The 72,089-nt window shown below is 40.9% G+C and overlaps 2 protein-coding genes and 1 pseudogene across 2 annotated transcripts; 1 reads left to right on the top strand and 2 right to left on the bottom strand.

Annotated features, from left to right (window-relative positions):
* Positions 1–11,825: 11,825 nt before the first annotated feature.
* Positions 11,826–23,380, bottom strand: Twistnb (TWIST neighbor). Its single transcript, XM_028768894.1, has 4 exons — positions 23,127–23,380; positions 18,244–18,385; positions 12,979–13,187; positions 11,826–12,411 (listed from the first exon to the last, which is right to left on the bottom strand). Exons 1-4 carry the CDS (start codon positions 23,378–23,380, stop codon positions 12,033–12,035), a joined length of 984 nt encoding a protein of 327 aa, XP_028624727.1. The 3' UTR covers positions 11,826–12,032.
* Positions 23,381–56,084: 32,704 nt separating this feature from the next.
* On the top strand, positions 56,085–57,947 carry LOC114622371 (annotated as a pseudogene).
* A 4,130-nt stretch (positions 57,948–62,077) lies between these two features.
* On the bottom strand, positions 62,078–69,293 carry Efcab10 (EF-hand calcium binding domain 10). Its single transcript, XM_028768906.1, has 4 exons — positions 68,941–69,293; positions 65,322–65,486; positions 65,130–65,217; positions 62,078–62,155 (listed from the first exon to the last, which is right to left on the bottom strand). Exons 1-4 carry the CDS (start codon positions 69,047–69,049, stop codon positions 62,119–62,121), a joined length of 399 nt encoding a protein of 132 aa, XP_028624739.1. The 5' UTR covers positions 69,050–69,293; the 3' UTR covers positions 62,078–62,118.
* Between the last annotated feature and the right edge of the window lie 2,796 nt (positions 69,294–72,089).

Genomic DNA, 72,089 nt, shown 5'->3' with positions numbered 1-72,089 from the left:
ACTAAATGTGCAGAACAAAGAAAAATATTAAAAGCTGCAAAGGGAAAAGAACAAACATATAAAGGCAGACCTACCAGAATTATACCTGACTTCTCAACAAAGATAATAAAAGCCAGAAGGGGCAGATGTCTTGCTTCCAAGAGACCACAAATACCAGCCCAGACTACTATAATCAGTAAATTCAACACTGTAACACTACATTCAACCACTATAAACAGAAAATACAAGACATTCCATGAAAAAACAAAATTTAGACAATATCTATCCACAAATTTAGTTCTACAGAAGATATTAGAAGGAAAACTCAACCCAAAGAGCTTAACTCTACTACAACAACAACAAAAAAAAAAACCCCACAGGAAATAAATAATTTGTAGCAAAACCAAAACAAGAGGAACACACACACACACTACCACCATCACCATCAAAATAACAGGAATTAACAATCATTGGTCATCAATATCTCTCAACATCAATGGATTCAATTCCCCAATTATAAAACACACAGGCTAACAGAATGGATGTGAAAACAATATCCACCATTCTGTAGCAGACAAGAAACACACCTCAGCAACAAAGATAGGTATTACTTCAAAGTAACAGGCTGGAAAAAAGTTTTCCTAGCAAACAGACCCTAGCCATTCTAATATCTAATAAAATAGGCTCTCAACCAAAATTAATCAAAAGATATGGGTAAGGACGCTTAATTTTCATCAAAGGAAATATCCATCAATATGATGTCTCAATTCTGAATATGTTTGCCCCAAATGCAAATGCCCCACATTCATACAAAAATTACTCAATACTTAAATTACATGTTGAACCCTACATGAGTGAGAGACTTCAACACCCCTCTATCACCAATGGATGGCAGGCCATCCAGACAGAAACTAAACAGAGAAATAATGAAACCAACAGATGTTATGAATCATATGGCCCTAATAGATACCTATAGGAATATTTCACCTAAACACAAAAGAATATACCTTCTTCTCAGGACTTCACAGAACTGTCTTCAAAACTGAGCATATACTTGGACACAAAGCAAGTCTTGACAGATACAAGTGAACTGAAAGAAAAAATTGTATCTTATCAAACAATGTTGGATAAAAGCTGGACCCCAACAACAACAAAATCAGCATGAAGCTCACAAACCTATGGAGCCTGAACAACCCCTTACTCGATGACCACTGGGTGAAAAAAGAAATAAAGAAAAAAATTAAAGCCTCCTAGAACTCAGTGAAAATGAATCCACAACAAACCCAAACTTATGGGACACAATGAAAGCACTTTTAAGAGGAAAAATAATAGCACTACAGGCTTTCATAAAGAAATTAGTGGGATCTCATACTAGAGACTTAACAGCACACCTGAAAGCTCTAGAGCAAAAAGAAGTAAAACACACCCAAGAGGAATAGAGGGCAAAAAAAATCAACAAACTCAGGACTAAAATCAACCAGTTAGAACCAAAGAGAACAATAAAAAAAAAAAAAATGAAACCAAGAGGTGGTTCTTTGAAAAAACCAACAAAATAGACATATCCTTAACCAAACTAACTAAAAGGCAGAGAGAAAATATCCAAATTAATAAAATCAGAAATGAAAAGGGGGACAAAATAACAGAAACTGAGAAAATTCAAAAGATCATTAGTTCTTACTTCAAAAACCTATACTCCACAAAATTAAAAAATCTCAATAAAGTGGATGACTATCTTGATAAATACCACTTAGCAAAGTTAAATAAAGATCAGGCAAACTATTCAAATAAGTCCTATAGCCCCTAAAGAAATAGAAGTAGTTATTAAAACTCTTCCAACCAAAAAAAAGCCCAAGACCAGATAGTTTTAGTGTAGAATTCTACCAGACTTTCAAAGAAGAGCTAATACTAATACTTCTCAAATTATTCCACAAAATAAAAAGAGGAGACTGCCAAATTCATTCTATGAGGCTACATAGAATGATACCTAAATGACACAGACTCAACAGAGAGAGAGAGAGAGAGAGAGAGAGAGAGAGAGAGAGAGAGAGAGAGAGAGAGAGAGAGAGAGAGAGACAGAGAATTTCAGATCAATTTCCCTTATAAAACATTGATGCAAAAATATTCAACAAAATACTCACACAAAAATACATCAAAAACCTCATCCACCATGATCAAGTCGGGGTCATATGAAAGATAAAGGAATGGTTCAACATACAAAAATCCATTAATGTAATCAACCAAATAAACAAACTAAAAGAAAAAAAAAAAAAAAACATGATCATCTCATTAGATGCTGAAAAAGCCTCTGACAAAATCCAACATTCCTTCATGATTAAAAGTGTTAGAGATATCAAGAATGCAAGGCACAAATGTATAAAGGCAATATACAGCAATCTGATCAGCAAAGTCAAATTAAATGGAGAGAAACATAAAGGAATTCCATTAAAACTAGGAACAAGAAAGGGCTGTCCACTCTCTCCATGTCTATTTAATTCAGTGCTTGAAGTTTCAACTAGAACGATAAGACAACTAAAGGAGATCAAAAAGATACAAATTGGAAAGGAAGAAGTGTTGGGAGCCGACTCTGAGCAGAAAGCGGCTATCATCTTCGCAGTCATCTCAGGCCATATACCCTGACAAGAGACTTGTTTTCAACAGCCCACAACAGCTGAGCACACTCTGATAAACATCTTGTTTTTCTCACATATCTTGTTTTGTTGTTTAGTGCCCCCAGCTGCAAGGCGCACATGGTAAAGTGTTTTCAGCTGCATTCTCCTGCGTGTGCTTATATATACCTATGATTTCCTTTCAATAAGAAGGACTTGATCACACCCTGTCTTGTTTCCATTCTTCATGTCTCTTGCCCCTCCATCCCCACTCTCTCTCTTGCTAGACCCTGACCCACGGACTGAAGCAGCAGCAAGGGCCGGGACATAGTGGCCCCCAAACGTGGGGCAGAACGGGTCCTGGCTTGGGTCCTCTGTGTTGTTTCACCTTGGGTCAGGAGCCATCTCACATTGTATACCATGTATGGCAGATCAGGATTCCTGGAGAAGTCGCAGGAGCCTCTAGCACTTTGCTCTCTGTCCCACTTCATCCTCCACCAGGTTCACTTCCACATCTCCCACAAAAATTAATATAAAATATCCTGCTGTAACACTAACCAAGCAAGTAAAAGACCATTTTGGTGAGAATTTCAAGTCTTTGAAGAAAGAAATTGAAGAAGATAATCAGAAGATAAAGATCTCCCGTGCTCATGAATCAGTAGGATTAACACAGTAAAAGTGGCCATCCTACCAAAAGCATTCTACAGATTCAATACAATTTCCATCAAAATTCCAACACAATTCTTCACAGTACTTAAAAAAAAATTACTCAGCTTCAAAAAGAAAAACAACAACAAAAAAACCTAGGATATCCAAAACAATCCTGTACAATAAAAGAACTTCTGAAGGTACTATTATTCTTGATTTCAAGTAGTACCACAGAACATTAGTCATAAAAACTTCATGGTATTACCATAAAATCAGACAGGTAATTGAAGTCCCAGAAGTAAACCCACATGGATACTTGATTTTTGTCAAAGAAGCCAAAACTATACAATGGGGATTGGGGGATGGGAAGTATCTTACGTAAATGGTGCTGGACTAACTGGATGTCTGCTTATAGAAGAATGCTAATAGATCCATATCTATCACCCTGCACAAAACTCAAGTCCAAGTGGATCAAAGATCTCAACATAAAACCAGATATACTAAAACTGACAGAAAAGAAAGTGGGAAATAGCTTTGAACACATTGGCACAGTAGTAAATTCCTGAACAGCAAACCGAATAACACAATTTAAGATGGGGTACTTTGTTCCTGTCTAAAAGAATTGCAGGTATAAAAATAGAGAGGAGACTAATCCTCAAGAGACTTGAAGCTCTAGGGAAGGGGGAGGTCTGGTGGGGGGGGAGCACCCTCTCAGAGGCAAGGGGGAGGAGGAATGTTTTGAGGAATAGTGAAGGGGGCAATATCAGGAATGTAAATAAATGTTTAAAAATTAAAAACTGGACTGAAGGGAAGGTGGTCCAATGACTGGTCCAACTTTGGATCTATCTCATGGAGGGGACACCAAGGACTGACAGTATTACTGATGCTATGATGTGCTTACAGACAGGATTCTAGCCTGGCTGTCCTCTGAGAGGCCCTACCAGGAGCTGACTGAAACAGATGCAGACACTTATACCCAACCACTGGACTAAAGTCAGGGACCTCTATGGTTGAATTAGGGGAAGGATTAAAAAAAAAAACTCAAGGGGAGGGTGACTCCATAGGAAGACCAGGAGTCTCAACTAACCTGGACCCCATGGAGCTCCCTGACAGAGTCACCAAACAGGCAGGATACAAGGGCTAATGCCCCTGACACAGATACAGCAGAGGACTGCCTGGTCTGGCCTCAGTGGAAGATTTGCCTAATCCTTGAGAGAATTGAGGCCCCAGGGAAGGGAGAGCCTGGTATGGGGGAACACCCTCTCAGAGGCAAGGGGGAGGAGGAATGAGATGAGAAACTGTAGGAGGGGGAACTCAGAGGGGGCAACAGCAGGAATGTAAATAAATAATTTTTTTTAAAAAAATGGCATACAGATCTCAACAGAATTCTTGACAAGGTAATCTCTAATGACAGAGAAGCACATAAAGAAATGTTCAACATTCTTAGTCATCAGGGAAATGCAAATCAAGATTCTGAGATTACACCTGTGAGAATGGCCAAGATCCTGGTGAGGATGTAGATCAAGGGGAACACTCTTCCATTGCCTGTGAGAGTACAAACTTGTATAACCATTTTGGAGATCAATTTGGTGGTTTCTCAGAAAATTGGGAATTGTTCTTTCTACAAGACCCAGCCATACTGCTTGTGGACATATACCCAAAAGATGTTCCACCATGCCACAAGGACATTTGCTCAACTGTATTCATACCAGCTTTATTCCTAATAGCCAAAAAGTGGAAACAACCTAGATGGCCCTCAACTGAAGTATGGATAAAGAAAATGTGGTACATTTGCACAACGAAATATTGCTCAGCTACTTAAAGCAATGGCATCATGAAATTTGCAGGCAAATGGACTAGAAAAAGATCAGACTGAAGAAATCCAGACATAGAAATACAAACATGATGTGTACTCCCTTATACCTGGATATAGGTACTTAGTTCCAGGAATTTTCTCCCTTACTACTGCCTTCATTTTGTTTCATCAATACTGATTCATTTGTTTTCATTCAATTCTAGAACTTAAAATCTTCCCGATTCCTCCCTTCATCCAATTTTGATTCTCGTAGTATGTTTAGTTTCCCTGAGTTTGTGTACTTTCTATTGTTTCCATTGCTCTTGATGCCCACCCTTTTCCACTGTGGTCAGAAAGAATACAGGATGTTATTTCAGTGTTTCTACATTTGAGATTTGTATGTAGTTGATTCTGAGAAAGATTCCCTTGGCTGAGAAAAACATTATCCTAGAGTGTTTGTATGGAATATTCATAGCTATCTGCTAGATTCATTTGATTGATGATATCATTTAACTCCAGAGTTTCTCTGCTATAACCTATCTATTGATATAAGAGGAATGCTGAAACCACCCATTATTATTGTGATTAGTTTGTGGTTTGGGATCTCATAGTATTTCTTTTGTAAAACTTAATGCTCCTTTATTTCATGCATGTTTCTTTAGAGTTGAAATATCCTCTTTGCAGATATTTTTGCCTCCAAAGAGTAAAGAAATGTTTCTGTTTATTTCTTTTGAGTAGTTTGAGGTTGAAGTCTATTTTGTCAGACAGTGGCATAGCTATCCCTTGAATGGAATGCCCTTTTCTCATCCTTTTATCCTAAGGATCCTAAGGTGGTATCCATTATTAACGATGAGTTGTTTTTCTTGGAGGCAGCAAAATGATGAATCCTGTTGTCTAAGCAGATCTGTTAGTCTGAGTCTTTACTGTAGATTTGAGAAAAATTAATATTCAGCTATTAGCAAAGCATATGCATTAATCTCTCTGATTTCAAATGTTGTACTCTTTTCTCAATTTTTCTTTGATTACCCAAGCATTATTTGTTCCCTGTGATTTCTTGGGTGTATTTATCTTTCTCTGCAGATTGGCCTATTTCTTCTAGTACACTGCTTAGAACTAGCTTAGTAGTAAAATTAAAAAAAAACAAAAATCCTTGAATCCCCTTTTCCCATTGTGGAGTTTTAATTTATCCTTCAGTTTTAATATAGTTTTTCTGGATAATAGACTGGGTTGGCAACTGTGGTCTTTCAGAACTTGGAATAAAATTTCCAGTCTTTTCTCACTTTAAAAGGTTCTGTCAAATAATCAAGTGTTGCCTTTATAAGTGACTTAACCTTTTTCTCCTTAGCTTTCAATACTTTTATGACTTCCAACCACAATATGATGTAAAATTTTTCTGGTTTTATTTGGTATTCTATAGTCCTCTTATACCTGGATAGGCATCTTGTTCTCTAGGTTCAGGTGATTGTCATCTGATTTTACTAGATATTTTCTTTGTATTTGCTATTGACTTATTCTTCTCCTATGCCAATATTTTAAAGGTTAGGCCTGTTCGTAGTAGCTTAATATTATCAATGTTCATTTTCTCCCTCTTCCTCTCTCTCTCCTTAATCTTTAGAATGGTCAAATTCTGCAACATTATCTTCCATCCCTGATTCTATTTTTAATGTGATCTAGTCTGCCAAGATTTTTATTTGGCTTACTGAATAGTTTTTCATTCCCAACAATTAAGTTTGGAATTTCTCTAACAATTCAAACTCTATTTTCTTTTCTTATCCATACATACATTTATTGAGTAAATACATTAATTCACATGTAGATCTTTTCTCATTAACACATTTCAAGAGTCATATGAAAAAACATTTTAATTTTTTTTTTTTTTTTGCTTAATAGTGACCCTTTAGTCCTAACCATCACTGACATCTTTAAAGTCTAAAATGTCATTGATAGCATTCTCCCCCTCCAAATTCCTTGAGTAGTGGGCTATCATAGAATAAATGAGATATATGGATTTCTAGAAGACCTTAAGATCCACTATGACTCTACAAAGAGTATCTAGGTCAAAACCTACTTAGTTGCTGTTTACTCCATCTCATAGGTTTACTTCACTATCTACAAGATGAAACTCTGGATCATCTTTTTGAAAGCACTGGGTTGAGAAGGTGACAGCATGTGCGTTTAGATATTAGCATCCTAGCTCCTTTTTGACCTACCATGCTTTCTTTTCTAGCTTGTGGTTTATCAAATTATAAGAAGACCAGATATCTCAAGTTCTTATCAGCTTGAATATTTTACAATTAGTTTTGGTATAATTAGACAGAAGGTGAATGTAAAGAGTTATAACAACAGCAGTTGATTCTCTGGAGATGAGAAGATTCCTACCATACAATGCCTTGCTGTCTGTGTTTCCTTCCAGGATGATGGTTTTGTAACATCACTCCCAGCTAATCTATCACCTTCTTGTAATCATCTCTTCAGCCCTAAAATCTGCTTTTTAAATCAGAGCTTTCTGTATTTTTTTAAAAAGGCATTTTTGAAAGTATATAAAGGCCGGGCGGTGGTGGCGCACGCCTTTAATCCCAGCACTCGGGAGGCAGAGGCAGGCGGATTTCTGAGTTCGAGGCCAGCCTGGTCTACAGAGTGAGTTCCAGGACAGCCCGGGCTATACAGAGAAACCCTGTCTCGAAAAACCAAAAAAAAAAAAAAAAAAAAAAAAAAAGAAAGTATATAAAGACTTTTTCTTTTGAAATAAGGAATGTGTCCTGGTAACAACCAATTTCTAAATTTCTAAAGTAGAAATCATACCTTACTATTGTAGAATACGTGATCCAAATAAAAGTGGACAATTAAAAGCTACCAGCCTGGGCTGGAGAGATGGCTCAGGGGTTAAGAGCACTGACTGCACTTCCAGAGGTCCTGAGTTCAAATCCCAGCAACCACATGGTGGCTCACAACCATCTGTAATGAGATCTGATGCCCTCTTCTGGTGTGTCTGAAGACAGCTACAGTGTATTCATATATAATAAATAAATAAATCTTTAAAAAAAAAAAAAAAAAAAAAGCTACCAGCCTGTAAGCCACTTGGAAGGCCTCTAATTAAAGGCAAATCTGGGCTCATCTGAGTTACAGATCAGTATGGAATACATAAAACAAATATATCCAATAGGATATAACAGAAAGTAAAATGTATAGTTCTAAAATAAGCCTTGGGTAAAGAAGTTCAAAGGTAAGATTTTGGTAATACACAGACAATTGAAACAATGAATACCTTGTGGAAACTCAAGAGGATATATACAACAAAAATTGGAATATTTTATGATCAAATATTTCTATTAGTAATGCTAGAAACTAAATTAAAAAGTATTTAATTTATAAAGCCCAGGGAAGATGAAGGGGAAGGGATTATGGGATTTAGTAAATAAACAATAAAAAAATATGGCAAAATAAAGTTAACAGTGATTTGAAACTAGAAAATACACAAACATTGGCATAGCTGGTCAGATGTGTTAATATATGAAATCATTAGCTTTGTAATATATAAGAACCAATTAGGACTTTTTTTTTTTAAAGATCATATTTAACAGCAGCAAAACATGAAACAAATTCCCTATGAATGGCCATAATAGATAAAAATTTAGTGCCACTGTAAAAAACAAGTTCAATAATCACCTTATAGAACATTTGTTTTGACTGAACACCAACAAGGTAGGGCTGGAGAGATGACTCATCCCCTACAGTAACAGCTATCCAACACCTTAATCCCCAGCACTCACAGACAGAAAAGCTGGGGGCTGTGGCACATACCCATAATCCCAGCAACTGGAAATATGGAGACAGGAAGATACCTGGGGCTCATTAGCCAGACTGCCTAGCTGAGCTAGACCATCTCCGAAAGTAAGCAAGAGAGACCGAAGAACCCAATGTTAACCCCTGGCTCCACATGCATACCCATACAAGAACATGCAAAACACAATGAAGAACATTCTGAAGTCTGAAGGCACAGGTAGGTTCAGTACCCACACATATCAAAGTTTAGCTAATGCTTAACTTAAGAACTTGAGACAAGGTGTTCTGCTTTGTGAGTCATTCTTGCCACTTTCAGATTTCAGTTCTTTGCAGATTAAGACCATTTCCTGCTGTCTATTGGGCAGGGACTGCTCTTAGCTCTTTACCCTTGGGTTCCAGAATCCCTTCCATCTACAGTAAGGGAAAGTCTCACATCTACTTCTCTCAATTCATACATTTGACTGTAAAAGGCTACTGTGATTAGGTTATATCTGCTTAGGTCTTTATGCAATATAACAACTGTGCAAGAAAAAATCTCCACTCACGAGGATGAGGATGGGAAGTCCTAGGGATCACCACTTCAAACAAGCAAATTCTTTTAAAATTCAAGAGTATCGTTTGAGGCAAAATAAAAATGTGAACATTAGTTATTCTGCTAATTTATAATATTTTTTCATTAATAGATAAATTTGACATGTTTTCTGGGTGTTTATGGAAGTCTAGAATTACTAATTATAAATTCAACACCTAAAATATGAAAGTGTATTGAACATTTTCTAGGCATGTTACATTGAATCCTGACAACTTACATATTCATTTAAATACCACTGTCCAAAGTAAGGTAATGGAGCCTCATCTACAATCTTATTTAAGCATTGAGAAAAAAATAAATTGGAAACAGGCTAAAATTAATATTTTACTTAAATCACCATAGCAAAAATGTTAAGCAAAAAAAGTTAAATTGTCTATTTCCCCTTCTCAATGAGATTCAAGTGTCTCCACCTTGGGCCCTCCATACTACTTAACTTCTTTAGGTCTGTGGTTTATAGCAGTTATAGTGGCTTATAGTACTTTATGACTAACATAACTTCAAAGTTATACTTATGAGTACATACCATGTTTGTCTTTCAGGGTTTAGGTTATATCACTCAAGATGGTCTTTTGTAGTTCTATTTGCCAGCAAATTTCATGATGTCATTGTTTTTAATAGCTGAGTACTATTCCATTGTGTAAATAAACGGTATATTCTTTATGCATTCTTCAGTTGGATACGGGTTGTTTCCAGTTTGTGGCTATTATGAATAAAGCGGCTATGAACAGTTGAGCAAATGTCTTTGTGGTTTGGTAGAAGTTCTTTGGGCATATGCCCTGGAGATATGGCTTGAGATAGATCTATTCCTAGTTTTCTGAGAAACCACCAAATTTACTTCAAGTTTGTACAAGTTTAGACTCCCACCAGCAATGGAGTGTTGTTCCCCTTGCTCCACATCCTCGTCAGCATGAGCTGTTGCTTGAGTTTTTAATCTTAGCCATTTTGATGGGTATATAATGGAATTTCAGAGTTGTTTTGATTTACAACTCCCTGATGACTAAGGATGTTGAACATTTCTTTCAGTGCTTCTTCACCATTAGAGATTCCTGCCAAGAATTCTGTTCAGATCTGTACCCCGTTTTTTAATACACATCAAAGGTGGATGGAGGGAGGAGAATGGGTGGGTATAGGAACAGGAAGGATGAGGTAAGAGGAGGGAAGGACAACTGTATTGGAGTATTCTTTGTATATCTTTTTGTACATCTTTAATTTAAAATGTTCATGTTTTATACTGACAGACAACACATGTAAATTTGGAATAGTCACAGTTCAAGAAGAGACCTGAAAGCCACCTAAAAATTTCAAGTATCTTGAGCAAAAATGCTGATTTGTACCATTCCTGTCGGTTATATCTACCTGTACATATTAAATTGCTGCCTTGCCTTATGCTCTCTATACCAAGAAACATGGTTGCCAAAATTTACTCCTTATCAAACACTAAACTGACGCTCACACTATGTCTGTCAGTCAGTGACAACACCAATGACTGACATGGAAAGGTCAACCCTACCCCTGTATATTTCCAGATACTAACTAAAGAGTGGTCAATGCTTTCTTCATGGTATTTACAATTATTGTTTTATTTCCTCACTTAGGCTGTGTGTACACAAGTGTTTCTCCTATGTTGCTTCATGGAGGAAGGAACTATACTATCTAGATTGACTTTATATCCTTTGGCCTCAATAAAATACATTACAGATACTAAGTGCCTGTAAATGCCTGGCCTTGGATTGATTATGAGCCTCAGCCAGCTTATCCTCATTACCACCTTCTGGTTAGGCATAACACATCCCACATTTGTATCAATAAAAACAATAATGACTGTGGAAGCTCCTCCTCAAAGCAAGTCTAGTAGACCACCCCTAATCATTAAAAACTTACTGGAGATTTTCAACTAGCAAGAACCACATTTATCCCATCTTTGTCTTGCTCATGATCTATATATCATGAAATAAATACCATAGAAACACAGAGTAAAATTAACAGCCCTTCCCATTACAGTCTCAGAATGCAAGAACACATGCACACACACCCTCCCCATTACAGTCTCAGAATGCAGGAACACATGCACACACACCCTCCCCATTACAGTCTCAGAATGCAAGAACACATGCACACACTCCCTCTGGGAGGAACAATGAGACTGCTGCCCACCATGCACTCAACGCTGACAGCCACAGAGGATGTAAAAGTTCTAGAGCATCTTCTTTAGCTATAAATTCTAAATAAAATAGAAATACTGTTGAAGAAAAATTTAAACCTATTTAAATGTATTGAGCTTTTAAAAAAATGTTCTGGATAAAGGCAAAATTTATTATCAGAAAAAAAAAACTGAAAGTATTATAAAGTTCTTTGGCAAATGTTGAGAATGTAAAATTTTATGTAGAACATTAACAATAGGAGTCAAGAGTGAAAGCACTTGTTAATATTTTCCACGGAACTGTAATAAAATAATACTTTAATAATACTGGTATTATCCAACATTTATAGTCAGTTGTATGATTTTAGTACAAAACCCAATTACTAATCAAGTACTTGCTTATGAACTTCCCGTAAGTATTTCCTACCATTCAAAACATCTATTCATCTCTGTATCTGAGTATGTGAACAATAGAAAAGACAATTACTGTCACTTCTTAGGTGACTCAAAGTGAGCCTCTTCACTGTGTTTTCTTTTCTTTTTTTTCTTCTTATGGTCACTTTGGTAGCCACTGGAGTCACTGGCTTGGAAAATGGGGTCCTGATCTTCCTGGTGCCTTTTCTTCTTCTTTTTCTTCTTCTTTGGCTCTTCCTCACAGAAGTCATTCACATTATCACTACACGGTAGGTCTGTTTCTTCCTTTGGAGTGACATCTGTAATATCTGCAACCTCTGTAACACCATCGACTGTTGCACATGATTCTGTGTCTTTGTTTTTCTTCTTTTTTTTCTTTGAAATTTTCTCAACAACCTCTTCAATGACAGTTTCTGCTACATCTTCAGAAACTACAGAGCTCTTAAGTTGCAAACTGTAAATGAACAGATTTTTAAAATATTAACAGCAATAAGCAAAAAGAAGGGAAAAAATGAGCCAAGACTGTTTCAATAGACTCTTTTCAAAAAATACAATTCTTTGCACAAGTTAGTTTATTCTGGCTCTAATTCCAAATGTTCTATCTTGTTATGACTCAGACCACTGAAATGTCTGACTTGTTGATGTTGAGTTCAATGGCAGATTTATCCAGCTACTTTTTGATCTTCATTTTTGTCTCCCTGTGGCAGGCTAGGCTTCCAACTCAGGATCCTCCTGCCCATGCCTTCAGAATGCTGGGATTATTGGCACAGGCTACTGTATATAGCTGGCCCAAATTTAACAATGAAATGTTAGTTTCTTGTTTTGCTTTCACTGTACTTCCACAGAAGCTCAAGCACAGCTTCAAACTTTGGAATTGGTTAAGAAATGTTTAACTATCAAACATTAAATCCACACTAACTAGCCAAACCATGGACATTTGAAAACAGAAAACATACTTACTTCTGGTATCTATCAGAGCAACAAGATCTCCTACCTACCGTTTCAATCATTAGACACTAACCTTGTGGTGTTTAGCTTTCCTCTAATGCAGAATACTCCGGCAGAATCTGAATCTAAGCGAAATACGTCAAATTCCAGCTCATCTCCTACGTTTATCTCCAACGTCTGCCACTCCTCATATGACATCTGCTCAGGTTTAGGGATGGAGGCATTAAAACATCCATGGACTAAACAGCCAATATGGCTAGAAGATACTTTATTAACTGTACCCTGTAAAGAAGAGAAGAGAAAGACATCACACAAAGAGAGCCAGAGTTAAAAGGTGAGTCAAACTTTATAAACATGAAATTCATCTTCAAAAGAGAAAAATCACATTAATGCCATGTTTTAAAAGGCTTTACCAAAAAAAAAAAAAAACAAACAAACAATTTACCATATCATACCAAAACATAATTTTAGAAAACCTAGAAACTTAAAGTTATTAAATAATTGCATGTCTGTTTTAAGAGGATAACAAGTAAACCAGTCCTTCCTTAAACAAACAAAGGTGTGAGGGCGGGGAGGGGTTAACACTAAAGCCTTGGCTCTACTGCAGAACTGCCCAGGGAGTAGATGACTCTCTGCAAGTTGTACATTGGCTTCCAAGTGCATGCTGTGGTACTTGCACACTGTAGAATGTGCAAGTATACACAACAAACAAGTGTAATTAAAAATAAGTACCTAACATCTTAGAAAAGGCAAAACTAGGATAGCAAAAGGATCAATGGTTATCAAGAACTAATGTGAAGAATGAGGACCAGGAGGTAGTATATAGGGAAATTCAAGGGCAGCCAAAGTATTCTGCATGATGCTAAATATATTTAGCACAATGTATTTGTGAAAACCTAGAATGTACATGAAGACTGAACTCTAACATAAGCTTTGAACTATATGCAAGGCAGAGCAGGATGGCAAGTGAGTGAGATTCTCTGGCAATCTCTCCCTACACAGAGTCATTCATAAACCAGACTACCAGAATGAGACTCAACAAGTCAGCGAAGAGAGTATTACATATACTTACTTTAAACCTTCTGCTAGGTCTGCCATAGTGAAGCTCAATGCTGACCAAAGTCCCACAAACCCCTTCTGTCAGACTAGTAGTACGCACAGCAGTGAATTGCTGAAACTGTGCCAGATAGGTAGCAAAGAGAAAGTTTCACTACTAACTACTTTTCCAACTTGAACAAAAGGAGGAGCAAAACATGAAAGCTAGCACAGGGCTATCTCAGATCCAGTGATAGGTCTGTTGTAATAAAACAAATACCCAGTGTTTCAGAACATCACAGAGCAAGTCTACCGACACCAGGCAGCAACAGAAGACCTACACACCGGTACACAGACCTTAGTTTCAGCTACTTCAGTTGGTATTGGCCCCATTCTCCTCCCGTAACTGTGCAAATGCCTGCAGCTGTCAGAGTTAGGTGCAAGATCCCGCTTACCACCAGCTGTGAGGTCCCGTGGACTGTCTCTCTACCACTTGCCTCTTAATGTAAAGTGGCACAGCTACTGCCAGGGCAGTGCTTATAGACGAATCTTTAGAACACATTTTGACACTTAGCAGAGAATTGTGGCCCTCTGTGAGACTTGTGTTTTGTTGATCTGCATTATCTCTGGCTACAATGCACTGAAATTGTGCAGATCCTTGTGGTTCTGAGGTTCAGGTATGACCCATCTTAGTATCAGTGGTGAAGAACTGTCTTCACCAACACTGTCCTAAATGAGGCCTGCACCACACGAGGGATGGCATCTGTATTATAAACCTGGTCAAAAGCCATGACTGGGAAGTTATAGGCCCTAGGAAGAAGCTTACATCCATGTCAGAGTCTTAGAAACAACAAATCAAATCCAAAATTACATGGAAAATGATAGAACTGGTTCTTGGAAGGGTAAACAAAATTGATAAAACTGTAACTGGGAATGGAGTGTAGACACAAATAAAATTACCAACAAAATTGCATTCCAACTGATACTACAGCAATTAAAAGACTGTTAGAGATTATTTCTTTTAAAAAAAAAAAGTGTGTGTTAATTTTGGAAACTCTAAAATAAATGAACAAAGGCCTGGATGTGGGACTGCGTATCTTGGTTCATGGCTGGGCATGGGCCTGGAACCCCGAGGGAGAAGCGGCAGGTGTTCGACGTCCCCAGAACCCAGGGTCCTGACATGTAGTCTAGTCTCCATGGACCTACATTGTTCAGTCACAGAGGCCATTACAGCCCCTCCCAAAGTGCACAGGTAGAGGAGGTGACTGACTACAGGCCTCAGATCCTAGAGATTTACATACTAATGAAGGCCAAAGGGCAGAGCCAATTAAACATTCTTCCCCAGACTTTTCTCCTTTCTCCCTCGCTATTTAACTCAGGTCTGCCCTGAGTTTTAGGGGGGGAACATCCAGATCCATCTATCATCCGCCATGAAAATAAACCCTTTGGAACGAAGGACTTTCTCGTGTCATTGTGGTCTGCCATCGCCAAAGCTGCCAGCCTTTGGAACTCCAGACCTTTCTCCTGTTTGTGGGACCCGGAGTATGGAAAGCCTCAGGACTCCTCCACTGCGGCTTATTTTCCCACACCTGGACACATATGACCTAGCCAAGCTGAATCAAGTCCACTGAAACTGACCTGTACCAAACAGTGACAACACTGAATTGGTAATAAAAGTCCCTATGAAGAAAGATTTTGATTCAATGGATTCATCACTTAATCTTACCAAACTTTTGAATAAGAACTTCTATCAATGGTTCTCAAGCCATGCTGCATAACTTAAAACAAAGGTTCTGTGCATGCTACCTTAGTACCAAAACTTGGTAGCAATACAAAATGAAATCTAGTAATTCATGTTCTTGGTGAACACAGACTGAAAAAGACTTAAAATAATCATAATTGAAGGTAACAGTGTTAGTGAAACCTCACGTAACACAGTCAAGTTAACCAATTTCACTATAGGGACTTCAGCATTGTATGACATACTAAAGTCAGTTAAATATATTGTAATTACATAAATAGAATAAGTGATTAAAATCATATGATCATTTTAATAGATGAAGAAATAGCATTTGATAACTTTCAACATTCCTTCAGGATAAAAACCCTCAAGAGGTTAGAAATATAAAGACCACAACACAATAAAGACCTGTGCATATCAATTCACAGTCAAAATATTGGAGGGAAAAATAGCCTTTTCTATTAAACCTAGAAAGACAATAGCTAATCAATTCTTACTGTCCTCCTTCTATAGAGTACTAGGGTATAGAGATAATCTTTTGTGCACTATGTAAAAACAACACCTGTCAATAAAATACTAATGGCTTATTAGCAAAGGAAGAAAGTAGAAGGTGGAAGTTCCAGTACAGAGATAGCAACTCTGGGGAAGTTAGGCATGGGAAGACTCACCACCTGGACTCGGAGGAAGTCAGATGTATGAAACCTAGGAGAGGTAACCTGCCATGTGGCAGACATAGACTAGTATAAATGAGTTATATAAGTTAAGAGGTAGCTAAGGAGCAAGCCTAGCTTAAGGCCATAAGCATTTTAAATAAAAATATATCTTGATGTCCTTATTAAGAAGCTCAGCCTGGCTTAGAAAAGGCTCAAACAGTCACACTTAAGACTAGCCAGAGCAAGTAGGCACTACAATGGAATAGAAGGCACACCAATAGGAAAGTCTCAATTATTCCCATAAGTAGGCAGGATGACGATTCTATATACAAATGCACGTAAGGGTTCCACCAAAGATTTTAGAACTGGCAAATGAATTCAGTTAAGTAGCACATACAAAAATAAACACATGAAATTAGTAGCTTTCCTAATAAATACAGTTAACCCTATTCTCAATAGCCACACAAAAAATAAACTACCTAATAAACCCTATTTGGAAATGAAAGCCCTCTATAATGCAAAGCAAAAGTCACTGATGAGAGAAAGAAAATGACAAGGAAGAAAAAAAAAGAAGGAAAAAAGAAAGAAAGAAAGAAAGAAAGAAAGAAAGAAAGAAAGAAAGAAAGGAAGGAAGGAAGGAAGGAAGGAAGGAAGGAAGGAAGGAAGGAAGGAAGGAAGGAAGGAAGGAAAGAAAATGAGCTAGCTAGCTCCCTATGTTCTTATCTGGAAGTCCCAATACTGTTACAGTGACCATATCGCTAAAAGCAATCCACAGTGCAATATCCAAACAACTAATAATGTTCTTTATAGAATTTGAAAGCAAAATCCTTATAAAGAAGCACAAAAAAAAAAAAAAGACAACCAAAGCACAGGAAACAAAAGCAAAAAGACACTTAAATGACTGTAAGTAAAGTGAGATTAGACATAAGGCTGAAGTACTTCTACACTTCAAAGGGAACACTCAGAGAGATAGCATGCAAGACAGGAAAAATGTCAGAGTTAATATCCAGAATATAAAGAACAAAAAAGTGAGTCAATTAAAAATGGGCAAATGATCTGATTAAACACACCTCAAAAGAAGTAGAAATAGCCAATAAACACATGGGAGAAATGCTCACATTCCAGCCACAAGGGAAATTCAAATCACAATTTCAATGATATACCTGCAATGGCTAAGCCCTCTCAAAGCTTGACAGGGTTTAGAATTACCTAATAGACTATGGCTCACTACTGGGTGTGTCTATGAGACAGTATCCAAAGAGGATTAACAGAGCTGTGAATGAAGCAAGGCTGAGGCTCAGTGAGAATAAGAGAAAAGTAGAAATTGAGTCAGGCACCAGTATTCCTTTCTGTTTCCTGGCCCAGCAGGATGAAAACTTCTGTACTCTGTGCCTGCTTGCCAAGTAAAGCAGAGCCAAACAAAACCTTTCCTCCTTCAAGCCTCTTCTGTCAAGTATTTTGTTATAGCAACAAGAAAATGACTCAATATTCCACCTAAATGTGAAACAACCACAGAAATTACATGTTAAGAAGATGTGAAAGAAAAGAAGTCATACAAGCTCCTCCTGTGAATGTAAATCAGCAGACATTATAGGAATTAATAAAAAGGCAGTGCTGCCATTTGACCATAACAATCCAAGAGAAGTAAAATCAACACTGAGCAGAAGTGCCTGTGCGCCCGCTCATGTTTACACAGCACTACTCATACACACCTGTCAGAAGATGCCTGGAGAACTAGAGTTTACGTACACAGTGCAATACGGGGGAATAAACATATCCACCCAGAAGAATGAATTCCTGTGATCTCCAGTAATGAGGAGAGGCTGAAGTGTATCATGTGAAACAAGCAGGCACTGAGGTTCACAGAGAAAAAAAATATGTAAAGAAAGAAAAAAAGTGATGTACATACCATTAACTTTTGCCCTGGTTCAGGGCAGAAAATAACAAAATCTGCTTCAATGTTAAGATGAATGTGTCCTTGATCATCATAAATATCTCCCAGTTCACCTACAACTCTGATGTTATCATATGCAATTGGGACACCTAAAAGGCTGTTAAAGGGGGAAAAAAGATACTGTTAATTCTAGTTAGAGATAATCTGCTGTTACCTCTGATATACCACTCTTTCCCAAACATGTCATCACCTAGTCTAGAGACTAACACTAGCAGATCTTAGCAACTACAGTTTACCAAAAAATTCCAATGTCTTAGTTAAGTTAAAGTGGCCATCAGCATGGATATTCAGAACTATGCACTGGCAATAAACTAACACTTAGATGCTACCTATCTGAATCAGTCATACTAGGGGAGATACTGTATGACTGAATACAGGCAATTGTGACACTATCTACTATTACTGAGTTTCTATGTGGGATACTATATAATAAGGGAAGCATTGCTGTTTAAGCTACAGCCTCTGATCACTGGAACCAATGACTTAATACAGAAAAGTAACAAACTAACACTTTTTCTAGTGAAAAGAAATGTCAATGTACACAACCATATTGTTTGAGAACTTACTAACACTTAAAGTAGACACATTTCAAGTCAAGAAGAAGGCTATGATTATTTTAAAAGGCCAGTTACCTAAGAAAGACATATGAGCTTTATTATTTCTCCCATACCAAATACTTCCTGAAGGAAATTTCCCTGACTCTTCCACCAAAAAAAAAAAGAAAGAAAAATTTACTTCTTTACCACATGTAACAATGTATTACTATTTGTAACCTAATTTTATTGAATCCATCTGTATATATGTTTAGATTCAAAACACAGCTCTAAGACCAGACAGCAGAAATTGTTTTATTGCCCTCAATTAAATTTCTAGTACAATCCAACAAAGAGGATTTCTCTTACTATACTCTATAGATTTTGAGTGAAACAGCCACAACCCATAAGAAAGAAATTTTAATAGCTACCAAATTAGGAAAACATAAACTCAGAAGTCTTCCAAGGAGAGTACCCTTGAATTTTTAGCTTCTACACATGGCTTACTTAAGCAGGAGTGATACATCACTAAGACAAAATGAAGGACATTGAAAACAGAACAAAAGGAAAAACAGGAAGTATCCATCACACTGGTAAGTGAAAAAGTCTCTGTTTCTACTAAAAACCTCCTCTCAATATAATACTTTTCTTTTTTTTTTTTGGGGGGGGGGTTTCGAGACAGGGTTTCTCTGTGTAGCCCTGGCTGTACTGGAACTCACTCTGTAGACCAGGCTGGCCTCGAACTCAGAAATCCGTCTGCCTCTCCCTCCCAAGTGCTGGGATTAAAGGCGTGTGCCACCACTGCCCGGCTAATATAATACTTAAAAGAATCTAGTCAGGAGAGATTACTTTTCCCTAAATGGTTCTTGGAAACACATGGCATTGTTTGGGTTTAATCACAGACACTGCAAAAGCCAGAAAAGAACTCTCCTATGTACAGAATAGTTCTGTACATGTGCAAGCAGTCTCTATGCATGATTCTCAAATAAGGGACAAACTTGTTTATAAGTTGTTGGGATTAGAATTTACACTTAAAATAAGCATATCAACATAAATTCATTTGTCAACTTTATATACTAAGATACTAAAAAACTGCTGGAAACAGAGTAATACTTGAATGCCAGAAAGACTGCTTTTTGGCACTTTACCAGGAGTAACTATTTCATAAAAGCAGTGGTAGCTGTAGATGTGGTGTATATTATCTAAGCTATAAATGCAAAATGTCTGGATCAATCCATATTTGTGACTGTAACACTTATGCAACGATTCTTATGTGAAAGTGCAGAAGCATGTAACTTCTTAGTTTTCCAGACCATAATGTTAAAATGTCATATACTGAAACAGTTTATAAGGTTGGAACACCATGTAAAATTTTTAATTATATAGATAGGTTGTGTTAATCTTTGAATTTCATTTCAGTATATTTTTATAACAATAAAGAGAACATTACAAAAGATTGCTTCTAAGGGGATACCAGGTCCCACAGGATTCAACACCTCTAAGGACTGTTATGACCACTGAGTGCAAGGCTAAATGAATTTGTGTAAACCCATAAGACCTTTGGGAAACTATTTAGAGTAACTTAACAAAAGTTATATATTCAAAGACAGATATCCTAACACTAAATATCTTCTTCTCTTTATTTAAAATATATATGCATATATCTCAATACATATACCATATGAGATCCACATGGTAACTTCACCTAGGATATGTAGGAGGCAACTAAATCAATCAAGTTTAAGGTATGTTTAGTTTTAGTATTTAAGTCTTCTTTGGGACTTGTAAGAGAGAATGCATTTAACATCTTTAAATAACCCAAGGGTGCCAAGTGGAAAAGAATATGTTTTGTTTTGCCCCACAAATGGCAACTTAGAAGTTACAATGTGATTTCAGAAAACTACTTACTTTCTCTAAGAGAACAGTTCAAAGTTGAAATGGGATACATTTTATAAAATAAAATCCTGCCACAGAGAAAGAAAAGCAACAGTCTGCCTATTGGGAAATGCTGTGGAGAAGACTTAAGCATTAACATGGAAGTCTCAATATTATTATTATTTAAACAAAAAAAGACAGACCTACTGATGCTACAGGATTGCCCACAAGTCTAAAAACATATACTATACAGGATAAATGGTATACGTAATACAGGACAATTAATATTACAATTCCCAATATTTTCAATGTTTTATCCCTTGATTTATTATTACTCTTAACTAATACTCGAGTAACACTGGACCCTAATCTGCACTGAAATAAAACATAGGCTTCTTTTAATATAGTTTTAGCATAGTAACAAGGAGGGGAGGTGTCCAGATCAATCAAGCAGTATATTCTATTCTACATGGCTGCATTATCCAATTCTGTTACCGAAATTATCAGTTTCTCATCTGTAATAATAGATCCTATTACACATCCTTAAATAATTTTCCCCCAATGGATGAAAAGCTGGCTAACATAACTGCCTATGTTTCATGCTTAGTGATCACCTTGTACATTCTTACATCCTTCAACCCCTCTCATCATTTTCCTTACAAGAATTGTTAATTGATACCTTTGCCTACTGCTCAACCTATTTAAAATATCTCATTCAAATTTGTTTCTTAAATTGCAGATGTGACCATGTCCCAGGGACTGCAAATATGTACTACTCCTCTCAAGAGAGTTTCAAGTCTCAATTGAAAGCCAATAAATGGATAAAGTAACAACTGTGCTTTAAGAATCAAAAACTTGGAACTACAGATAGTTCAGTGGTTAAGAGCACTTGCTGCCCCTGCAAAGGGCCCAGATTCCATTCCCAACACACACTTGGTGGTTCACAATCATCCATAATTCTGACTTCTAAGGATCTGATACCCTCTTCTGAGGGTACCAGGCATGCACTTGGTACACATACACACATGTAAGCAAAACATAAATAAATAAACCTAATACAAAAACAAAAACAGGAAGAGGAGGAGGAAAAGGAGGAAGAGGAAGGGAAGGAAGAAGAAGAAAAGAAATAAACAGATAAAGGCAGAAAGGGAGGAATGTAATGGCCGTCTTGTTAGTTCCCTCCTGGTCTTTGACACTCTACTAAGAAATCCTATTCCTGACATGTGTTTCCCCTGACTTAAACCTCACTGCAGTTATACAGTATTTACAGGCCTCTGGTCCCAGCATTCTAGCTTACATTACTACCCATCTGTTTATAGTACTCAGTGGCTAGAACGCTATCATCTCAATACCAGCCCACTGTGTTGTCCTCAAAAGTTACAAAGTCGAATTTCACCTTTCTTACTATAGCTTGTCAAGTTTTAACACTTCACTGGATTTGGCTTACATTTGTATCCCCACAGTACCTCAAAGCTCCTTGAAAGTAGGATCTCTTATCTTTCTATTCCCAATTCCCTAAGACAGAATAAAGACGTAGAACTACTTAATAGTGTTTGGAGGATGCTGTTATCATTCTGAGCAGGCTAGATGGTTAATGAGACTGATTGTGTCCAAATCCTTGTGAGTGGTAACAGCTTCGGATAATTTGCCCAAGAACAGTCACGTGGGAAATCCCAGCAATTTCTGAAGTGTCACAGAATTACTGAAGACATCAATGATGTCTCAGGTATCTATAAACCATAGTCTCGGAACCGCACCCCACTTCGCACAAAATGAGTTGTGGAGTATTAAGGCATATCACTTCCCATTGAAATTCTGAGATTCTTTTCCCCAAGTTACTCTTGAATACCTTAATATAAATGCATTAGTTTGTGGGGAGCGGAGGGAGGGAGAGCTCTATGTTTCTACAAACGAAACAAGGCTCATCACCCATCCCCAGTTAAGCCCCCCCCGGGGGGGGGGAGGCAAAGAAATTACTCGAAACAAGCAAACCTGTCTATGTTTTGCAATGACTCGATTTATCCATGTTTATATGCCGTTTCCCACGTTAGGAGAATCCAAAACTGATAGCAAAATTTCATTGAGAACACACCCGGAAGTGACTAAATGAAACTTTTAATACCCAAACAAAGCTCAGCCTAGTGGGTTCCCTGACACCGGGCCCTACTAAGCTCCATACGGGGAGTGCTTTTAGCATTGCTGCAGCCGCCACTTCACCAGCCAGTTTCATCCCCAGGAGCTAGGCCACTGCATTCAGGCCAGCGGCGCAGAAGGCGACGGTTGACGCTGGGGCTAAGGTTCGTGAAGCTCCTGCGATTTTACTTCTGTGGCGCCAAGGGGTTATGGAGCCAAGGCCCATCTACAAACTGAGAAGGGGCGGCAGGCAACGTCGGAGCTGCCGGCTCCCAGAAGGAGATGGAGAGAGCTTACCTCTCGGAGTAGCGCAGAAGCTCAGCGTCCAGCTGCTCGCGGATGCCCGTGCGCTTCCTGCTCAGGTAGCGGGGCGACAGGGCGATGTGCCTGCGGTGCGGGGCGGCCACCAAGCAGGAATAGCGGCTGCTCACCAGCGCACACGCCGCGGCGTAGCTCGGCAGCTCCAGGCAAGGCAGCACCCCGGCCTGACCCGCCACGGGCCTCTCGGAGGCCGCCTTGGGCCGCTGAGACTCCACAGAGCCCGCAGCCATGCGGCTTGTCAGGCTGCTTCGGGGTGCGCACGGATGACGAAAGCATCCCTGCCTCGCCTCCGACGCCTGGCTGCGTCATCAGCAAGCGACCGAACGCCGGCCTCGGAATTTTAATCTCCTAAAGCTACGTTATGGAGGTATGACCAGCAGAGGGCGGCTGCTCTTTCCCAAGTCCAGATAAAACGCTGAGTGTGAAATCCAGGGGCACTCTGATTTATATAGGCAGATATCGATCGTTAGTTCATCACTGCAAAGTATGCTCAGTTAGAGAGCGAAGCTTGGATTTATTGATCTGGGCACTTAAGCCTAAAAAAGACAGAGGCCCGAAATAGTTTGATTTTTTTTTTAAAGCTCCTTAGTTGATTTCAATGCTGGGCCAAGGCCTAGTGAACTAATGGTTTCATTTATTTGTTTTGGTTTTCTGTTTTTGTTCTGTTGTTAGACAGTGTATCTCCGTGTAGCCTTGGGTGGCTTGAAACTATGTAGACCAAGCTGATTTAGTTCTAACACTTAGATATTTGCCTGCCTCTGCCGCAAGAGAGCTGGGATTAAAAGCATGTGTCACTACTCCCAGCTGAGTATTTTCTTTATTGGATTTAGCATGGCTATTAATAGGTGTGCCGGTTCCAGTTGCATCGAGGCCTGATACATTTTTATGAGCTTGAGCTTTTCAATAAGGAATCAGAAACATTAGTGGAGTAGATTTACAATAGTGAACCCAGTCCTACAGGGCAGGCCATAACTCCCAAAGGCAACATCTGAGCTGGTACCACCATATCTCTCCAATCTAGCTTCCCTCTGCCTTCCGCTATATCACCGTGAGGGTGTTGTGACATGTTCTTCAAATGGCTAAGCCCAGCTACCAGCTTTGGCCTTCTTTTGTATACCCAGACACCAATCATATCAGCAGGAGGGCTTGTATTACACAAAGAAAAAAACAAACCTTCATTTAGACAGTGCTGTCTTAACAACCCCAAACTATTCCTCTAGCTCTTACAACCCTTCACCTTCTTCATAATGATCTTAAGCTGTGGGTGCAGAAATTGTACACATCTTGGTCTGCAAAATGTTGGCTAAAAAAGCCCAGCTTCAGAAAAGACTACGTACTTTGGCTACCAGATGAAAGGAGGCAAAAGGAGCCTATCCCAAAGTGGGATTATTGCCATCCTTCAGATTCCAACTCCAAAGACTAAGAGACAGGTCAGAGAGTTCCTAGGTACGGGAGTGGGGGTGGAGTGGGGGGGGAAGACTTTTGATTTTCTGATGACATACCATGACACCGTGCTGCCTAAGACTCCATGATAAAGAAGAAATGGACAGCTTACAGCCAGTGGTTGATGGAGGATACCAGAGGGAATGGTCATTCTCCCAGAAACAACTGGCGGGACTGTTGGTAAGTAACCTTCACCAGGCTACTCATCTGGGATCTATAAAGCATTCTGAGCTGCTCAAACCAAGATATGTTATGCCTAGCACAGGATGTCTCAGCCAGATGCTACTTTGTGCCCAAGTGAATCCAAAATAGAGAACTCTTACCCAGGAAGGGGTCCACACAAGAGACCAGCACCCCCACAAACTCTGGGAAAACTGATTTCACCAAGATCCAGCCTGCTGGGAGAGGATAAAAGGATTGCTAGGTACCTTTTCCAGTAGAACCGTTCCTCACCCAAACTGAAACTACTCAAGTAGTAGCTAGAAAGCTCCTCCAAAAACTGGTTCCCTGATTTAGCCTCACCCTAGAAATGAGGTCTGTCAATGGCCTGGATTACATAGCCAAAACCTCTCAATTAAAATCGAAAGCTTTAGACATAGATTGAAAACTTCATTCTGCATATAGACCTCAGAGTTCTGGCCAAGTAAAAAGAATAAGCAGGACATTAAAAGAAACTTTAGTAAAATTCTCTCAACAGAGACCAGCAATGGATGGATAGGTCTTCTTTCTTTGCTTTGCATCAGTCTGCTGCACCCTATAGAAAGAGGCATTTACACATACATCCATGAGATTATGTTTGTAAGAACTTCCCCACTGCTTCCCAGGGTCAAAGACCAGAAGTTGGGAAGAATTTCTGCATATATTGTATCCTCATAGGATGAAGACATAAATATTTCTTACCCACATGGGGAGAGAACTGAATATCATGTATCTTCTTGGAAAACAATCCTGGATAGCATGAACCCAGTTGGGAAAATCCTGGATATTATGAACCCACATGGAAAAAGTCCCAGATATCATATTCCCACATGAGAAGCAAATTAGAATATCATGAACATGCTTGGGGAAACCGCTCTGGATACGTGGTACAAGCAAAAAGTGCTTATTATCTTGTTAACTTGTACCCATGTGGGAAGAAGTCTTGCATATTATATACCTGCATGAGATGTCCTGGATTTTATTATTCTTGTATGAGAAGTACTTACATAGAAGTATTACATGAAGTACTACATAGTATTACATGAAGTATTACATAGAAGTACTTACATAAGAAGTATTTACATAGAAAGAAATACTGGATTGGACATCATGTGCACACATATGAAGAAGTCCTGAATGTTACTTAGCATCATGGGAAGCAATTTTGGATATAATTTACTAGCATGGAAAAAAACTGGCAATCATATACCCCCATGAGGCTAAGTCCAAGGCATCATATACCCACATAAAAAATAGGATTTTTCTATATGGTACCATCATAGGATGAAGTCCTCAATAATTTGTTCTTACATTGGAAGAAGTAAGTCATTGATATCGTATCAATGATATCAACATCCTTGGAAACTATCTCTGATATCAAGTACCCACACTTCTTTCCAGAAGTCTTGGGTATTATGTAGTCACCCAGAAAGTAGTCGTGGATATCATGTACATGGATTGCAATGAACCATGGATATCATGTACTTGCACTGATAGAAGTCCTGGATATCATATATCTGTGTGGAAAGCAGTCCAGGATATCATATACCAGCATGAGTAAGAATCTTATATATCATGTACCCAAATAGGAAAGTCTTCCATATCATGTACTTGTATTTTAAATAGTGCAGGATAATTTAGTAACCCCATAGGAATCGGTCCTGTGTATCATGTAATCACATGAGAAGCAGTCCAGTGTATCATGTACCAGCATGAGAAGAATTATTGTATATGATGTACTTGCATGGGAAGATATTCTGTATATCACATACCCACAAGAACAGCACTTTTACATATCATGTACACTAGTGGTTAACAGTCCTAGATATCATATACCTGCGACTATAGGAGGCCTGTACCCACATGGGATGAAGCCCTAGATGTTATGTACTGGAGTAGGAAGCTGTTGAGGATATCATATAACCACATAGGAAACAGTCCACTTTATCATATATTTTCAAGAAATTCAGACCAGGAGATGTTGTACTCACATGAGAAGAAGCACGGTATATCAAATACCAGAATGTGAGGAATTCACATTCCAATCCAAAACCAGCATGGGAAGAAGTTCTGAGTATTGGTACCCACATGGGAGGAAATATTGGATATAATAAACTAGCAGGGAAAGAAATTCCTTTTTTGGAGTACTCACATAGGAGAAAGTTCTAGATATCTTATTCTTACACAGGAAGAATTCAAGGGTATTATGTACATGCTTGTGATGAATTCCTGAGTATCATGTAGCCACCTGAGAAGCATATCCTGTACCTGCATGGAAAGCTACCCTGGATAGCATGTACCTATATGGTACATATGATGTACCAATATGAGAAGGAATTCCAGATAGCAGGTACCTATATGGTTTGCAATTTGGATACAAGATGGATATTGTATACCAGCATGAGAAGAAATCCTGAATATGAGGTTCCTGCATGGGAGGAAGTCACGGAGGTCACATATTGGCATCGGAAGCAGCCCTGTATGCCATGTGCCTCATGGGAAGCAGTCATATTTATCAAGTACCTTCATGGAAGGAAGTCCTGCATATTCTGTATTCATGTAGGAAGAAATCATTGATGTCATGTACTTGTATGGGAAACAATTTAGAATATAAGATATCCCTATGGGAAGAAATACTGGATAATCAGTACCTCCATGGGATGAAGTCCTGATGAAAAAAAAAAAACTGGATACCATGTACCATCACGTTAATCAATCCTGGATATCATGCACCCACATTGGAAGCAGTCCTACAAATATTGTACACTCACCAGAAGAAGACCTGCATAACATGTGACCATATTTGAAGAAGTCTTCTTTTCCATGTCCAGCTTGTGAAGCAGTCCTGAGGACCAGGCACCCATATGAGAACCAATTAAAAACTTATGTACTTGTATTGGGAAGCAGAACTGAGTACATGGGATATAGACCTGGATATCTACATTAGAAAAAGCAGGCTATTGCCTATCTTCATGAGGAGAATTCCCAGATATCATGTGCCCACGTGTGAAGGTATCCCACATATGTTGTACCTGTATGGAATGCATTCCTGGATATCATGTTCTCACATGGGATTAAGTACATGAATTTTGGTAACATCATGTAACAAGGTCCTGGATAATTTTTAGCTGCATGAAAAAAGTTGGATATGATGTACCAGCATGATAAGAATTCCTGGATATCATGTACATGACAGGAAAACAATTAAGGTTCATAAAATCCAGGACTTCATACCATTTGTGTACATGATGTGCAAGAATCCTTCCCATGTAGATATGTGATATGCATGAAAGGTTTACATTCAGGTACATGATATAACAATGTTTCTCATGTGGGTATATGATCTACAGGACTGCTACCTATATAGATGTGGGATATCCATGACTCCATTCCATGCTGCTGCAATATATCCTGGACTTCTTCCCATGTAGATACATGATACAATAGACTTGATTCCTAGTGGGTAAATAATAAACATAATTTTCCACATGAAGGAACAAGATATCAATACTTTGTCTCATGCAGGTACCCCATATTTAAGACTGCTGTGTGAGTTAATATTTCCAGATCTGTTTCCTCTGCAGGTACATTGTATCCAGGACTACTTCCCATGTGGTTACCTGGTATCTAGGACTGTGTCCCATGTGTGTACATGACTTCCTGGATTTCTTTCCATGTGAGTACATGATATCCAGGGCTACTTTCCATGTGGTTACATGATATCTAGGACTGCTTCCAATGGAGGAACATGACTCCCTGGATTTCTTCCCATGTGAGTACATGATATCCAAGACTTTAATCCATGTGGGCATATGCTATTTAGGACTGATTTGAATTTGGGTACATGATATCCAGGAATACTTTGAATATGGCTACATGTTATGCAGGATGTCTTTCAGTGAAAATACAGGAGATCCAAGATTTCTTCTTCCACAAGTATATTGTATGTAGAAATATTTCCCATGTATGTATGTGACATCCAGGATCACTTATCTGGCTACATGATATAAAGGACTGCTTTCCATGTATGTATATCATACACTGGATTTCTTCTCATGTGGCTCAAAGATATTTCAGACTGCTTTCCATGTGGGTATATCACATCATGGATTGCTTTTTGTGTGGAAACTGATATGCAGGAATTCGTCCCATGTAGGTCATGAATCCAGGATTTCTTCCAATATATAGGTACATGATATACATGACTGCATGTCACGGGCGACTGCTTCTCCTGTGGAAAAATAACATCCAGTACTGCTTCCCATGTGGGTACATGATATACAGGACACCTTTTTGATACCATATACCCACCTGGTTATTTTTATCCACCATGGAAGGCATCATGCAAATTTTGAACCAATGTGGGAAAAAGATATGATCATCATTTAACTTAATGGAAAGCACTCCTGAATATCATGCACCCACATAAAACCACTGCTGGATATGAGGTACCCATCCAGGTAGTATACCAGGTTATCATGGAAAGTCCTAAATGTTCTGTATCTGCATATCAGGTACTCACAAAGGAAGAAATCCCAGATATCTTATACACACATGGGGAAAAATCCTGCATACAATGTACCCACGTTGGAAAAAAATCATAAATCTCCATGCAGGTTCAATATATCCAGGACTGCTTCACCTGTAAGTACATGACATCCAGAAATGCTTATGACGTAGGTCTATGATGTTGAAGAATTCCACCCATCCTGGTACGTGATATCCAGGAGAGGTTCACATGCAGGTATGTGATATATAGGACTTATTCAGATGTGGGGCCATAATAAGCAGGGTTTTATCTCATCAGGGTATCAAGTATCCAAGACTGCTTCCCACTCAGATAATGTTATCCAGGAGTGCTGCCCATGCTGGTTGGTGATACCAAGGGCTTCCCATGTGGTTACATGATCCCCGGAGCTGCTTTCATTGCTGATACATGACATCCATTACTTCACCCATGGAGGTACATGATACGTAGGACTCCTACCCATGTGTTTCTGTGACGTTAAAGATTTCTTCCCACCTCGTTCTGGTACATGATAAACAGGACTGATTCCCATGGGGTTACATGACACCAAGGACTGCTTCCCAAAGTGAAACACTGTAACTAGAACTGTTTCACGGGGTGGGGGGGAGGGAGGGAGGGAGTACAAGAAATCAAGAACAGCTTCCTATATGGTTACATGATACCCATGACTACTTCCAATGTAGACACATGACAAATGGAATCTTATCCCACGTGATACATGATATACACGTCCCTACTCACGCAATTGTATGATACAAGGGCTGCTTCCCATATGGTTACATGATAATTTGGACATCTTCCAATTTGGGTTCAAGATATTCAGGACTTTGTCTCATGCAGATATAACATATTCAAGACTGGTTCCCATGCAAAAGCAACATGTCTAGGGCTGCTTCTCCTGTGAACACATGATATCCATGACTGCTTTCCATGTGGCTACATGACATCCAGTATGATATCCATGACTGCATCTGATATAGGTATATTATTTCCAAGACCAGCTCCCATACAGGAATATGATCTTCAGGACTGTTTCCTTTGTAGGTATTTAATGTCTAAGACTGTTTCCGAAGTTGACACATGGTATCCAGGACTTTGTCCCATGTGGGTACAAGACACCTAGGACTTCTACACATGCAAGTACCTGAATCCAGGACTGTTTCTTATCTGATACATGATATCCAGGATTGCTTCTAGGACTTCTTCCCAAATAGGTACATTATTTCCAGGACTGCTTCCAAGGCTGAGTCATGACACCAGGGCTTTGTCTCATGCAGATAAATTATATCTATGAATTCTTCTGAATCAGAGTCAAGATACCCTGGGCTTCTTCCCAGGTGGTTGCCTCACACACAGGGCCTCTTCCACCGATGACTATGACATCTAGGACTTCTTCCCATGCAGGTAAATGTTATCCCAAGCTTTGTCCCATGTAGATACCACATATCTAAGACAGCTTCCCATATGGGTACATAATATCCAGAAATTTTTTCAAAGCCATTAGGTGTTATATTTAGGACTTCTACCCATATGATACATGATATGCAGAACTGTTTACTATCTGGGTACATGATATTAAGAACTGCTTCCTATGCAGATACGTGATATACGGAACTTCTTCCCATGTGTGTAAAGGATATCTAAGACTTCGTTCCCTAAGGCTCCTTGATATCCAGGGCTGCTTACCATGTTGGTGCATGATATTAGGGACTTCTTGCTATGCAGGGACATAATATTCATGACTTTTTCCTAGCCAGAAACAAGATATCCAGGGCTTCCTTCCATGTGGTTACTACTCACACAACTCTTTTTCCACTGGTTGTTTATAATATCCTGTACTTCTCATGCAGGTACCAATTTTCAGGACTGCTTCACATACAGGTTCATGATATCTAAGACTTCTTCCCATGTGGATTATGTTATGCAAGAGTTCTTCTTATGTGGGTGAATGTTATTCTGGACTTCATCCCATATAGATATTTTATATCCAAGACTACTCCCCAGGCAGGTACTTGACATCCTAAATTGTTTCTCATGTAGATATGTGATATCCAGGACAGCTTCCCAGACTTCCAATGAAGGTACATGATATCCAGAACTGTTTCCAGGCAGGCACATGATATCCAGGACTACTTGTCATGGGTATGTGATATGCAGGACTTCTTCCTATGCAGGTTCATGACACTGTAGACTTATTCCTTGTGGATACACGATATCCTGGAATCATCCCATGTGGGAAATGGGTACCACATATCCAGGATTGCTTCCCTTGTAGCAATGTATACATGATATATAGGTTAATGATGTTCAGGACTTCTTCACATGTAGTTACCTCATGTCCAGGACTGTTTCCAGGCATCTACATGCAATTCACAACAGCCTTTCACGTGGGTACATGGTGTACAGGATTTCTTCCTATGCTTTACTCGATATGAAGACTTCTTCCCATGCTGGTACATGATATGCTGGCATTATGCCCTTACCTGTACATGATATCCAGGACTGATTCCTATATGGGTTCATAACCTTTAAGATTTTTTCTCATGTGGATACATGATATGCAAGAATTATTCCCTTATATGTACATGATATAAAGGAGTGTTTTGTGCAAGAACACTATATACTAGACTGTTTCCAGGGCAGGTATGTGACATTCAGCATGTCTTACCATGTGGGAACATGGTGTCCAAGACATTGTATCTGAGACTGCTTCCCATGCAGGTGACATGATATTCAGGATTTCTTCACATTTGTGTACATAATTTCCACTATTTCTTCCAATATGGCACAACATCTGCACATGTGCCCACATGGAAAGCAGTCATGGATATCATGTACCTAAACCAGTACCTGTATGGTTTCCTCAGGAGAAGAAGTACTCAATAACTTGTACCCACATGAGAAGGAGATGGGATACGCTGTGAAAGCATGTGAAGCAGCCCTGAATTTGTTGATGTATGGGAGGCACTCATACATCCACAAAGGATATAGGCCTGAATATTAAGTACCTATATAGGAAACAGTCCTGCATTTCATATACCCACAAGGGAAGAAGTCCACAACACATGTACTTGTGAGGGAAAAAAGTTTCATATCATGTACCCACATGGAAAACCATTTTGGATATCATGCACCATCAAGGGAACAGTACTAGATATCAGACCCACACATGGAAAGAAGTCTTGGATACAATGTACTCACATGGGAAGAAGTCCTGCAAATATTGTACCCACATACAAGACAACCTGGATACTATGTACCTGGATGGGAAGAAGTTCTAGATATCTTGTACCTATGTAGGACGCAATCATGAATATTTATGCTCACATAGGAAGAAGCAATGGTTATCAAGTACCTGCATGGGAAGAAGCCCTGCACACCATCAACCAGCAGTGAAAGGAGTCCTGTCTATGTGGTACCCTCATGGGACCAAGTCCTGGTTATCTCATTCATTCATATAAAAATGTACTGTATATTTCATAGTTGCACAGGAAGGAGTTCTGGATATCATTTACACACCTGGGAAACAATCCTGTACCAAGTTCATGCAAGACAAGTAGACCTGTACATCGTGTACAAGAAGCATCCAGGATGTCTTGTAGCAGCATGGTACAGTATTCTGGTTGTCCTATATTGGCAATAGAAGCCATTTTGGATATCATTTCCCTAAATGTGATGCCGCCCTAGAAATATTGTGTCCTCATGAGAAGCAACACTGGTTGTCATGTACCCAGATGGGAAGATTTTCATATTGTGTATCTGCGTGGAAAGAAATTCTGTACATCATGAACCTATATACGAAGCAGTCCTGGGTATTTGTGTCCACATAGAAGGAGATACTGGATATCATGTATCCACATGGAAACAAGTCCTGAATATCAAGTACTTGTATCAGAAACAGTTCTAGATATTATGTACCTACACAGGAAGAAGTTTTGCATAATATTGATATAATGCTACCACCCATGGAGGAATTTTAAATATCATATACCTGCTTCAGAATCAGTCCTCTCTGTGTGGTGCCTACACTGGACAAAGTCTTGTGCTCATATGGGAAGACATCTTGGATATTATGTACCTGCATGGAGAGAATTCCTAGATATCATGTGCATGCAGTAGAAAGAGCTCCGTGTATCATGCTCTCACCTGGTAAATAGTCATGGGTATCATGTATACACATGTGAAGTAGTCCTAGACATCATGAACGCAAATAGGAAGAATGCCGGCATGCCACATACCAGAATGGGAACCAATCTGGCTATCGTGTATAGGAGACTTATGTATTATGTACCCACCTGGGAAACAGTCCTGGATATCATGCACATGCATGGTAAGAATTCATTTACATCATTTAACAGCATGGGAAATGCTAGATTTGTTGTGACTGCATGGGAAGCAGTCCTATATATCATATGACCTCATGGCAGGCAGTCCAGGATTATCAAGTACCTAGATAGGAAGCAGTCCTGAATATCATGTACATGCATGGGAAGAATGACTGCATAACATGTACCCACTTGTGAAGAAGTCCAGGACCTCATGCACTTTCATGGGAAGAATTTCTGCATACTGTGCACTGGCATGGCAGTAGTGAATATCATGCATCATCAACGGCAACAGTCATGAAGATCAAATACTCACAGGGGAAGCAGTCATGCATTTCATGCACCCTCATGGGAAACAGACCTCCAAATATTGTACCCACATGGAAGATGACCTGGACACCAAGTACCCAACAGGAGGAAGTCCTAGATATCATGTGCTTGTATAGGAAGCAGTCATGGTTATTTTTTCTCCATGGGAAGTAGTATTGGTTATCCCGTATTGCCATGGGGAAAATTCTGTGTATCATAAACCAACAAGGGAAACAGTCCTCTGTATGTGGCACTTATATGGGACAAAGTCCTGGATATAAAGTAACAAGAAGGGAAACAGTCCTGCATATCATGTTCATGCAGAGAAAGACCTGTACATCATGGACCCACACTGGAAGAAACCTAGATATACTGCACCAGCACGGTGTGACATCCTGGATGCCACAGGTCAGCATTGGAAGCAGTCCTGGCTATCATGCTCCTCCATGAGAAGCAGCACTGGATATGTTGTACCTGAATGAGAAGCAGCAGCACTGTGTGTCACGTACCACATGGGGGAAAAAGCTGCCTATCATGTATGGAAAGAGTTCTGCATATAAAGTACCCGAATGGGAAGCAGCACTGAATATCATGTATCACGTGTAAAGAAGAGCTGCATACCATGTACACACCTGGAGGAAAAAGTCAGGACATCATTTACAACATTATAAAGGGCCCTGTATATCTTATTCCTATATGAGAAGCAGTTCTGGATATTATTTACCCTCTGGAGAAATAGTCTTGGATACCATGTAACCACCCAGAAAATAGTCTTGGATGTCATAAAAGTACATGGGAAGAATTCCTGGCTATCACGGACCCACATGGGAAGAAGTCTGGATATTATGTACTGCACAGGAAGACGGTGTGCATGTCTTGTACCTTCATGGAAAGACACACTGTATATCATATACTGATATGGGAAGAAGTCTTTGATATGGTGTATCTGCATAGAAAGAAATGCTGGACATCACATACCCAACTCTGAAACGATATGAATATTATGTACATTAATGAGTAGAAATTCTGAATATCATGTACTTACATTAGATAAAGTTCTGAATTCCCTGTATCTGCTTGGAAAGACGTTCTGGATATCATGTAACTTTCTCAGAAACAGTACTGGACATCACCTACTTGCATGGGAAACAGTCCTGCATATTAGGAACTTAGATATTAGTTAATTGCATATGCATATCATGTACATGCATGGGAAGCCTGCCTATCACATACTCACATGTGATAAATTACTGCATGTGTTTTTTCCCTCTCTAATTCTAATCACTTCCTTCCTGCAACCCAACCTATTATTCCAGCCTCCAACACCAGGTGGCAGTCCTTGCAAACACACAAGCTGAGCCAGAAACAGTAAACTGAATTATCTTCACCGCTCCCTCCTCTCCTCCAAATTCAATCTCCCAGTCTCATCTGTAGCTCTGCAGAAGAAGACCTGCTGCAACCTTCCTTCTCCTCCCTGTCCATGTCTCCTGTGGCTTTCACAGACCATCTCTACCTAACCTCCTCCCTGCCCCACTCAATATTTTATCCTGGCCCCCACTTCAGCAGGCATCCCCTTCAAACTCACAGTGTCTCATTCCAGGGAAACAGGTAGACCGACTGCAGCTCTTCATCTCTCCCATCTCTCCTTCTGTTCTTCCAGACTCAATCCCTCTGTTCTGCCCTCAGCCTGCAACAGGCCACCTGATACAGCTTTCTCTGCCCCTGGAGCCTATCTACTATGGATCCCACAAATCTTCCCATCCAAACCACTTTCCCTTCACTTGTTGCTTTATCCCACCAACTCCAGGAGGCACCCCCTGCTAACCCATAGGCCACACCTGCTAGGGAAGCAAGAAGCTGTCTATAGCTCTTCCTTTCTCCTTCTGTTACTCTAGATCTAATCCCCCAGCCTCACCCCAGTACTATACTGTACCTCCTGAGGTGACCTTATCCGACTGCCCCTTCCCCATTCCAGTGAGACCAATTTTAATTTTAAATAAGCAGATCCTGGGAGAACACTCAGCTCTCCTCCCTTCTGTGAACCCATTCAGACATCTAGCCTACCCCCATTCCTAAATATCATCTCCCATATCCCAGAAACACATTTCACTTGCAATTCTCAGTGGCCATACCTACCAGGTCTGCAGAAAAATCCCTGCCAGGCAACACAAAGCCATCACACTCTCCTGGAAAGCAAAACAAAAAACATTCACTCAACAGGAAAACAAAACAAAACAAACAAACAAAAACCAGAAATCAGCACCCAGACTTATAATCATCCAATCCCAGATGCCAAGATGCCAGCCCCAAAACACAATCAGTTACCAGTAATGACTACATTAGAGCCCAGCAACCTTACCACAAAAATTCTGCAATATTCCAACATAACTGAAACAGAAGAAAAAGACCTTAAAACCACCTGTATGAAGATAATAGAGGTCCTTAAAGAAGAACTTAATAAATCCCTTAAAGAAATTCAGGAAAACATAGAGGGAGGAAATCAATAAATCCCTTATAAAAACAAGATAACACAAACAGTGAAAAGAAATGAGTTCAAGACCTGAAAATGAAAATAGAACCAATAAAGGACACCCAAACTGAGTGAATTCTGTAAGTGAAAATTTTAAGAATTCAAAGAGAAACTCCAAAGGCAAGCTTCACCAACAGAATACAAGAAATGGAAAATAGAGTCTCACGTATTAAGATATAATAGAAGAAATGAATACATAGGATGAAGAAATTGTCAAATCTGAAGAACTTCTGACATAACACATGGAGGAAATCCACAACACTGTGAAAAGATCAAATCTAAGAAATAATAGGAGTAGAAGAAGAAACTCACCCCAAAGGCCCAGAAAATATTTTCAACAGAATTATAAAAGAAAATTCCCCTACCTAAAAAAGGAGATACCTGTCAAGGTATAAGCAAGATACAGAATACAAAATAGATTAGACCAGAAAAGAAAGACTTCTCAACACGTAGTAATCAAAACATTAAACATATAGAACAGAGAATGAATATTAAAACCCACAATGGGAAAAAGTCAAATAACCAACAAAAGCAGATCTATTAAAATTACAAATGACTTCTGAATGGAGACTCTAATAGCCAGAAAGACCTGAGCAGATGTTCGTTAGACGCCAAGAAACCACAGATGCCAGCCAAGACTACTCTACTCAGCAAAACATTCAATCACCATAGATGGAGAAAATAGAATATTCTATGCTAAAGCCAAATTTAAACAATATCTGTCTACAAATCTAGCCCTACAGAAGGTTCTAAAAGAACCACTTCAACCTAAGGAGGTTAACTACATCCATGAAAACACAAGAAACAAGTAATTTTAGAACAGCAAAATCAAAAAGGAAACACACACACCAACACCATAACAAAATCAAAATAACAGGGATAAACAATCATTAGTCATTAATATCTTTCAATATCCATGGTCTCAATTACCCAATAAAAAAACAAAGACTAAAAGAATAGATGTGGAAACAGGATCTATCCTTCTGCTACATCCAAGATATACACTTGAACATCAAGGATAGACATCACCTTAGTTCAAAGGATTGGGAAAAGATATTTCAGATAAATGAACCTAAGAAGCTAGCTGGTGTAGCCATTTTACTACTTAACAAAATAGACTTCAAACCAAAACAAGAGACAGGAAAGACCACTACATACTCATCAAAGGAAAAATTCACCAAGATGGCTTTTCAATTCTTGACATCTATGCCCCAAACACAAGAGCACCCAAGTTTGTAAAAGAAACACTATTTCAGGTTAAATGACATATTGATCCTCACATACTGACAGCAGTAAGCTTCAATACTTCACTCTCACAAATAGATAGGTCATCCAGACAAAAGCTAAACAGAAAAATGCTGGAGAGAGCAGACATCATCAACCAAATAGACCTGACAGATATTTACAGAACATTCTACCTAAACACAAAGAGTATACCTTCTTTTCTGAGATCTTTCTAGAAAATTGACCACATACTTAGACACAACTCTCAACAGATACAAGAAACTTAAAATAACATACTGAATCCTATCAGACCACCATGGATTAAAGTTAGATATCAACAACAACAGAAACAACAGAAAGTTTACAAACTCATGGAAACTGAACTCTCTACTAAATGAAAAATGGGTCAAGACAGAAATTAAAGACTATATAAAATTGAATGAGAAGGAATACATAATACCCAAACTGATGGGGCACAATGAAATTGGTTCTAATAAGCAAATTTATAACACTTAGTGCCTACATTTAAAAAAAAAAAAAAACTGGAGCGATCTCATACTAGCTACTTAACCTGAAAGCTCTAGAACACCAGGAAGTAATCAGATTCAAGAGGAGTAGATGCCAGTAGAAGAAAATCAAACTTAGGGCTGAAATCAATAAAATAGAAACAGAACAATACAAAGGGTCAGTGAAACAGAAAGTTGGTTCTTTGAGAAAATCAATAAGATAGACAAGCCCTTTCCAAAATTAACTAAAAGGGAGGGAGAGAAGGAGGGAGAGGGGAAGAAAGAAAGGGAGAAAGGGAGGGAGGGCCTCTCAGAGGACAGCCATGCTAGGCTCCTGTCTGTAAGCACATCATAGCATCAGAAATAGTGTCAGGCCTTGGTATGCCCCTCCCCCAACACATGAGATAGATCTCAGGTTGGACCGGTCACTGGACTGCCTTTCCTTCAGACTCTTCTCCATTTTTGTCCCTGCACTTCTTTTAGACAGGCACAATTCTGAGTCAGAATTTTTGACTGTATTGGTTGGTAACCCCATCCTCACTGGAGGCCCTCTTTGTCTACTGAAGGTGGACTCTTTGAGTTCCCTCTCCCCAGTGTTGGAGTTTTTTGGCTAAGGTACCTCCACTGAGTCTTGAGAGTCTCTCCCTCCCAGGTCTCTGGTACTTTCTAGATGGTCTACCTACCTCTCACCCCCTCCCCCATGGCTGCATATTGTCATTCATTCTCTTGACCCTCTGGGCTTCTCTCCTGTCACCACATACCTGATCCTTCCCCCTTTTCTCCCTTACCCTCCTTTTTCCCACCCAGGTCCCTTCCTCCCTCTGTTTCCCATGATTTTTCCCCCTTCTAAATGGGATTAAAGCATCCTCGCTTGTGCCTTTCTGCTTGTTAAACTTCTTGCAGCCTGTGGGTTCTATCCTAGGTATTCTGTACTTTTTGGATAATATCCACTTATAGCTGAGTACATACCATGCTTGTCCTTTTAGGTCTTGGTTATATCACTCAGGATGATATTTTCTAGTCCCGTCAATTTGCCTGCAAAACTCATGATGTCCTCATTCTTAACAGCTAGATAGTACTCCATTGTGTAAATGAACCACATTTTCTGTATCCATTCTTCAGTTGAGGAACATCTGGGTTGTTTCCAGCTTCTGCTTATTACAAATAAGACTGCTATGAACATAGTGGAGCATATGTCCTTGTAGTATGGTGGGGCATCTTTTGGGTATATGCCCAGGAGTGGTATGGGAAGGAATCCTGAATATCATGTATCTGCCTGGGAAACAGTCCTGGATATCATGTACCTGTAGGATGAGCTAAGGTGGGAGGTGTAGGAAGCCGCGTTTGTGCTGGCAGAATCCGCCATTGCAAGATGGCGCTGTCGGCCGTAATTCTTCCTAGTAAACAAGTAAATTACGCATGTGCCATGGTAAAAGCCTGCCAAAGTTAAAGCCCATCCCACGGCGTTTTGGCACGCAACGAGTAAGCAGCCAATCAGAGGTGAATACACCGCTCTAAGGGTATATAAGCAGTGCTTTCCCGGGCCTGGGGGTCTTCCACCATTTTGTTTTTTGGAATAAACGTGTTCCTGCGGAAGGATCCTGATGTGTTGCCACGTGTCTTCCTTGCTGGCGAGGTGGGTGCGCTTCACAGTTGGTGCCGAGAACCCGGGAGAATTCACCATCGCTGGCGCTGTTTGAGAAGACCCTCCACGCGTGGAGTAAATCCAGAACCGCAGGACAAGGTAAATCTCTGAGAGACATGTTTGGACCTGAATTATTTCGTCTCCCTCCCCAGGCAGTGTTCATACTCTTCCTTCTGGTTTTGCAGGATGAGAAAAGCCACTCAATTGTAGCGGCGGGCTGGGCAGTGCTAGACGGATTACAGGCCAACATGTCAGAAACAGAGGAAAAGAAGCGCTTAGAAACTCAGAAAGAAAAAGGGAAAAAAGACATGTCGAAAAAGATAGGCCCCCCCAAGGACCCTCGATCCGAGGGGGTGAAAGATGAGGGAAAAAACGCCCTTGGGAGAGATGAAGGAAAAGGAAGCCTCAGAAAGAAATCTCTTTATCCGGTAAAGGAGCCAGAGGTTTTGGGGCTTGGTAGCTCTGAGTCGGAGGGGCTAACTTCCTCCGAGGCAGACGACTCAGATGAAGAGATAGATGAGGAGGAAAGATGAACGGCCGCCGCCGCGAGATCGAGTGCTGGCGCTAGTGATGGTTATTTAGAGGCTGTGTTTGCAAGAAGAGTGTTTCAGGGGATACAGTCTAGGTCAATGAGGTGCCCAGTGCCGATTTTGCCTAGGAGGTGACAGTGAAACATAGGTCAAGAGAATTCTAAACAGACATTGCCTGCAGTCTAAAAGCTGCTTCAGGTGGAAAGAGCAGGGTTAAAAAGAATTGGAAAACTAGAAAGCAGGATATTGAAATGTTACAATAGCTGCCTGCTACATCTCCAATGAACGAGATGAAAAGTTACATCTTGAATATGAGAGAGAGAGAAAGGGTTTTAAAAATACAGGTGTCCTCTCTCTGAGATGTGTCAACAATAAAGAATGAAAAGGCTATTTCAGAGTTCATCTAGAAACAGAGAATTCGGGAGATGTCTGGAACTTCTCTGTAGCTCTTAGATGTCCTTCTTTGTTGTTTGTCCTTGGCGCGCCAATGTCCACGTGTTTGTGTTTGCTTTTTGTTTCGTTGTCTAAATGTTCTGTGTTTGTTGCATGTTCAAAAAAAATCGTTAAAACTGCTTGATCCAACCTTTGGGCTAGTTTAACTTTGATTTAAAGACAGCCTTAATTTACACAGCAGAGGCTGATAAGCTAACCTACACCTGTAGCTAAGAGTTGAGCTGAGCTGAAAAAGCCTTTCCAGGAATTGAAGTTGGCATAAGCTGCTTTTAAAAGAGACCAGTAGCCTTTTGGGTTTTATAAAAAAGCTAAGAGTTGTTTTGTCCTAGAAAAACCTCTGTGACAAGGTGCTTTTCTCTTGAAATTACAGCTAGAAAAAGCAACAAATTTTGTTTGATCTAAAAATAAGATATGTAGCCACTTCATTGTTGTTTCTAATTGGTTTTAAAAGTATAAAAATGTTCTACATGTCTTGGTTATAGACTATTGACTTAAATTATTGGGTGTGATTAGAAATTTACAACTTTGGTAACGAAAAGTGGCGTAAAACTAACTCAGGGTTAGAGTCATTCAGAAACCAGGTGTATAAAAAGTAAGATTTTAAAACAGTATCTCTTCAATGAGATTAAAAGCTGCTTCATGCATTCATATGTAAGAATTGGCAGCAAAATTTTGTAACATAAAGGTAATCTACTTGGTGTTGATCTTAGAAGAAATAGATTGTTTACATTGCTTTTGGTTTTGCTTCTCAAAATTAATGGTTATACTCTAATGTTACAAAAAAAATTTAAAAATTTAGTTAAACTGCCAGTATTCCATTGGCTACAGTTGGCAGTTCAATTGTGAGTTTAGAATTCTTTGACTCATCCATGTTTATGGTTGAGAAGAAGTTAGAACAGAGTTGGCTATTTTGTTAAGAGATTACTTGATTTAGAGCTCAGATTAGAGTGGTACTAGTAAAAATGATAGTGCCGTGATAAATGCTCAGACAGGCACGTAGATTGGGATCTTAAAATGCTTGTAAGAGAAGGTCAGTGTGATGTTAATCAGGTTAAACTGCCTACACAGCTCTCAGACTATACAAGCAAAGACAGACTTAGATACATTCGTCTTTGCGATGAAATTGCACCCTCATACAATCAGGATCTGGCCATAGCTTGCACAGAGCCATAGGGATGGGGGGTGTTTTAAATGTGAAAATTTAGATAGTTTTTAAAGTGACTGTCCCAGGAACAGGCTTGAGCAACAGTCAGGTGACCAAGGTTACCTGACAAACTTGTCCTTGGTACAAGAAGGATAATCCTTGGGCCAGGCCTCAGGATATAGGCCAAGATTAAGAACATTTACATTTAAAATTAAGGCTATACACAGAGTGGGAGAGGCAAGAGCTTGGATTTCAGACATTCCTTTTGTCCTGTCCCGCCTCACAAAGGGTGTTTTCTAGAATTTGTTTATTGCCTTGTTTGTTCCTTAGGGAGGTGTCAGCCTCAGACTCAAAAGAAATTCAAAACAGCTTATGGGCCAGGCCAAAATTGTTGAGTGTGATAGAGACAAAATGGCCTTGGTTCCTCTGATGTGTATTAGGTCTTATCAGTAACAAGAGACCTAACCTTAAATTAATAATTAAAAGAAAAAGGGTTTTAAAAGATTGATAGATACTGGGGCTATTTAACAATTATTGGAGGACAAGATTGCCTTCAGCTTGGCTTTATCTGATACTTCACTCAGCTAAAAGGAGTTGGTTATTCAATTTATCCAAAAGCAAAGTTCAAATTTAAGATTTATAAAACTAATGGGACACTACAGCCTGACTTGCCTACTCCAGCTGCCATTCAAGTAAATACATATAAAATTATTATAGATTTAAAAGATTGTTTTATACAGTTCCTTTACCTCCTGGTAAAGGTGAGAGGTTTACATTAAGTGAAATTGCTTGTGATTTTTGAGAGCCCATGAAGCCATTCATTAAAAAAGCTTGCCTCAAAGAATAATTAATGGCCTTAAAAAATTTGTTGTTGCTTTAATACAAAAGGTTAAAGCGTTTGAATCTCTCAGTGTATATTATTCACTGTATATTTTATTGGCTGATCTCTCTAAAGGAGTTTTTCTACAAGCCTTTGCTCTAGTACAATGAGCTTTAAGATTTTGGAGTACTTGTTGCTCCAGAAAAGATTCAAAAACAGTATCTTTTCAATATCTGGGAATTCAATGTGACACAAAAAATTCCAATAAGAGTAGATAATTGGGGCTAGAGAGATGGTTCCGCCGTTAAAGGCTAGACTCACAACTAAAAATATTAAGAGTTCAATTCCCAGCAACCACATGGTGGCTCACAACCATTTGTGGTGAGATTTAGTGCCATCTTCTGGCTTACAAGTGTACATACAAAAAATAGTTTACTTTTAATGATTCTCAAAAGTTGTTAACAGATATTAATTGGCTAAAACCTCATCTTCAGCTTACCATAAAAGAACATAAACCTCTGTTAGATATTCTCAAGGGAGATACAAGTCCTAATTCCCCCTTGACAATTAACTGATGAGGGATAGATAAGCACTTTTTACCCTCAATATTTTAAATCTGGACAGTCAGGGCCATTCGGCTGCTGACCATCACTGTTTAGAGCCTGACAGGCCGAAAGAGATGGTCAAATGGAAGGACATTTTGACCGGACAATGGAAGGGCCCAGATCCTATTTTATTAAGAGTCAGGGGAGCGGGTTGTGTCTTTCCACAGGAAGAAGACAACCCGTTTTGGCTACCAGAGCGACTGACGCTACGACTCGCAATATTAGAAGATGACACCCAAGCGGACCCTCCAAACTCTGATGACAGCCCTTGTGCTGATCCAAGGGATACAGGTTCCTAGTATATCGGGGGAACAACGATGGACCATATTATCTGCCTTTCCAAACCCATACCAATCAGACATAATGTAGCTAATCTGTCTAGGAAATTGTTTCAATATCTTACAGGAAATTGGTCAGAAAACTTCGATGAGACACTCAGAAAATTGAAAACAGCTGTGGTGAACATCAACTCGACGCTCATGGATCTGTCCCCGACTGAGGGACTGTCCCCCTGGATTTCTCCAGCTTTCTTTTTCTTTTCCTTTTTTTTAAGTGGGTGGGAGTAGGCCTGTTTGGTATGCCCTATGTTGCGGATTAGTGTTCATTTTTTGGTTGGCTTGCAAACTCAGAGCTCAACAAAATCTTGACAAGGCTATTATTGCCCAGACGCTTGTAGCCATAGAACTAGGGGATTCCCCTGCAGTGTGGCTATCAAAATGAGTAGTCTCCCCCTCACTAGTGGTGGTGCTAAATGTTGGGACATCAGCCGTTGCACCCCAAAGGATTTGCCCAATGCACTGGGTCGGTGAGGAGTCTTGGCCTGGCTGGTCCTTGTCTGTGTAGCTGTGGTACCTGAATTTTGAGGCAAACAGCCCTTGCACCCCTAGGAGATGACTCCATTGCACAGGGATGGGTGTTTGCATCTCTTTCTGTTTCCCTTAGCCCTTGCACTCAGAGGACTTGCTTCCATTGCACCTGATAGGGTAAGGGAGACTGTCTTAAACTATTAGTCCTTGATCGCTTATTCCCCCAAGATGGAATTTGCTTGATCGGGCTTGAGTTTGAGTCATGATTGGTACCACGCTAGACAGGCCAAGGACAGCCAGATTGACAGCTCCATCTTTTCGTCTCCAGGCCAGCTGCCATTGGTCCCAACGACAGGAAATAGGCTGACTCCACATGCCAGATATACACCATGAGGACAACTGAGGAATTGATGGCAAACCAACCCCATGACGGGATTAGCGAGTGGCAATGACCTGGGCGTGGGTATATCCCTCGTAGCCTAAGACAGGGTGGCTCGCCTTTCCTCGGTGTTAGCCCTATTGGTGCTGGGCATGGAAAAAACGTCAGCTAGCCTAAGACACGGGACATTGACCAGTGCCTGTTTAACAAAACAAAAGGAAATAGCCTGTAGACAGATTCCTCAGCCGCTGTACCCAAGGGCTTTTGGTAAAGACACCCTATAAAGCCTCAAACATAGTCCCTGCCCACTAAGGTGTTCGTTCCACGGATAGTAGGTCTGGTAAGTCAATAATGGAGCGGATGGATAAGCCTCGGCCACCTAAGACAGGGCAGCCCCGGGTGGGGAGGCTGACCCAGTGACGGGTAAGAGTTTGAGCACCGCCCTCCAAAGAGACTCAGACCCGCCGTGAGACCCCCAAATATGGGAGTTACGAATCCTTCCCAGGGATCTCTACTACCACCCTCTGCAATAAAACAAAAAAGGGGCAGATGTAGGAAGCCGCGTTTGTGCTGGCAGAATCCGCCATTGCAAGATGGCGCTGTCGGCCGTAATTCTTCCTAGTAAACAAGTAAATTGCACATGTGCCATGGTAAAAGCCCGCCAAAGTTAAAGCCCATCCCACAGCGTTTTGGTGCGCAACAAGTAAGCAGCCAATCAGAGGTGAATACACCGCTCTAAGGGTATATAAGCAGTGCTTTCCCGGGCCTGGGGGTCTTCCACCATTTTGTTTTTTGGAATAAACGTGTTCCTGCGGAAGGATCCTGATGTGTTGCCACGTGTCTTCCTTGCTGGCGAGGTGGGCGCGCTTCACAGGGAGGAATAAGGAGAGGAAGAGGAGTAAGGAGAGGAAGAGGAGAAGGAAGCGGAGGAGCTAGTAGAGAAGGAGACAGAGAGAGAGGGACATAGAGGTGGATGTTCACTTGTCTGTAGCAGTCAAAGGTAGTTGGTATATCTAGGTTGGGTATACCTCTGATTGTATGGGCATTACCAAACTTGGTAATGCTTGTTATTGAGCATTACCAAACTTAATAAAGCAGTTGATTAACGGTAAAGAATTAGAGTCTCATTTTCCTACAGGGCCCTGTGTGGGTGGTGGGAAGGTCTGGGCAACGTCCAGCCTTTCAGAGACAGCGAACATCCACCTCCATGTCCCCCTCTCTCATTCTCCGTCTCTCCTAGCTCCTCCTCTTCCTTCTCTTCCTCTTCTTACTCTTCCTCTCCTTACTCCTCCCACTTTAGCTCCTCCTACGTGTACCTTCATGGAAAGCAGTCCTGAATATCATATACTCACATTGGAAGAAGACCTGGATGTTATGTGCATGCATGGCAAGCATCCTTCCTATCCTGTACTCACATTAGAAGAATTCCAGGATATCATGTTCCCATTTGGGAAGCAGCATCACATATCCATACCCACACAGAAAGAAGTACTAGATATCATGTACAAACATGAGAAGAAATCATGAGCGTCATGTACCAGCAAAGGAAGCAATGTGAGCATAAGGTACCTGCACAGAAGCAGGCCTGAATCCATGGTAGTCACAGAGGATGGAGTCCTAGATATACTGTACCTTCATGGATCAATGTCCTGGATGTTTTGTACAAACATAGTATGAAATTCTCAATATTTGTACGGCCATGAAAGAAGTCCTAATTACTGTGTACCTGCAGGGAAACAGTCCTGAATGCCATGTTTCCACCTGAGAAGACATCCCAGGTATATTGTACACCAATGGGAAGAAGTATTGTATGTCACGGAACCAGCTGGGAGTCTGTCATGGATATAATGTACATTCATAGGAAGTGGTCAGAATATTCTGTACCTGCATGAGACAAAGATATCTGTATCCTGTACCCATATTGCATGAAGTCCTGAATATCAAGTATCTGCATTGGAAGGAGTACTGGATACCATGTACCCACTGGGAAAGAAGACATGCCTGTCATATACCAGCATAAGACCAAAACTGCAAATTATATACATGCATGGGAAGAAGTCCTGGATATCTTTTTTTTTTTTATTCACTTTACATCCAGATCACAGCCCCCTCCCTCCTATCTTCCCAGTCCCACCTTTACAACCCCCTACTCCATTGTCTCCTTTTCTCCTCAAAGAAGGGGAAGCCCCTCTTGGGTACCACCTGAGGATGTACCCCCGGAACCTAGTCCCAGCAGGACTGAGGCCTAACCAGGAAGTCCAGGTATGGGAAGGGGATCCAATGGCAGAGAACAGAGACCAAGAGAGACTCTACTCCACTTGTTAGGCTAGGACCCACATGAAGTCTTTTATTTCATGTTCCTGCATGGGTAGCATTCCTGCACCTGCAGGAGCCCAGCTCCTGGGTATCATGTATCACATTGGAAGACATAATATCCTGGATGTCATTTACCCACATTGGAGGCAGTACTGGATATCTTGCAACCCCATGAGAAACAGTCCTGAATATCATGCACATGGATTATAGGCAGCCCTGGGTATCACATGACTGCACTGGTAGAAGTCCTGTGTATAATGTACCCATGTGGAAAGAAGTCCTGGATAACATGTACATGCATGGGAAGAAATTCTGTATATGATATACCAGAAGGGGAAGAAGTCCTGGATATCATGTACCTATATGGGAATCAGTCATGATATTGTTACCCACATGGGAAGAAGTACTGGAAATAATGAACCAGCAGGGGGTTCAGTACTGTTTGTTTATGGTGTGGCAACATGAGAAGAAGTCCTGGATATCATATTTCTACAAGGGAAGCAGTCATGGATATTATGTAACTGCATCGGAAGAAGACCTTAATATGTATCCGAATAAGATCCAGTACTGGCTATCATTTAGCACTACTCAGTGTTATGTTTCAAAAACACAAGAAAAGGATGAAGTACTAGAAGAAGTACTTAATATCATGTACCTGCATTCGTAGAAGTCCTGGATATCATGAATCCACATGGCACAAAGACCTGGATGTCATATATTAGCATTGAGGGCAGTCCTGGATATCATGCACCCTCATGGGAAGCAGCTATGGATATATTGTATCTGTGTAGGAGGCTGTCCTGGATATCGTGTACTTGCCTGAGAACAGTTCTGGATATCATGTGCCCATATGGGAAGAATTTCTTGATATCATGTACCCTTAAAGGAAGAAGTCCCCAGTATTGTATACAAGCATTGAAAGCAATGTACCTACATGAAAAGCAATCCTTGATATCTAGTCTCCCATGAGACAAAAGTCCTGGATATCTTGTCTGTAGACAGGCAACTTCCCATGCAATTACAGGTTGTCCAGGATCTTGTTCATGCTTGCATATAATATCCAGGATTCTTTACATGTGGGGTTCTTCATACTATGTGAGTTCAGGATATTCAGGTCTTCATATCATACTGGTACATGGTTTTCAGACCATTCCCATGCATGTACTTTAAACATAGGACAGATTCCCATGCAGGTCTATGACATACATGACTTTTTTCCATTCAGGTACAACATATCCAGGACTATTTTTCCTGTGGGGACATAAAATCCAGGACTATTTCCATGCAGATATTTGATATACAAGACTTCTATACATGTGGGTATATGATATCCTATACTTCTTTTCATGGTGTCCAGGACTGTTTCCCAAGCAGGTAAATGGTATCCAGTGCATTCCCATGTGGACACATCATATAGAGGTCTTGGTCCCATGTAGGCATCACATATCTAGGAGTGCTTCCCATGAAATGTAAATGATATTCATAATTTATTCCTTTTGCTTGTACATTCTTTTCAGTATGTCTCACCATGTGGGTACCAATCTCCAAGACTGTTTGGCACACAGGTATGTGATAACCATGACGTTATCCATTGCAGGTCCATAATATACAAGACTGCCTCCCATGTGAGTACAATGTGTGAATACCATGTGTGACCTGCTTATCATGTGGAATTTTTCAATCTGTGCCTACTTCCAATACAGAAGTCATGAAATGCATTTTATCTCCCCGTGCAGTTATATGATATCCAAGATTTCTACCTTTGCAGGTATGATAGTCACCATTTCTTCCAATGCCAATACATGACATCCAGGATCTTGTAACATGAGGGTGCCTGATATCCAGGCTTGCATTCCATTTGGGCATGTGATATTCAGAGCTTCTTCCATGTGGATACATGATGTTCCAGACTTCCCCTCCTGCATGTATGTGATAGGCAGGACTTCTCTGTGAGGTACATTGGTACAACTAAGTTTTTGCTCTTGTTATAAAAAAAATGCCATATTCACTGTGTTTTTTAGCAAACTTGCACTACCTATGAATCTACAAACAGTTGTTCTGATTAAAATAACTTCAGAGTTGCAGGAGTAAAACTGGCCACTTCTTTGTAAGTAGGATTTAGATTTCACACTAGAAGTACGATGTTTTTTGCAAATAGGCATTTTTCCACTTTGCATGTGTTTTCTAAAGATGACACCATATGCTGTTAAAACTTACAGGGTTTTGTGCTCGACTCTATTACACCTTTCTTGTCCTTAACCCTAACCATAGCCCTAACCCCCTAGTGCAGCACTACAGTAATAAACATATGTGCTATGCTTTGGTGGAAAACAATCACCACTTCTCTTACCTTACATTGTTTTGCTATGAGGTGCATTGGTGTAACAATGTTCTCATTCTTGTACAAAAACTGCCACTTTCACTGTGTTGTTTAACCATCCTGCTTTGCCTGAGAACATGCACACAGCTGTTCTCCCATAAGCAACATTAGAGTTGCAGGAGTAAACTGCTCACTTTGCTGAAAACGGAAGTCAGTTTTCACTGTGGTAGAAATACAATGGTGTTTCAAATGGGCCACTAGGTGGTGTTTCAGTCGCTTGTGTTTTTGAAACATAACACTGAGTAGTGCTAAGATTAAAAAGTCTTATGTGCTGCTCTATTTTTTCTTTCTCATTCTTAACCCTAATTCTAAATCTAACCATAAACCTAACGCTAAGCAGGAAGTCCTTTTTCAGGGCTACAATAATAAATTCATGTTCTCTGCTTTCTTGCAAAACAGTCATTGCTTCTTTTACAGAACTTTCCCGTGAAAAGCACTAGTATAACAAAGTCCTAGCACTAGTAACATTGTTGCCATTTTAATTGTGTTTGTAACAGCCTCCTTTAACTAGTAACTGAAGCACAGCAGCTCTGATAAAAGCAACTTCAGAGTTGTAGGAGTAAAACAAGCCATTTCGATATCAAAATTCACTTTTCACTCCGGTAGAAGTATAATGGTTTTTGCAAATAAGACACTGCAGTGGTACACAACTGTAACTACATCACTCAAGAAGCTAAGGCAGGGGGTTGCCATGAATTCTAGGCTATCCTGAAATATCGAAATTAAAAAAAAAAAAACAAACAACAGTCTAAACATCAAACAAGAATTCTACTATCCTTTCCGTCTCCTTCAGGATTGTATGTGTCTTAGTCACTCTTCTGCTGTGAAGAGATACCATGACCCACACAACTCTTACAATAGAAAGCATTAAATTGGGGACTTGCTTCAGAGGTTAATGAATTATAATAGCAGAAATCATGCAGTATGCCGGCAGGCACTGAAGCAGTAGCTGAGAACTACATCAAAATGTACAGGTAGAAAGGGTGAGAGTGAGAGAGCAAGAGAAGTGTGGGGACTAGTCCTTCTAATCCTTTCAAACAATTCTACTCCCTGGTCAGAGTATTCTTACTCAAATCACTACAATGTGTGTTCACAGATTTAAGTTTTAGTCTTGTTATTACTTTAAAGAAAATATATTGTCTATTAGCTAAACAAAGGTAACCATATTTTCTAGTATGTACTTCCAGTCAAAATTGCCTTTAGGGACTAGGACTGGGACTCCGTTGGTAGCCCACATGCCCACATGTACAAAGCCCTGGGCTTGACCAAGTATAGCATAAACTGGATGTGTGGAGAAGCTTGTGATCCTACCACATGGAAGACAGAGGCAAGAAGACCAGACGTTCAAGGTCATTATCAGCTACATATCTCTTATGTCAAGGTCAGCATGGAAACATAAAACCCTGTCACCTTCCCCCCCACCCAAAAAAAAGTTTTCACAGTCTCAACACACTAATTTCTTTAGATATTTTTGATTCAGTATTAAGGTGACCTCAGAGAGCTCTCTGGGCTGACTTCTGGGACAGATACCCTCTGGTTGGCTTTCACCATCCTTAAGAACATCTATGAAAATATAATTATGTGTGTGGCTTTGTACCTATGTGCTTCATAAAGTATATTGTAAGACAGAAACCATTCATAAGGAACTTGGATAACCATAGGATGGTAAAATATACATAAAATTGTTCAAATTATGCTGAGCAAATAGGATAATGAGTACATGGAGACACATTATAAACTATTATAAAAAATGAAATAGACTTTGAAATACAGTACATAAAGGAAGAATTTAAAAATTCTAAAGTTGCAGTCAGAGATTTAGCTTTAGTGGGCAACTCCTTGCTTAGCAGAAATGAAATCCTGGATTTAATCTATAACACGAAATAAAATAAAGGTTTCTAGGTAGAGTTGAGGGTGTAGCTCTGTTGGCAAAGTCCTCTTCTAGCAAGCACAAAGCCCTGGGTTCAGTCTCCAGCACTGCCATTAACAAAGAAATAAAAGTTAGTAGAGTCTGGGCAGTATAGGTCAGTAGTACTGCAGTTCTTGCCTAGTACGTGTGAGTCTGTAGGTTCAATTCCTAGTACCATCACCCCCCCAAAAAAAATTAATTGAATATGTGTTCATGATGTCATTTGCTAAGAAAGGAGGACTAAGGTAATGACTCTTTAAGGTGAATGTAACACAGAGCGCAATGATTAATACGTTTACCTTTATAAAGTCAACCAGCACGTATCCATTCATTCTGTGCTTGTGTCTTGGTTGGCTTTCAGAGAGTACTTCATTTTCAGCTCCCACAGGGATCCACTTGCTGCTAAGACTTTTCAGTTGTCTTTCTCAAGCCAGATGATGTGATGAGAGACTTGTTCAGGGACAGATTTTTAATATCCGTGAAATTCATTATAGAACGCCACAACTGCATGGTACCACTGCCTGTTAATGAAGGTGAGTTAGTTATCATCTTCCTGTAGAAGGTTCAAAGCTGCTGCTGCGACCAAGAGAAAAGCAAAAGTGAAGAGTAGGCTCTGACTGTGACTGGACTCTGTGTCTGACTGTGACTGGACTCTGTGTCTGACTGAGACTGGACTCTGGCTCTGACTGTGACTGGACTCCACCTCTGACTGTGACTGGACTCCACCTCTGTGACTGGACTCTGCCTCTGACTGTGACTGGACTCCGCCTCTGACTGTGACTGGACTCTGGCTTCTGTGCTGCTGATTTGGTCTGCACACCATGTCCTCCAGTCATCCTCACAGTGCTTCGGACTACACATGGTTTAAGTAAAAGTCATCAGAGTTCTTGTATTCCACAATCCCATAAACACCAAAAGAAAGCAATGGCTGCTCATCTTCCCATTGTTTCTGATTGCCTGTTGGAAGCCATTTGTTGGTGGGTCATGCCACACCTGAAAACCCCAGCCATTCAGAATTTTATTTTCAGTTGTAGGTGACAGAAGCCCAATTCCAACTGTCTTAAATGTAGGAGTGGAGTGTAAAAGTGAGGGATTTGTGTAAATGAACAGATTAGGTGTGTCTAGTCCATGATGCGTTTCTGGCTTCATTCTCAGGCAGTTCCTAGACATGTGACCAGAGGTGGCTCTGGATTTGCAATATGTAACAGAAATACAGCTTGGTCTTCATGTGGGTCCTGAACAACCAGAGTGGGGGCTATCCCAAAAGCTGTTGCCTGTCTGTGGGATATGTTCTTCTAGCTGGGCTGCCTTGTCTGGCCTCAGTGGGAGAGGATGTGCCTAGTCCCACAGAGACTCAATGTGCCAGGGTGAAGGGATCCCCCATCCACTCAGAGGAGAAGGGGAAGGGGATGGAGAAGAATTGTGGTAGGGGTCGACTGGAAGTGGCAGTGAGCAGGATGTAAAGTGAATAAGTTACAAAAAATAAAAAAGACATTGAGTTTTCTTTTCTGAGAAAAAGAAATGACATTTTAGTTCTCTGCCCTAATTCCAGGTTTATGACAATCTTCAGTGTGTGTCTGGAAAAACTGAATACTTAAAGGAGCATGCTCACCAGCAGGAAGATACAACATCATAAATAAAAACCAAACCACTGCAGTGAGAAAAAAAAAAAACCTGGCAGGAAAGGCACACCCCTGTCATCTGAGTGATGGGAGTGGGACACAGGCTAGCGGGATGCCACATCTTCAAGACTAGCTTCACCTGCACAGAGAGTTCCCAGCCTGCTAAAACTACACAGTGCCACAGAGACAGTGTAAACCAGGCACTTGGGAGTCAGGCAGCATGCCCGAGAGTGTGAAACAACACTGGACTACTTACTATTTAAAGCCAGCCCGGACCACATACCAAGACCCAGTTTCAAAGCAAAACAAAACCCTCACATACATCCAAACCCAAATCAAACCAAAGCAACAACCTCCACACACAACTATGACCAGTATGCAAACAGAGCTTCAGACCTCTGGATATAGATGGCCCTGGCAGCCTGGCAGCTCTTTAGACAGCAGGACGGAATTGTAAGTCCAGCAGTTCCGCTCCTCCGGACAGGCAAAGACAAATAAAGCACTTTTTACAGAAAAAAAAAATGTTGACAGTGTCATTCTAAACAACATTATGCATGATAGACAAAAAGAGAAAACAATCCAAATATCCATTAGCTAGAGGGTGGATAAAATATAGTATGATCATAGATTATTTGGAGGCAACAAAATCATTAAGTACATACTTAGTACATGCTAAGGAATTAAGTGAAAGCAGTCAGTCACGAGGAATTCATAGGGTTCTATTTACTTGAAGCGTCCAGGATCATCATATCCACAGACAGAGAGTAGATTAGTGATTGCTTAGAGCTGGAGGCAGTGGGGAGAAAATAGTGGCATGAATACAGACAGCAAATGAGGGATTTTGTTGGCAGGTAGTAATGACTGTATTCTAGAATTGTGGTGATGGGCACACAACTTGGAGTTACTACAACTACTGAACTGTAATAAAGGTTGAGTGTGTGTGTGTGTGTGTGTGTGTGTGTGTGTGTGTGTCACACTATACGTGGAGAGCCGAGGACAACTTGCAGGAAGTGACTCTTCATTTCACCATCCGAGGCACAGGGATCAAGCTTCAGGTTGTCAGGCTTGGTGACAAGTGACTTTACCTATCTTACTGATTCTGAACTGTATGTTTTATTGTCGGGGAACAATGAAGTTTTTGATGCTTGTTTGCCTTTGAGATAGGCTACTCTTGTAGCCCACACTGGCTTTGAATTCATCAAAATCATCTGGTGTCAGTCTCCTGAGTGGGGATTGCAGATATGTACCACCATGCCAGGCTGAATCACTGCACAGTTTTAAAAGTCTTTATTACATTTGACTGGTGTGTGTGTGTGTGTGTGTGTGTGTGCACCACTGCACACATGTGGAGGTCAGAGTTGTTTCCCTCCATCATGTGGGTCCTGGGGATTGAACTCAGATCATCAGGTTTGGCAGCAACTATCCACTGAGCTATCTCACTGACACCCAACTGCACACCTTAAATAAGAGAACTGTATGATCTAGGGGTTCTATTTCAAGATGCCAAACATTGTGTTAATAAACACATTAACAGATGTTTGCTTGCATTTCTTTCTGCAGCCTCAACAGGCAGCAATGGAAGCTGCAGAAAGAAATATGGAAAGAAATGTTCTCTCTTCTTTGGAGACAATAATGAATGTCCTTAGAGAGCTGCATCTGGGACAACTAGCCTCCATGAAGAGCTCTGTCTTTGGTGACATGATTGACGTCTTAGAGTGTTTACAGCTTGGTGTGTTGACTTGCCAAGTAGACCAGGTTTTTATACAAGTGAAAGATGCTGCGAAATTATGTAAGAAAGAAGGGCTTCTCCTGCATCAGACGCCACTCACATACAAGTTAGTTGAAGGTGGCGTGTGCACTTTAAATATCAGCTTTTGCAAAACCCCCATCCCTAGTTTTGGAGATCAAACTTGGGGCTTTTGTGTATGGTAGGTCCAAACTTTGGTGTTGACGGAAATTTTTCTTAAATTTATTCTTTTGTGGAATGTACTCAGAATAAATGAGCGATGGTATGGCTGGACCTCACAGAGAAGTGGCGTATGATCCGGGGTTGACTAGCACGTGTGTCACTCACCTTACAACGTAGAGAACCCTGTAGTCTATGCCCCGTCATGCTTGCATCTTACAATTTACTCTCCTGCCTTTATGCCCTAGCATGGCCCCTTCACAATACTGTAATCAATATGTAATCAATTTGGAAGTAGTAACTGTTTGCTGAAATCAGAGCACAAGATTGACTAGTGTCTTTTAAGTTCTAAAGATAAACTGTTAACTTTTAGCTTTATAACAATAGAACTTATGGGATTTTAAGGAAATGTTAAATAATTAAAAGTTAAAATAGAAATATAGATAACATTTATTTGTGATAGAGCTTTTAATACTAGATGTTACTTTTTTTTTCTCTCTAGCATTCCTCCAGGACAGTATACTTCTTCAATTTTAAAATGCTTTGTTGAAACCTTAAGGATACAAAGTGATAGGATAGCCTCCACCTCATTCTGGTGAGGTTGTTTCTTTTTCAGACGGTTGTCACTGTTGTCTCAGTCTGAGCATGCAGTGATGTCCCCGTCCAGCTTAGCCTTCCCACTCTTGCTGATCTCATGTTACTGTTGCTGTCTGCTTCAGCTGGAGCAACAGTTTTATCTCTTCTCACTCAAAAATTCCCAGCAAGTGCTTGAAGAGAAGCAGTATATATACACCTACCAGGAAATAAGCCACTGGAGACTGCGCATGGATTGCTGTTGGTTTCAGATAATCCCTGCTAATCAGGTCAACGAAGGAGGAGCAGCTCTGTTCAGTTTGATAGGGCATGGCATCTTCTTCCTTTGGTTTCTCACTGTTGCAAGAGACAGGAAAACCCTTTCAAGCAGTAAGGATAAAATCTAACCATAAATATGGGTATAGTAAAACACTTACCATAAGTATTGGTGTATCCAAACACCAGTGGAGTCTGCTTCTTTTCAACAATCTCAGAGTTTCGTTGCTATTGGTTGCAATAACATCTATTAAAATCTGGAGCTGGAGAGAGGGCTCAACAGTTAAGAGCACTGGGTTTGGTTCTCAGCACTCATGTGATAGTTTACAGCCATCCATAGCTCCAGCTCTGGAGCATCTGACACACTCTTCTGGCCTCCACACAGGCACCAAACATACATGTCATGCACAGACATAATGTGCATAAAATAAAAATTTTACATTAAAAAGAATAATTAAAAGCTTGTAACATGCTTCCTGTCCTGGCCGCCATCGGAGAGCAGCAGCTATGGCCCTGCGTTACCCTATGGCCATAGGCCTCAACAAGGGACACAAAGTGACAAAGAACATCAGCAAGCCAAGACACAGACGGTGCCTCGGGCACCTCACCAAGCACACCAAGTTCGTGCGGGACATGATCCGGGAGGTCTGCGGCTTCGCTCCGTTCGAGCGCCGCGGAGTTGCTCAAAGTGTCCAAGGACAAGCGCGAACTCAAGTTCATCAAGAAGAGGGTGGGCACTGGGCCCGATCATAGAGCAGGTCACAGGTGGCAGCTCCGTACCCAACCCCAGAAAACCGAGAGAAAGAGGGCTTCCCAGGAGCTTTAACTCAGGCAGCATCCCAGGTAAAAATGAATCACCCGTGATGTCTGCTGTTAGAAGTTCTAATCCAGATGCTGGCCTCCGAACTTATACTACTCAGACCTTTGAAGGGCCACTGACAAGAACATCAAACAGCTAGAGATTGACATCACTAATCTGAAGAAATCCCTCGTTTCACTGTCTGAAGAGACCTCCTAAAATCGCAAAGATCCTTATTGGACTTGATTTACTCTAGTACAATAGAAAAGGCTGTATACAGCTCTTGACTGTGTACAACCCTCAAAGAAGAAGGTTGCCTTTACATAGACAAGACAAGGAGGGTTAAAGAGAGCATGAAATAGGTAGTGAAAGCCCTAAGAAAAATCAGACAGAGAGAGACAGATGAATGCTGGTACAAGAATTGGTTTTCAGCCTCTCCAAGGTTGTCAACCCTATTTCCTCCCATCTTGGGACCATTATTTGGGTTCTTTTTGCTTTTTTCTGCTGGTCCCTGGCCCTCAAATAGGCAGACTAACTCTGTGATACAACAGATAAATAATTTGGTAGCAAAACCTACTCAGATACATTATCATAAGTTAGCTATGGAGGACCACAAGACTCAAGATGAGGTTGTTACTTTATACAGGGTGTTTCCAAAACCCATCTCCACCCAACCTAAAAAGGGGGAACTTCTGCTCCTAGACCAAGCAGAGAGGGGCCACCCAGAACCCCCTCTGACAGGCAATCTGAATTCTTGCTTAGGCTGCAAGGCTAAGCACTGCAAGGGAATATAAATAAAAGTTAAAAATATCTATCTGGGTTCCCTGAGGGACAAGCCTGACTGCATAGGGGTTGATGTCAAAAGTATCCCCTCTCCAGGAAAAAGACATCGGGACGGGTATGGCCCTCATGCCTCACTGGACAACAACAGGGGGATGGGAGCCATTACAAGGTCCCCTTCAAATACTGGAGGTCAGGCCTCTATCCCCGCCTTCGCAAGTTTAGAATTGCCACAGCCCTTCTATACTTAGAGAAGGGAGGAGATGTCAGGGGCAGCCCTGCTTACACACTGTAGGCCTAAAATCAGCCATAGGCCTAAAATCAGCAATAGGCCTGTCATGCATGTATACTAACACCAAGTCTTGGGTCTTAGTGGAAAAACATTGAAACAGATGGCTATAAGCTAATGTCAACAGGCAGCTTTTATGAAAATTTATAATCCTGAATAGTCATAGACCTTGTAAATAGGTAGCCTTGGCAGACAATACCAACTTAGATAAGGACAAGTGAGTCATAGGCAGAGTCATAGTGAATTGTCCCCTGAACTTTCACCTAGCCGATATCCAGTTCTGAAGATATCTGTATTCCCCCTGAACACCCACACTCCAGTGTCATTCTCTTCCCCACATCCTGCCTTTCTGTGTTTATAACCCCTGTGTGAATTAATTACAATTTGAGAAAAAAAGAAAAAGAAGAGGGTGGTGGGCATGCACATCCACGCCAAGAGAAAGCGGGAGGAGCTGAGCAACGTGTTGGCAGCCATGAGGAAGGTGGCAGCCAAGAAGGATTGATGAACCCTCCCTCAATAAAAGATCATCGTTCCTATTTTTTTTTTAAAAAAAAGCTTGTAACATTCATTGTGTATCTATTATATTTTCAAAATACAATAGGAAAACCAAAATAATGTATGTGATTCACATCTTCAAAAGTTGACCAGAACCAGGTATAAATGACATGTTGTGCTTACTTCCTAGAATCTGGATTAATGCCATTTATTTATTACTGGGAAAGTAAATAGACAATAGATGCAAGTATAATTCTGCCACCTGCAGAAAATAAAAAATCACAGCTAGACTTAATGCCTAATAATAGCCCAGGCTAGAGAAAAATCTGTTTTCTTAGAAATTTAATATTAACTTTAGCTCTAAGTATAGGTATAAACATGAAGACACTTACTAGGAATCTAGTCAAAAAATGTTTATTTAAGATTTACACTCCTCCATTGCTGTTAGGACTGCAAGCTGGTAAAATCACTTTGGAAATCAATCTGGTGGTTCCTCAGAAAGTTGGAAATTGTTCTACCTGAAGACCCCACCTATACCACTACTGAACATATACCCAAAAGATGCTCCAACATATAACAATGACACATGTTCCACTATGTTCATAGCACCCTTATTTATAGTAGCCAGAAGCTGGAAAAAAAAAACAGATGTCCCTCAACAAAAGAATGGATACAGAAAATGTGGTATATTCACATAATGGAGTACTACTCAGCTATTAAAAACAATGACTTCATAAATTTCGCAGGCAAATGGATGGAACTAGAAAATAAAGTCCTGAGGTAACCCAGACACAAAAGAACACACATGGTATGTACTCATTGATAGGTGGATATTAGCCCCAAAGCTCAGAATACCCATGATATAACCCACAACCCATAAGAAGAAGGAAGACCAAAATGTAGATGCTTCAATCCTACATCATAGAAGGGCCAACAAAATAATCACTGAAGGTAGAGGAAGGGAGGAACCTGGGGGTGAGAAAAGAGGAGGAGGGAAAAATGGGGGCAGGATCAGGTACTGGAAGGGACAGGAGAGAAGTACAGAGGGTCATAGAAATATGTAGCAGTAGGGGCTGGGGAACTGAGGGGTAGCCACTAGAAAGTCCCAGACACCAGAGAATCAAGAGGTTCTCAGGACCCAAAAGTGATGAATTTAGTCAAAATACCCAACAAAGAGAGATAGAACCTGTAGAGACCATATCCAGTAGATAGGCATGGCCCCCAGTTGAGGGATGGGGCCACCCACCCATCTCAATTTTTTTAAACTTTATCAGTTATTTTATTTATTTACATTTCAAATGTTACTCCCCTTCCCAGTTTCCCCTCTGCAAAACCCCCATCCCATCCCCTCCCCTGCTTTTATGAGGCTGCTCCCCCACCCACATACCCCTACTCCCACCTCACCACCCTAGCATTCTCCTATTCTGGGGCACTGAGATTTCACAGGACTAAGTTCCTCCCCTCCCAGTGATGCCAGATAATGCCATCCTTTGCTACATATGTAGCTGGAGCTATGGGTCCCACCATATGTATTCTTTGGTTGGTGGTTTAGTCCCTGGGAGCTCCGGGGTATCTGGTTAGTGGATATTGTTGTTCTTCCTATGGGGTTGTAAACCCCTTAAGTTCCTTCAGTCCTTCCCCTAGCTCCCATTGGGGTCTCCGTGCTTAGTCCCATGGTTGGCTGCAAGCATCCAAATCTGTATTGATACGACTCTGGCAGAGCCTCTCAGAAGACAGCTATATCAGGCTCCTGTCAGCAAGCACTTCTTGGCATCAGCAATAGTGTCTGGGTGTGGTAGCTGCATATGGGATGGATCCCTAGGTAGGGCAGTCTCTGGGTGGCCTTTCTGTCTGTCTCTGCTCCACTCTTTGTCCCTGTATTTTCTTTGAACAGGAGCAATTCTGGGTTAATATTTTTGAGATGGGTAGGTGGCCCCATCCTTCAACCAGGGGCCGTGCCTAACCTCTGGATATGGTCTCTACAAGTTCTCTCTCCCCAGGTGTGGGAGGAGACAGGGGAAATGTACAGAGGGTCAGGAAATCGAACAAAGGTGTGTAGCAATGGGAGATGGGGAACAGGGGTAGCTACCAGAAAGTCCCAGATGCCAGGAAAGTAAGAGGCTTCCAGGTCTCAACAGGGATAAAATCTCAGAATTGTTAACCCAGAAATGTTCCTGTCCAAAGGAAAGACATGGACAAAAACTGGAACAGAGACTGAAGGAAAGACCATCCAGAGATCGCCCCACCTAGGGATCCATCCCGCCTGCAGACATCAAACTGCCACACTATTGCTAATGCCAAGAAGAGCTTGCTGACAGGAGCCTGGTATGACTGTTTCCTGAGAGGCTCTACCAGCACCTGACCAATACAGATGCAGATACTCACAGCCAACCATTGGACTGAGCCCCAGGACTCCAATGGAAGAGCTAGGGGAAGGACTGAAGGAGCTGAAGAGGATTGCAACCCCATAGGAAGAACAACAATATCAATTAACTAGACCCCCCAGAGCTCCCAGGGACTAAGCCACCAACCAAAGAGTACACATAAAGGGACTCATGGCTCCAACTGTATATGTAGCAGAAGATAGCTTTATCTGACAACAATGGGATGGGAGGCCCTTGGTCCTGTGGAGGTTTGATGCCCTGGCATAGGGGGATGCTAGAGCAGTGAGGCAGGAGTGGATGAGTGGGTGGAGAAGCACCCTCATAGAGGTAAAGGAGGGGGAGAGGGGAAGAGGGGGAATGGGATGGGGAGTTTGTAGAGGGATAACAGGGAGGGGGGATATTATTTGAAATGTAAATGGATAAAATGATTAATAAAAAAGATTTACATTACGTATAGAGATTTTGCAATTTGGAAGCATTGCTTTAAACCATATACACTCATGGTTTGCTTATTTCAGGAAGCTATGGCTGTTTCTGGTTTGATTTTCTCTTTTTGAAATGCAGTTTCACATATCGCAGGCTGGCCTTGAACTCAGTGTATACTAGCAGAGGGTAACCCTGAGCTTCTGACCTTTCTGCCTCCATCTTCTGAATGCTATGACAACCCCAAGCCCCATCCAGTGTTTCATTCATGCTAGGTAAGCCCTCTAGGTAATCCTCAGCCCCTATTTGTTTTTATTATGATTTAAATTATTTGTGCGCAGGCGTGTGTGTGTGTGTGTGTGTGTGTGTGTGTGTGTGTGTATGTGTGCGCGCACATGCGGGCATGCACTTATGTCACATGACAGCTTGGGGGAAATGGTTCTCTCCTTCCACCATGTGGATCCTAAGGATTGAAATCATGTTACCAGGCTTGCCAGCAGGCAACATTACTAATGGAACCATACTGCCAGCCTTCCTATTTCTGTTTTGGCTTTGGGTTTCTGAGATGAAGTCTCACTATGCAAGCTGGCTTGGAATTCACAGTGTAGATCAGGCTGGCCTTGAACTCACAGAGATCCCTTTGCTTCAGCTTCCTGAGTTCTGGGATTAAAGGTGTTTGTCATCATCCCCGACCTATTTATGGTTTTCTTTTTTCTCGATATTTTGCCTTTTCTGCTGCATTCATTTTTATTCCTTTTCTTTTTTTTCCCCCATTTCTTAATTATACCTAAAGTCATAGCTACGTTTAATATTAGCATCAGTTTCCTGGGACAAACCCTGGTGACAAAATGAAACACAGTCCTGCTGTTTAAGACTAGCTAATCATCTATTAATCCCACACACCTCATGGGGTCCCAGCTTACTTAAAAAACAGAATATTAAATCCATAGGTAGTGGAGATGCTGCTAGACTCGCCAAAGATTGCTCTCATCCTGCGGATGGGGCAGTAGAGGCTCTCTCTTCCTCTTCTTTCTTGTCTTCCCAGATGGTGTAGAAGAAGCCTGCATCTTGGATCTGCACCGGCTCTGCGTCACTCCTGATAGAGTTCCTGCATTCAGCTTCTGAGCACGTTCCTGTCACAGCAGCCTTAAGTGAAGTTCGAATTTACAAACTGGCCGAGCAAGATGCTGAGATTCTGCTTAGTTTGAAGACAAGCTGGCCTAACTGTGGGGAAGTAATGTGTACTTGAGAAAACTGTTGTTTAACAAAGATGACAGTTGGCTTGAAGTCGTCTGATGAAATGTTGACTTAATGAAACCCGACAAATGAAAACTTGGTAGAACCATTTATTATCTTTGAGTTACAATGCCACTAAAACATTGACCACATTTTTTCCATCCTCTTGTTCCTAAGGAAACAAAGAACAGAAAACTCAGTTATGAGAAGCAGAATAATTGCATTACAAATAGAAATGCAGACGTCTGAAGGCAGTGTGAGATCGAAGGTCAGCCATGTCTGACCTCCACTGTGCAAAGGAAAGAGAGCTATTGTAGGAAGCAACCAATGAATTGTAGAAATACTTGTGAATGCACGTTGGTCATTGAGGTTCCTGTATCCACTTTGGGAATCCACTATGTTTATTTGAGAAACACACTGTGAGCTGGCAGTGGTGGAAGACATCAATAATCCCAGCACTCTGAGGGCTGAGGCAGGAGGATCACTAAAGGTTCAAGACTTGCCTGAGCAACACAGTGAGATACTATCTGTCTCAACCCCATTCCCACCCACTGCAAAAAAAAAAAAAAGTTTTATAAAATAATGGTTAAGCTATGGTTGTTTCTAATATTCTATGTTCATATCCTTCCATTTAAGGTATTTATTAATTGTATTTGTGTGTAAATTCCTATGCACGTGTGTTTATTTATCCGTGTGTGGAACACACACCCGTGTGTGTGTGTGTGTGTGTGTGTGTGTGTGTGTGTGTATCTGTGTGTGTAGGCCAGAGGTCAACCTTGAATATTGTTCTTCAAGATGTCTACCTTGTTTTAGAGACAGGATCTCTTACTGGGGCTTTGGGCAAGTCCCAGGGTTCCTTTGGCCACTGCCTTCCCTAGACAGGTATCATAAGTATCACCATCACGTCAAACTTTTTATGTGGGTTCTAGGGAGCAAATATTACGTTTGCATGCCAACAGCTTTACCACTAAGCAACTCCCTAGCTCTTCCTATCTCCAGTTGTGACAATGGCAATCTTTTTTCTCTGGCTGAAACATTTTAGAGGCCAGACACTGCTTTAGCCATTTGCCTGCTGTAATATTTATGTAGCTGGAGAGATAAGAAATCTTGTGTGTGTCTGGGTGTGTATCTGAGTATGTGCAGGCAGAGGCCAGAGGATGATGTTGGGTGTCTTCCTCAGTTGCTTTCCACTTTACAAACCTGGAGCTCCTCAGTTTAGCTAGGCTGGCTGACCAGTGAGCTCTAGGAATCCACCTGCTTTTCCCAGTGCTGGCATTACACACATGGGCCACTGTGCCTAGCATTTACATGGGGGCTCAGGATTTGAAGTTGGGTCCTTATAGATGTGTCACAAGCCTTTGCCAGATGAGCCATCTCCCTGGTCTGAGACAAGTCTCTAAGCTTTTTTTCCCCCGTTTAACATTTCCTTGGTCTTGGGAGTAATAGGTTTTGTGTGTGTGGTACTAGAGATCAGCCTCAGAGCCTTGCTCATGCAAGACGAGTGCTCCACCAACATCCCCAGCTCCTGATTAATAAGTCCTCTGACAGTAAGGCTTTTACACAAATTGAGCTTAATTAGCTGGAAGATTTCTACACCTATAAAATTTTATTCCATTTTTTTTTCTGATGTGGCAATTATTTATCGTTCTCACTGTTGTAACATCTTAATCTAAAACTGGCCGGCTGGGGGCTGGAGAGATGGCTCGGCTGTTAAGAGGCTGCTCTTCCAGAGGACCTGGGTTCAATGCCCAGCCCACATGTGGTGGCTCACAACAGGCTGTAACTTCAGTCCTACACTGCCTTCTTCCAGTCTCTGTAGACACTGCATGCATGCAGTGCACAGACACACTCGGGAAAACGCTCATACACAGAAAATAAAAAAATAAAATCTCAAATAAAAAAAATCAAGCATACACATAGCCTACATTATTGATATTTACCTTGTAGAAAGTAATTTTGAGAAAACACTTTAGAATACATTCTATTCTACTCTCTGAGGGGGAAAGAAGGATGAGCTCGCTTTCTAGCTCAGGCTGGCATTGAACTCATCATCTTCCTGCCACTGCTGTCCTCCGCATACCGGGATCCAATGCTTGTTACTATCTATTTAAAGTCATATCGATTTATAACTATGTTTGGGGTTTTTGTGTAATGGGGTGTCGTCAGCATGCATGTGGACATCAGATGACAACTTTGTGTCTTCAGTTTTCCTTTTCTATCTTTATGTGAGCCCCAAGGATCAAACTCTGGTTGCAAGGCTTGCACAGAAAGCACGTTCACTCACTCAGGTTTCCCACTGGTCCTCTTCTATATTATACACAGAGACACATTTTCCAGCTAGTGTGTGGGGTGGAGAGCATTAGTAATTCTAGCAGACTGAGCCACCTCACCTCATGTGTGAGAATGGATGAGGTGTCTTGCTTGTTTTTTATTTGTTTTAATGTTAGAAAGAGTCTTGTTACATAGCTCTGCCTGTGCTGCAACTCACTATGTAGATCGGACTGTTCTCAAACTTACAAAGATCTACCTGCTTCTGTCTCCTGAGGCCCAGGATTAAAGGTGTGCTCTAACACACCCCACATTGATGAGTTTTCCTCTTGAGAAAAAAATGAAGCCACCTCTGTAACTTCCTCTTTAACACTATCATCGCCCTTCTCCTTCCCAGAGAGAGCTTTTTCTGCCTTCGTTTTCTAATTGCTGAAAGTTAAAGGGAATGAAACGTTTGACTCAAAAGGTAGTGTGGTGGGAGGGAGGGGGAGTATACAGGTGGCTGAGTGGGTAAAGTGCTCGATGTGCAAGTGTAAGGACCTGAGTTTGAATCCCCAGAACGCACGTAAAGCTGGGCACTGTAGTGTGAACTCCATGCTTCTACAGCAAGCTACGAGGTGGAGATGGAGAATCCTGCAAGCCCACACACAGGCTGGGTAGCCTGGGGTACATAGTGCAGCAGCAAACAACAAAGAGACAAGGCAGGAGGTACAAACTGATACCTAAGGTTGCTCTGGGCCCCATATGCATGCCATGGCACATGTTCGCGCGCACACACACACACACACACACACTAAAGAAAGGGTAGTGGTACTCTATATGCAATGGTATTAATACTTCAAAATCATACCATGATATCAAAATATTTAAAAACTTACACCTCATCCCTGAATTTATCCAAAGTTATTATGTGTCCATCATCATTCAGAACTTCATCTGCAGCACAAAGGCCCAAGTTTTTTAGGGCTGCAAAAGTGAGAAAGAGAAGAAATGAAAATTTACAAACTAGGATTCTTTTCAGCTAGAGAAAGTGACGGAGCAGCCTCAGCCTATCTGTGGGCTGTGCTGACCTTCTTTATACTGCACAAACGATATGCAGCCTCTGCCGGCGGTGTCCATCATCTCAAACATGGACACGATGTTAGAGTTGTCCATAAAGTAGGGATATGCCACTTTCATTGCCTTGGCGATTCTCAGACGTTCCAAAAGAGAGATTAAATAATCTCTCGGTTTTTCTGCAAATAAACAGTTGAAACTTACTCTTATATGAAATTAAACTGTGCATAAGTATAAACAGTCACTTATGAGGTAATCACCCTGGACTACAGAGTGAGTTCCAGGACAGCCAGGGCTACACAGAGAACTCGGCCTTGAAAAACCAAATGCATATATACATACATATGCATATACATATGCACAGACATACATATGCACATGCATATATACATACATATGCACATACATATGAACATGCATACATATGCACATGCATATATACATACATATGCACATGCATATAAACATGCATACATATGCACATGCATATATACATACATATGCACACACATACATATCCACATAAATGGTGAAACAAGATTGGTTAAATTCTAGCAATTAGAGTGGGTGATGGGTCCAGTAAACCAGTATAGACCAGTCACTTACCAAAGGTGCAGGCCTCACTTGCATGAACCTTACAGTGCAACAGAGACTGCTTAAGGAACTGAGCATGGGCTCTCTCTTCCTTGGATGACTGAGCAACCCAATTCAGACTAGACCTGGGTGATTTTTTTTGTTTTACAAGCTCCCCAGGTGACCTAATTTGTAGAAAGAGGTGGACAGTAGACAGACAAAGGGGTTGATGTGGGGAAGAAGCTAAAACCCAGGAAATGGAAATAGTCTTAGACAAATGCAGTCTTCTGATGAGGCAGAATGTTTGTGTCTGACAAAGAAGAGGCGCTCTGGATCAACAGGCTCTTCTGCTGAACTGACTTAAAAACAGAAAATTGAGTCCACTTTCCAAAACTAGCACAGCAATTGAAAGCTCGGAACTTTGGACTGCTTGAATCCTCCTTCCCCGCCCCCCACCTCCACCAAGGGAGAGGCTAATTAACATTCCTGGTCAGCTCAGGAACTTCGGAAAGGTCCTGGGACACTTGCAGATGGAAGAGGCTGATTAACATTCCTCAGACCACAGGGGAGGGAACCCACCTGCAGATGGGGAAGGCCCAGAGCATGTAGACACAGTAGACACATTCTGCAGGACAGACCAACCCTTGCCACCTACAGACAAGGAAAGTCCTTGCCACCTCATTCCCTAATGACCAATCAGTTTAAAAAGTCACACTGTTCTGCCAATCATGTTGTGTCTAATTGCTGCTGCCCTAAAAACTATAAAAACTGGCCAAACGGGTTGCCCGGGGTCACCTCTCCTTTTGGATGCAGGATGACCCCAGCATGCTGGAACAATAAAATCCTCCTGCTTTTGCAATGATCCCCCCGCTCTGCGTTGTTCACTTAGGGAATCTCCAGTAAACTAAGGCTCACTAGAGTCTTACACAATCATGGCAGAAGTCAGACGTAAGACAGCGCCGCTTAGATGACCAATGCCACCGTGACTGCATTTTATTCTTTGAATATTAGGTCTCAGGCCCACATTTTCTAAAAATCATTTTAAAGATATTGGTGAGAATTAATTTTTTAAGGCTCTTGGGGCAGAGCTGACTCAACATTTAATAACACTTGCCTTTGCAAAAGATACAAATTCTATTCCCAGCACCTACCTCAAGTGGCTCACAACAGCCTGTAACTCCAGTTCCAGGGTATCTGATGCCTTATTATGGCCTCTCTAGGCCCTTGCACACACGTGGCATATATTGAAAGACACATACATAAATAAAAGTAAAAACAAACCTAAAGAAAAGGATAATGGACCCAGCACCAACTTCAACTGCTAGAATTTAACCAATCTTATTTCACCATAGTGTTATTTACTTGCCCTTCTCTACGTATGTATATGTGTGTGTGTGTGTGTGTATGTATGTATGTATGTATGTATGTATGTATGTATTTAGTTTTTCAAGATAAGGTTTCTCCATGTAGCCCTGGCTGTCCTGGAACTCACTCTATGTAGACCAGACTGGCCTCAAACTCAGAAAGCTTCCTGCCTCTGCCTTCAAATGCTGGGATTAAAGGTGTGTGCCACCATGTCTGGCTTCTCTGCGTATGTTAAGGAAATCATACTGGTCATTACTTGAAGTGTATACCTGTTTTAGTTAAGTCTTCTGTTGCTATGCTAAAACACTCTGACGAAAGCAACTTAAGGGAAGAGGGTTTATTTTGCATCACAATACGGAGTTAAAAATCCAGGGAATGTCCCAGAGCAGGAAGCAGAGAGGTGATTGCTTCTGCTCAGCTTCCTTTCCGCTTTTTAGCATACCCTGGGAATGCTTCCACACGGTGGTCAGCTTTTCCCCTCCCAATTAGCCTAATCAAGACACACCACCGACATTCCCAGGGGTCCATCTCCTACATGATTAAAGACTTCATTACTTTGACAATGAAGAAAAGGGAGAAAAAGAACAAAGGAAGTGTAATCTAAGCATAATATTAAACATCGACTCTTGTGAACATCAGATGTACTAAATTTGTGTTTTAAATTTAACGGTCAGTGGTTAGGAACACTTGTTCCTGCAGAGGATCTGATTCAGGTTCCAGCACCCATATGGTGCCTCATACCATGGGCAACTCTAGTTCAGGGGATCTGAATACTGTCTTCTAACCTCTTCGGGGACCAGGCACACAGGCGACACTCCCATGATACACAGCCATATATGCAGGCAAAACACCTACACACATTTAAATAAATACATTTTAAAAAATACAATAAAATATTTCAAAAAATATTTTTCTCATCCCCTAGGTAGTCATACTAGTTTTTGTTTTCTTCTGCGTTGGAATGGTATTTCTGTTTCCTTTCCACAGAAGTAAATGAACATTTTGGAATTCCGGAGACTTATTATGAAGGCCGTCAGGCTCCAGTCACCCTGGGAGGAGCAATCTCGTTTTCATCTCAAATGTAACACCTTACCACATGCCAATAAAAATTATGAAATAATCCAAACTTTGAAGGAGTCTACTGTATAAAAATGCCAGGAAAAAAAACTGGCTCCCCAAGATGATCCTGGTAGCTCACGCTAGCCCTTATTTAGCTCCCTTAATAAATTAGAGACTCCTTGGAATTGAAAAGATTTATCGCTTGCCTGGCCAAGGCTGATATAGCTGTAATTTATTTAATAACCTCCCGCCCCCTGTGTTCTGTGCGGTTCTGTTCCCATTAGAGCCGTACGATTATCTACATTTTCCTGTGGAAGAGACTGACATTCAGTCTTACCCCAAGCACTCATAACTAAGGAGTGGGCCTGGAGCTAGGCAGTCCCCAGACTCTGCCACTCACAGACTCTGGCAGCCTCCCTACCACTCCCCGCCGCACCAAGAGGACACTTATCATGTTTGACTCAGAGTTGGGGATGTGTGTGGAGGGGGAAAGAGCTCACAGAGCCTTTGAACTCCGGGCAGGGCTCCACTCGCGGGGAAGCAGGGAATGGAATGAGTGGAGAGAACTGGATATAGGCTGGGGATCCTTTGCTTAGGAAGAAGTAGACAGAAAGCCAATGGAGACAAGACCCTTACTTGGTCGGGCAAAGAGGAGGAAGCTAGTTAGTTGACTCAGCAACTCCATGATCCGATGTCTTTCTAAATACAGCTTGGCCTGAAGCTCCCGGTCACCCGTAGGGTCCATGTTTCCAGGCTGAGCCGTTGCTAAGCGACCAGGCAGCCTCCAGGCGGCCCAACTCCGCCCCTTTCGTGCTCAGACACGTGAAACACCTCACCTTCTTCCCCAGCCCGACTCCTCCTCCCTCCCAGGTACCTCTTCCAGGGGCTTCCCTGGGGCAGAAGCAGGGGTGTGTGGTGGGCAGTCTGCGAGCACACCGGCTTGTGGTGCGGGTGCCCACCCTTCATCGACTGAGGCTGTTTGTTTGGTCTGGGTTCCTGCTTCCTGTACTTGTTTGTTTTAAGTTATAGGAACCCAGGATTTACCAATAAGAATGTTAACAGTTCTAAGAATCCTAAATAGCATTTTCTGGGTGAGCAGCCAGCAGGGATGCTCTGGCAGGAGGTCTCAGGTTAAGCTCTGGTGTTTTCTGCTGAACCACACCAGGATTGCTAAACTTTTTCTGCTTTCAGCTCTTTTAACACTTTCCATGTGCAGCCCTGTATAGAATACATGTATAATTTTAAAACAGTTCTTTGAAGTCAGGTGCAATGGTGCATGTCTGTATGAAATATTGGTACTTAGGGGTGGAAGATTAAGGGTTGGTGTCATCCTTGGCTACAAAGAGAGGTCAAGACCAGCCTGGGATACATAGCCCTGTCTCAGAAAACCAAAACAAACTAAATCAAAGCAAAACATTTTGCTTTGTAAACATCATTAACAATAAAAGCAAATTTATGTACTAATGTACATGGAGCTGCTTGCTAATTTTGAGGAATCAAATGCTGGCTTGATACTTGATACTGCAAAGCACAGAGCACCTTTAATATTTTTCAAAGTTCGTTGGTATTTTTATAATTCTCAAAGCGGAAAATGCTACATCACAGAAATACATAATACAAATTGGCTAATGTATGTTTAGGGCCATTCCAGGAATTCTTGGAAATTCTCTTTTCCCCAGGTCAAAAATACACTTAATGATTTTATTTTCTTCTTATTACGACATTCAAGGCAACAAACCAAACATCTGCAACTAGGTCATAGCTCAATGGTACAGCACTTGACTAGAATGTCAAGACCGGGAGGTTAGATCTCCCGCTTTGCAATAACAACACCCAAAAATCGAAACAAACAAAACCAAAAGACCCTATTTTAAAGGTCTGGGGATGTAGATGACCATCTGAGCACTGATCTAGTGTGAAGACGGCTCTAGATTTAATTCCAGCAACCTCAAACAAAACATTAACTCATACATTCTAGCAAGTAAATATGAACATCTGTGATCCCAGGACACGGAGGGCAGGCAGAGGCAGACCAGTAAAATAAATAAACGAATGAACAAATTAACCCCTTGAATACAATCTAATACACAGACTTCAGCATGCTGATGAATGACAGTGGGAAAATATTAAAAGTATTTGTTTTCTGTAATTAAGCTGTCGTATGTCTATACAAGAAGAACATTTTGCATATACAGTAAAAACACTGCAATTCATTACATGCAATAGGCTCAAAGCTGGCCTTAGGCAGTAAGTGTCTTTAAGGCTAGCTTGTGGCCCTCTTCGCCTGACTCTTCTCCACCCCTGGGGCTGCAATTTTGCGGTTTCCTTAGGCTCCACTAGGCTATTGTGTCCCTTCCTGCCCTCTTTTCCCATCTTCCTTTCCGAACTTCCTGCAATCCCAAATCCCACCCTTTTGTTTTTGCAACCCCATTTCCCACCCGTTCTTCTGAAATACACACACACACACACACACAGAGAGAGAAAGAGAGAGAGAGAGAGAGAGAGAGAGAGAGAGAGAGAGAGCTCAGTTGCTCAGTTTTCATCCTTACCTTCTGGCTTCTACAAAATCCCTGATATCAGTCTCTCCTCTGGCTAACATGGATCATCAATCCACAAGGCCAGTGGGAGTAGAAACATTCAACAGGGGATTGAAGACATTCAACAGGGGGTTGAGTGAATACGTACAGTGAATGCCCACACCAGGATTGCTTGTCAGTAGACAGATCAACTTACAGATCAACTTTACTTATGGTGAATGAGGCTTATAAGGTTTTGGGTGACTGAGGATAGAGGTGTCCTGGAGGGGCAAATGTCATTGGCTGGGGGCTTAGGGTACCTAGCATACCTCATTAGCATCGGGAAGCATTTCAAGAATCTCAGCTGCTAACTGAACAGGTTTTGTCAGGAGAAAGAGAATTGATAAACTATGAACTAAGTGGGGCTATGTAGAATTCCTGGGACAAGGTCAGGAAATGAGGAACCCTGTTAACACGGGTAGTCCCCCATTACATGCCCAGCCCCAGAAGGCTATCCAGCCAATGGTAGATTTCAACCTTAATTAGCAGTTTTCCCACAAGGCTATAGGTGACATTTTCCTTTCCTCATCCGTGGGAACCATGTTTTTCATATCCTTGTTTCCCCTGGGATGCCTCTTAGGAGACTCCCAGCCTCTTCACCTGGCGTCTGACCTGAAGGGCCATACATTTATTCACTTTTGCAATCAAATTTGGCCTTAATACCCTTTAGATTATCAAGCCAAAAGACTGCCTAGTGGCACCCTGGATCCCCATATTATTTGGGAATTTTACAATACTGCCACTGGTCTGGAAGTAGAAAGAAATTTCCCATTCCCTGTTTCTCTTTTCCCCATTCCAAGCCCTGGTTGGTTGGGAGTGGGGGTAGGTGGCAGGGTCCTGGTCTCCCTGCCCCACATCCCACCTTGCCCCGCATGTTGTAAATGTCCTGTCTTTTAAGTTAATATTGATGGATCTATAAGTTTGTTGCAAAGTGAGAACAAGGCCTGACATAGCAGGAGGGAGGAGAAGCAAAAGAGTAGGCCAGGGGCAGGTCACACACATACCCACATGTAGTCCTCGCTGGTTGATGTGTCTGTCTCTCAGCCTCCTCTTGCAGCATCCTTTGTCTATAGCCCGGGGTCTAAACTTTTCCTATTTCTAAGCCTTCTTTATTCTCCGTTTACTGGATTCAGTTTTGTGGGGACTCGGGCTTCTTTTAGCTATGAGTGGCATTAGTCTGTTGTGTGCTGTCCTGCTTTAATTAAAAGC

This window comes from Grammomys surdaster, unplaced genomic scaffold (assembly GCF_004785775.1).
Source record: "Grammomys surdaster isolate TR1022 unplaced genomic scaffold, NIH_TR_1.0 188, whole genome shotgun sequence".
In the NCBI taxonomy this organism is placed as follows: Eukaryota; Metazoa; Chordata; class Mammalia; order Rodentia; family Muridae; genus Grammomys; species Grammomys surdaster.
The sequence above is the reverse complement of the archived record's forward strand: the minus strand, read 5'-3'. Positions and strand labels throughout refer to the sequence as shown.

Excerpts from the sequence above, each read along its gene's own strand:
- Twistnb (XM_028768894.1), bottom strand. The coding sequence starts at position 23,380 with ATGGCTGCGGGCTCTGTGGAGTCTCAGCGGCCCAAGGCGGCCTCCGAG. Across the intron at positions 18,386-23,126 it reads CTTCTGCGCTACTCCGAGAG|CCTTTTAGGTGTCCCAATTG; the intron begins GTAAGCTCTCTC and ends CCCCTTTAACAG. Across the intron at positions 13,188-18,243 it reads AACCAGGGCAAAAGTTAATG|GGTACAGTTAATAAAGTATC; the intron begins GTATGTACATCA and ends TCTTCTTTACAG.
- Efcab10 (XM_028768906.1), bottom strand. The coding sequence starts at position 69,049 with ATGGACCCTACGGGTGACCGGGAGCTTCAGGCCAAGCTGTATTTAGAA. Across the intron at positions 65,487-68,940 it reads CCTCCTCTTTGCCCGACCAA|AAAAACCGAGAGATTATTTA; the intron begins GTAAGGGTCTTG and ends GTTTATTTGCAG. Across the intron at positions 62,156-65,129 it reads GATAAATTCAGGGATGAGGT|GAACAAGAGGATGGAAAAAA; the intron begins GTAAGTTTTTAA and ends TTGTTTCCTTAG.